This window comes from Diorhabda sublineata, chromosome 3 (genome assembly GCF_026230105.1).
Source record: "Diorhabda sublineata isolate icDioSubl1.1 chromosome 3, icDioSubl1.1, whole genome shotgun sequence".
NCBI classification, from domain to species: Eukaryota; Metazoa; Arthropoda; class Insecta; order Coleoptera; family Chrysomelidae; genus Diorhabda; species Diorhabda sublineata.
In genome coordinates, this window is record NC_079476.1 from 36,952,127 (window position 1) to 37,024,215 (window position 72,089).

The 72,089-nt window shown below is 32.8% G+C and overlaps 2 protein-coding genes across 2 annotated transcripts; one reads left to right on the forward strand and one right to left on the reverse strand.

The window, feature by feature from the left end:
* The first annotated feature begins 9,921 nt into the window (after positions 1-9,921).
* LOC130441772 (uncharacterized) lies at positions 9,922-36,159 on the forward strand. Its single transcript, XM_056775559.1, has 5 exons — positions 9,922-10,061; positions 14,861-15,880; positions 23,994-24,179; positions 31,466-31,487; positions 35,103-36,159. The coding sequence occupies exons 2-5, from the start codon at positions 14,866-14,868 to the stop codon at positions 36,157-36,159; spliced, it is 2,280 nt and encodes a 759-aa protein (XP_056631537.1). The 5' UTR covers positions 9,922-10,061; positions 14,861-14,865.
* Positions 36,160-37,728: 1,569 nt separating this feature from the next.
* On the reverse strand, positions 37,729-43,427 carry LOC130442156 (epoxide hydrolase 4-like). The gene is made up of 2 exons (XM_056776239.1): positions 43,196-43,427; positions 37,729-41,738 (listed from the first exon to the last, which is right to left on the reverse strand). Exons 1-2 carry the CDS (start codon positions 43,400-43,402, stop codon positions 40,752-40,754), a joined length of 1,194 nt encoding a protein of 397 aa, XP_056632217.1. The 5' UTR covers positions 43,403-43,427; the 3' UTR covers positions 37,729-40,751.
* Positions 43,428-72,089: the final 28,662 nt, after the last annotated feature.

A 72,089-nucleotide genomic window follows, 5' to 3' on the forward strand; every position in this document is an offset into this window, starting at 1 on the left:
TTACTTGTCAGCTTTTGAACGTGGCACTTTTATAATTAATATTAAAACTACTTGTTCTATGTCTTCAATACTAAATTTTTGGAGCTCACCTCTACGACATGCCCCTGCGATGCCAAATATTCGATCGACCTACAGAAAGTAATTTTAAAATGTTTTACAAAAGCTAAACAATAATTACTGACTTAGTTTTTTCATCAAATATTGGGAATTCGGAGCTTCTTTTAGAAATTGATTGCGTCCCCTATTAAAAACTTTTTTATCGAAATCCTGCAGGATTTTGCTTCATACATATGCCATTAGTTTTTTGCAATTTTTAAAATTAATATCTTTTTGGAAGGTGAATTCTCACCATTAAGAACTCAAACCAAACCTCTGTACTAAAATGACAGATGAGTGCAATAAATATTTATTGCACTAGTGCAATAAAGATCCACTTTTCAGTAAATATAGTTCAATAAAATTGTGTTTATTGCATGAACGTAGAAAAATATCATTACACAATAATCTAAATATTATCAAACATTTTATTGATTTTTTGAAACCATAAACTGTACAGAACAATAGAGAGAGGTTTGGAAAGGCCAAAAGCCTTGTGTATTGAAGATTACATAGCTACACCATAAGATTTGTTTCAACAGGTACCCAAATGCAACCTATTTTGAATTCTAGTGTTATTATAGAAAGTTTATAAGGGCTGCGTAAACACCGAAAAATCAATTCCTGACAATTAATGAAAAAAAAATTAATATTTTAATTGTTTTAAATCATTTAGAGACATTTATGTAAATGTGTGTGCAAGTTAACACTTAACAATCTTAGAAAAATTGCAAATAATCAAGTGGTTACAAAAAAACAATATTTAGTTCCATCTCCAAAACGATAATTTCAAATATTATGAAATTGCATAATATCGTGAAATGACAATGGCCAGATTAGCACCATCACGAAGTTCATCTTCTGATTTCGATTTTGATTTGGATTTATCTACTTATAATTTTTATAATTACGTTAAAATTATTATTTACGTTGCTTAAAAGTCAAACCCTTATACTTACATAACCAGTATGATTTAAAGTTCTTAACAACCCTTGTGAAAAAATAAAACATAATAGAAAAACGTTTTTACCTTCACGAATTCAGAAGTTATAAGCAGGTGCATTAGGTGGATCATGAATGCTTTATAATTTTAATACTCTCTAATTCCTAATAATAGACTAAGAATATGATTGTTTTATCATGAATAACTCTTTAGATTTAACAGTATTGAATATTTGTCGAATACAGTTTGCCATGAAACAAAGGAAACCCATTGTATTAAAATAAAATTTGATCTAAAACAAAGAACATGAAATGTTCTCCTTGTTCTTTATTTATTAACGTAAGCTCGACTTTCAAGAAAACCTTATAAGGATAAATCACCTGGTGGTGGTCTAAGCTGGAGATAGATTTGCTTAGGAATATTTATTTAACCGCCCATAATATCTTCTTCTTCTTCCTGCTGTGTATAGGCATCATTGCCTGTTTTTCTTCACGTCATTGCCTCTGCTCAGTCACCTGGGAGGTTGTCACTTCATCTCTTCCTAGGTCTTCCAAGGTTTCTTTGTCCTGCTGGTGATTTGTCCCTTGATATTTTCACAATTCGTTCTTCCGTCATGCGGTCAATGTGCTCATTCCATTTTATCTTTCTATCCAGTACCCAGTCATTGATAATATCTATTCCGCATGTTCGTCTTATGTTTTCACTCCTTTCTCTATCCAGTAGTGTTCTTCCCGCTATTCTTCGAACTATTTTCATTTCTGTAGTCTCCAATATCCGTTTCGTTTTAGAGGTCTCAGGTCGGGTCTCTGCTGCATAGGATAATATAGGTCTAATTGCGGTCTTGTAAATGCGGGTTTTTGCTACCGTTCGAATGTATTTATTTCGCCAAATTGTGTCATTTAGGTATGCTGCTGCTCTTGAGGCTCTTGTAGCTTGGTTTCTTACTTCCGTCTCCACGTCCCCGTGTACAGATATTTCGATTCCCAGATATTTAAATTTCATTTCATAATATCTTGTTGTATGTAACTGTGGCTTTCCATATTCTGTAGAGTTAACACTAACATATTCTAAATAGTAAGGGCTAATTATACTATTTGAAGATATTGCCGCCCTTGCCGTTACTTTTGTGGAATGTAACAGTAACCTTTGTAAACATGCGCGTTACTTTCCTGTGAAACGATCCATTGCAACTTCCAAGAGGGGAAAAACCGCATTGGAGAAGCCTGGACCACACTAAATCGGTGTATATTATAATCAAGTTGACTTTGAAAGGTGCTTTCCAACATATTTCTAAATGTAGAATCTATAGGAAAAACCCGTGATTAAAATGGATAAGAATACGAAATAGCTTACATTAATTACGAATATGAATATCAATTTTTTTAAATATTTGGCATTACGAAGAGATAAGACTCCTAAAGTTTATTTATATATAATAATTTGCAGTTTCATACAGCAGGTTAATACTATAAATTATGAATAATTATCCACAATGATTATTACAAAAATATAGAATGTAAACGTGAAGCGCACAGGCACATTTAGTCAACATTTCGTGCATCTAGCGCACACTACCTGCGTCGAATCATAAAGATCATTCGACGAGCGCACAATACAATTTGATCTGCCGAAATGAAGGTTAGGTTAGCTTAGGTTAGGTTAGGTCAGCTACATATGGGATACACTGATGAGGCGTTGCTTGTAGTACATCGTATTTGACAGCAGTTGTTTTCAGTGAACCTTTACATTTGCTTTTTCTTTCCTGAACATACCTCCAGTAAATAAGCTCTTCAGTTTTACGTCCAATTCGGTAACGGTGTTCATCTAATATTATACTCTATTTCAGAAAGGTGTGGAGTAATAAAATGGGGAATTAGGGTCCAGTTCGGCTCAATTTCAGTGTCGGCCTTAGGTGTAGGTCTTGAAATAGTATTGTTTGTAATATAAAAATTTCAAGTAATTGCGTAATGTTTTCTGGCCTGAAGTGTCAATATCGAAGATAATACAGTTACGTTTTGCGTTTAACAGGTACCGTTTAACCTTCTATTAGTGCCTCTGCCTAATTCCAACCCTATTTCAGATTCTGCTTTCCTTTTTACGAGTATCCTACCGGCACGCCTTTGGCACACTATTTTCAGTGTTTGTGAATCGATAACAATAGGCTAAACCCATGTATTGACCCCAACCCGGGTGGTACTACCTGCACTTGGTAAAAAGAAAAAGAATTTTACAATGAAATCAATGCCAAACTATGAAAGCGGCTTAAATATTCGTTGTGTCACTCTGTGGTCCCTTTGCATACCTAATGAGGTTTTATTACGCTACACCTTTCTGAAATAAACTATAGTAAAGGTTTTCTTTTAAAAATTGAAATCACTTCTATTGTAAGATGTTTATTTAAAAAGAGAAATCACAAAACAATAATATCGAAGACGGTAATAAATAAATAATAATAATAAATAAATAAATAATTCAGGCTGAATACAGGTGCAAAGGTGCGCTTGATGCTCTCTCCTATATAATCTGTGCACTTGAACCACCGTGAGCTGGACTCACGTGGACTTGATCCACATTTTCAAATATAGAAATTTGGCGAAATATTAGCCGTTTTGAAAATAACGTCCTCAACAATCTTTTCATACTGTGCTTGCATTTCATTTTTATAAATATTTATTTTTCGCTAGCTTTAAAATAAAGCTTCTAAGCTCTTTCACAGGCGGAGTATAGCTAATATCAACAGCTTCATCGTCCGTCTCCGGGTCAGACATATTTAAGAACATTAGGCAACAGACTAATATATACAATCTCACTGCAGTACGATAATACGGTGCCGTCCCTGTACTACACCTTATCTAACGGCTTCTTCAGCGATGCAGCGCTCGCTCCTACCACGCCGCTTTTTTATTTGTAATATATTATGATTTGGACCAATGACGATGCCACGTAGCGTTTCGCCCGCGGTGCTCACGTGCTGATCGCGCTCTTATCATAATTTTGGTTTACTATTTTTCTTTAATAAATAGAGGTCAAATTAATCGCGTAGGAGAAATAATAAAAAGTTCTCGATATCGATATTAAAAGAATTAGACCAAGAAGATATGATTCAAGAATGATCTGCATCTTATTTCGCTCGAAATTTGTTTGCCTGGTATTTCAAAAATGCTTGACCATATTAGCAAGTTTTTATATCCAACCGAATAATTATCAAGTAAGTCAATAGTGAACAATGCCGTTTACTATAAATAAATTAAATTGTTTCCTGTAACTGATTATTTTTTATTTTGGATTCCGTTCCGACCTCTTGGATTTAATAGTATTTTTTCGTCTGGCGTCTCTTCAAACGTGTATTTATAGTACGAAAATTAAAAATAAATCTGTATACATGTATGTACGAAACGGGTTCAACTCAAAACGCAGTAGTAGTCCAAAGGTTTCGTGCATAATACCATGTCATGTCATGGTTCGCAATTCTGTTAAAAACAACTGAATTAAAATAATTGTTTGAATATATGTGTCGTCGTCGTCGGTGTATATCTACCGAGTGTTTAACTTTTAAGTGGGAAATATATATTAGAAAATATACAAATTATCGGTGAGTATTCATTAATTCTTGTATGCAAAATATAAACGTCTTCAGATACGAAGTTATTATAGTGGTTTTTTATAAACTATAATATGTTGTTTAAAGATAAGTCAACAATATAATTGCCTTGGTAGAAAATGGGAAGTACGTTAAGCCTCCACGAGGCACTGTTTGATTTCAATTTGTATTTATCTCCTCTTCTTTTCGGATAAACCGAACATCGAACGTAATTAGTATTGGTGTCGAATCAATAAATCTATCACAGTTATATTCCATTGGAGATTCCATTGGAGATGGAAATATTCAATTATGAATTGTTGTTGCATCCAACATATTTCCCACACCTAACGCCCTGCAACTAGTGGCTGGTTTCAAACCCCAAATAAAAGGAGAAACAGGACTATTGGAAAATGTTTGTATTATTTTTGAAGTGATGATTTTTGATGAATAAAACCTAGTACACCAGGTGTGTCCCGTAAAAAACGAATCAGTCAATTAATTCTGTATGTAGATTAGATCAGATAATCTAGAGCGTGAAGGCGTATAGATACCTATCGGTCTTTTGATTAATAAATTGTATTTAATTAAGTACCATATCATTTGTCCTTGTGTCCACAAATGGCAAGAGCTGTCCGGATTCAATGTTCTTCATGTGGTTCAGTGTCACAGAACATACCAGTAATTTTCCTCAGCTCCTCTTTTCTTCATGTAAAGACGTGTACAATGAAAAAGAAATCTCTTCGATTGCTGCAGACCTGGAGTCTTACACTCTATCTTCCTGATTTCTTGTTTTCACTCTTGTTGTTTATGACTCGATGGCTCTTTAGGAAACATATAAAAGGTTACGGTTTCTTTACAAGTTGGTCAAATTATTCATTGCCTTGCACTCTGGTGTGGTCGGATCTACATTAGAGCAACTTTGTTGTTTGCTTCCAGTTAATTCACAGATTTTGTGCATTCCTATCCTAGTTTTTACTACTCTTTTATCTTATAGAATAAATATCTGCAGTAGTTTCGTTGTACTGCGTACGAATAATATAAGTTTCCACCTGGATACTGATACCATTGGAATAGGAACTTGGTTCTTGTCCATTTTCAAGCTATCAGTAAAATACCAATTAGGCTAGTGGAAATGCAATTTCTGAGTTTACCATCGCTTCTCTATTTCTTGCAGTCTGTATTAAGGATTGTATATCGTGTAGTCCTGTTAACTGCCTGATGTTTCTTCCTTCCGATCTCTGTCTTTCCTTCAATGTTACCTTCGATCAGTAGGTGCAAAAATTGATATTTGGTTTTTCTCTTCTCTATTTATTCAAATAATTCACGTTGTTTGATGTTTAGTTTATTTAAAATGGAACGAAAAAACGATTTTTTTATTATTAACGCTTGGATTCACTTTCCAAAGATGGGATTTTTACAAACAGTTGCCTTCATTGTTTTCTAATTGTGAACTGAACAAAGATGACCAGAATTTTGCATCTTTACATCAATACCTACAATTTCGAACACTAGATCCATTTTCTAATCGTAATCGTGAGGCAAACTTTGAGTATTCACTACTTAATCACCGCTAAGCAAAAAGAAAAAAAAATGTTCCTCTGAGACTATAACTTTCTTCTTCTTCCAGTGCCTGCTTCATTCTAATGAAGGTTGGCAATCATCCTTTGGAATTCCTCACGATCTTCAAAACATATTAGATTTACGGCATCACGTACATGGAACCAATCTCGAAGGTTTTTCAACCCTTTTTCTACCCAGGCCAGGCCTTCCCTTCTATAATCAGCTGCAACAAGGCATATTTTTGATTTCTAAAAATGTGGCCAAAGTAGGAAGCTTTCCTTCTCTTTCCAATGGTTAATAGTTCTCGTTCTCTGTTCATTCGTCTTAGCACTTCGTCGTTGGTCACCCGATCCGTCCATGGTATTTTCAGGATCCGTCTAAAGAGCCACACTTCAAAAGCTTCCACCTTACGCATGCTGGAGACCTTCAAAGTCCAGCTCTCAACACCATACAAAACGGCAAACCAAACCGAACTTCTACAATACTCCGAATAAATTTCAACTCTTAAATAAATACCCGACACGTAGTATATATTTATAAAACGTTAGATATAATATACATAGAAAAAGCTGCTCCAAGTGAAATAGTAGAGTCGCCATAATCGAAGTGGAACATTCATTTTTGATTAGATACTTTTCATCTTTCATTTTGTATTCATTACCTCAAACTTTATTGTTTCATTAAGTCAAGAATGATTCTGATTTGTTGAAACAGACCTACAGTAAAAATTGATGTATATGTTGACGCGGGAAATTATTGTTTTTCAACTAAATGAAAATAATACATATATACAGTAAATTTCACTGAACGGAACGTGCTTGACGACTCATTTTTCACTATTGTGTTGTGGCTAGGCGTACTTATTTATGGATCATAAATAATTTAATTGTTGTTGGAAAATATCTGGAGTTGCACGTCTTCCTGCCTAAACATTGTGTACCATTCATCATTTTATCAACAGACAAAATTAATGTTTGATAAACAAATCCAATAAACAATCGAAGATTAAAGAATAATTATTGAATAATTACGTGATCAAAGTTTTGCCAATTGAAACTTTATATTTAATTTCCATAAGGTAGTCTAATGGAACCTTTCCTGTTCATTTTGTACACGAATGACAAGCTTAAATTAAAAAAAAAATAATTGCACACAATAGTGCCATATTTCCAATAAGAAATAGCCATGAAACGCAGTAGAAAAAAATATTCAAAAATGTGGAGGATTGGTATAAATGCCCATTAGGCGACTGCGAAGCTCTCACACATTCCGCCATTGTTGACATTCAAGCGTCAGTCGGCGTTGTGCTACAACCACGTAAACATGTTCGCCATTATTGATGCTCCCGCCAAGTGTGAATCACGAAGTGTGATTCGTTTTCTAAAGGCTGAAGACCATAGTGCTGAAGAAATTCATCGGAGGAGAATGAGTCGTGTGTATGGGAAAAACTTCATGAGTGATGGTGTTGTGCGTGAATGGTGTCGAAAGTTTAAAGATGATCGTAATGATGTGCATGATGAAAGGGGCTAAGGACGCAAATCTGAAACGGCGAGTTGACAACAACAAGTTGACAAAATGGTTAAAGAAAACCGCCGATTAACCATTACTGCTTTATCTACGGAATTATTGGAAGTTTCAAGGTATGTTTTGTACTCTATTGCTACTGAACGGTTAGGCTACATTGGCGGCAACTTTGTTTGAAGAGGGTATTGAAAAGCTTGTCCACAGATCTTTTAGTAATAAAATTATTATTCTATATGAACTTGTCTTTTATTTATAGCCTATCGGAGGTTGAGAAAAAACGACGTATATAGACGTAGACGGAGACCTTTGCTGTAGTTTGTATAGGGAAACATTCAAGAAAAAGATTCAAATCAATCCGTCGCCACTCACAGCAACTAGGATTGTGTCTTGTTAATATTGAATTTCCATTCAAAATTTTCAAGTCAATCGAAAAACTTCCGAACATCGCCTAGCGTAATGTTTGTCGAATTACCGCGGGTCCACTGTTTTTTAATTTAAATTCAATAATAGCGCGTGCCAATTTTATACCTGAAAATATGGGTTATGGACAGGTTAAGTGTTCACCTTCAATGACGTCGATGCAATTGTTAAAATTGACTTTTTTGAAGGCGAAGTGAATAACTACTTGAGAAATCACCCACCCTAACCTAACCTATTTTTATTTAACAGCATATATGGGTTATATGTTAGCTTTGTGAACATGCAATCCCCCACGGACCATTTAGTAATGTTTAGTTTGATATTCAAACTATCTGGGAAAATAAAATTTATATAATATTCACCATATTAAATAATTAAGATTTATTTTCGATATGTGTAAGTTCAAAGTTAACTACCAAGATTTTTAATTAATGGCAACGAATGCACACACGCCGGAGTAAAAATACTCACCCAGGTTTGAGGATGCATTGGACGTATTCAGAACACGTTCTGAATTAGTTATTTGAGCTCCTCGAACACAGTTTTAAATCCCGAACGAGCTTTATTCGGACAATTTCAAACAAAACGCATGAATCTGATGACAAAACATGTTCACAACCTCTACCGCTAACACAGCTATCAATTAAATGTTGTAACTGTATATATTCGTTGTAAGAACTGATTTGTTGTTTGAATCAAATATTTATTGTCAAGATTTGGGCGTGATTCTTAGTGATGGACGTTGGACATTCCTCTCCTTCGTCGAATATCAACCTGGATGACTGTACGCAATCTTTTCTAAACTGCAGCTGTATGTAATCTCCGCGACAGATTTTTTAGGCAACAAGTCGCTTACCCCGTCCCCGGGCATGGGTTCATAAGGAGCTACGAAAGCTGTCAGTTGCCCACGGTCACACAGGAATTCTCTCAGTCACAGATCGTAGCTTAGGGAATACTGCTACTACAATGTTTATCGTTGCTTCTGGTGTTTTTCATTACGTTTATAAATGTTTTAAAAATATGTTATAATACGTACTATACGGTACTATCTTATATTAACTGCTATTAGAGTCTAAATTAATGTTTACTTACCTTAAACTAACTACAAGTTTCTCTTCTGGTGAGATACATTTTCTCGTTTATCTATCCCAGTTATATAATATCTTATTAGGTCTAACAGCAGATTTTTCATCAAAAAGGGTGTAGTGTGATCCTTTTGATGTTCTTAAAGAGAGAATTGGATGTATATGAAAGCAAATATTCATCTCTCAGCATGTCATATTCACCCAACGTTCTCGTTTATAATTAACAGCGAACTAAGCTATGCATTGTCCTCCCTTTTTGTCTTCTTTCAAATTTGATGATTTTATGGCTGCTTTGATGGTCGTTTTGCTCGACAGCCACACTAGCTACTGGTTGCTCAACTGGTCTGATAAGAGCCTTACACTTGCTGCTTTCCAGTTGCCTGGCCGAGTCCAGGTCACTACTCCAGATCAATCACCAACCGTTTAACTAGCAAACTATTCAATGCATATTTGTGAAATATTATACCATTGACATTAGCATATCAATAAAGATAATATTTTTTAAAAATTCTCGCCGAAAGACTTAAAAAAAATAATTTGAAATGAATTATACAACCTTAACATCATCATTATACTGTGAATTGATAGCCATAGACCAGATACTCAAAGGTATCTTAATTATTCGTAGAATTAATCTCTTTACATAGAATTTTGCCAAGTATAAATCAATTACTATGAGGCGCCATCAATCTATATAGTAATCATTATCACAAATTTACACTTATCGATATAATAAATAATTTTCTACAAGTTATCACAAATTCAGTCAGTAATTAATCACTGGAGGTTATTGTTAGTTTACTTCAGATCAAATTTTTCATGTTTTCGACATAATTCAGGAAAAATTTAGGTAAGAAACAATAATAATAAAAATAGTACCGATGGAAGAGATAATAAATTTTGTGTGTTTTTATTATGTGGGTATTAACCCAGAACGGAGCTTCCGAAGGTCCTAGTTTAGTTTTTTGCGTTAATTTATAATTTATTTATTGTTTAAACTTTAATTCAGTTATCAGTTATTTACTAACTAACTAACAGAAACTGCGGCTCTTTTAGTAGGAATCTCTGCAGTTCTGTTGTTTTATCCGTAGAGATGAGACTCAGCTAATTACTTTCTATTTCATCTCACTTAAACCATAACCATCTGAAATCTGTCTGCATTATCAATCGGTATATATCGATTTTTACATTCACTTGTCTATTCCCTTGTTGTTTCAAGAACGAATTGTCTATTCAAAGATATAAAATAATCAAAACAGAATTGGATAATATATTGCTACCAACCGTTCTGTGAGAACCAGGAAGTTTCTACTTCAGAGTAATTTCACGTTTATAATAAACAAACATAAATATAAATTAGATCAACATTGAGCCATTTGAAACTGATACTGTATCGTTTCTAATGCATTTGCTAGGCTTGAAAACTATTGGAACTTCACAGGGCTCAAGAGCTAGTTGGAGGTCTAGAAATACATGCACCAACCTAAAAGAAATTTCCGCGTGTTAAGGTATTCGGTACCTGGAAGAGTCCAGAATGTTTTAGTAAGATGAAGAAGTTGGCATATAGAGTGTTGAGGATCTCGGGTCCACATATTCGTTCTATCACATGAATAAAATAAAAAGTCGGAAATAACAAAGCCATTGTTGAATCTAACAAGTTATAAACCAGATCTAATAAAACTTTCAAAAGACATTATAAATTCATATTTAAAGCCGTTCATTTAACATCAAAAATCAAATTTATTATGAGAAAAATAAAATCGTGAATTGTTACTTTCGGCTCTTCGTTTTGGAAAGGTTACAGACCCTCAGTCTATAGCAAAAAGCACATCACAATCCTGTCAATTACTAAAAAGTATTAATACCCTTCAAGGTTCAAATAGCTAGGACTCTATTATTTTGATTAGTTTCCGAACGAAAGTGAACGTGATTAGGATTACTTTCCCAAAATTGGAATCATGATCTGGTTGACCGGATCGAAGTTTCCGAAAAGCTCTAATATGATTTGAAATCTGCAGAAGCAGCAGCTCTATATTGCTATACCTAAATTCTATTCCATTAATTTTTTTTATTGGAATAGATGTATAACAATTCAATAGCCGTTTTTTAGGTATTTGGTGATTAACTTCTTCATTTTATCCTTTTTCCTACGCGTCCTTATGTGTGATCCAGTCACATTTAAATTCAAAATGGATAAGGCACTTAAGGGAATATTCAAATGAATTTAGTTATTTTTTTTTATATCCTATATAATGGTTGTTTGAAAAGTATAGAGTCTAATAAACAAAACATTTTTATACTTTTTGCAGCGATGGCTCCCACTTTAAGCCATTATGAAGAGTGATTATTCGTTCAATTGCAAGAACTGATTTCGTGATCTCAATCTGCCTACTCCAGGCAACGAATCACCCCTTTTTTGGTTGATACTAAGGCCTCAAATTGCCTGCTCCTTGGAAGTTCATCAAGAAAATGGGAACCATCAAGAACACCGTAGACATAAACACTATCACTGTTGATCTTGGGCTTCCTCTTCTCCTTTTTCATTGTGATGTTCATTTTAAGATCTGTTTAGATATTCTGTTCTCAGTCATTCTTTGTATATGACCATACCAGAATTATTTAGAGTCATATACCATGTTTTCTTGTCCTAAGTGTTTATTCAACTGCGAATGAATTCGTCTCAACTGGCTTCAACTGTACTGAAATACAGTATTTATCTTTTATGTATTATTATTTATTCGAATTCAATTCCATTTATTGACATTTTTAAATACGCTACGTTAGATTACTGTATCCACTTTTGATAAAATGATCCCAATTACGTCATAACATGCACTATTTTGGAATCCACTGTAATATTTTTTGTTTTATCAATTATAAACACCAGCTGTTTGCACTTTCGAAAATATGAACACAAAGAAAGTCAGAGTCTCTTGTTTTGAATAAGTTTGAACAAAGAAAATTCCATTGATACTAAAGTATATCTTCATACTTTTATCTGGGTAGTTTAAGTATATTATCAAGTTTCCGAGAAAAGTGACTTATCTTTCAATAAGATAAAGTGTAAATCAGCAGTGCGATAAGCAGTCAATTCTTGTATAAAAATAATCAAATCAAATGTAAAAACTAAATAGTCATTGAGCTTAACGGAAGAATTAATAAGCTGAATTGAAGACTTTTCGGAAACTACAATCCGGGTTCAGGTAGATCACCCATCAGCTGATTAATCCTAATCCAGAACAATATTGAGATCACAATTTCCGATCTTCGAGTTCAATTTTCGGTAGAAATGTCAAATTTAAAACATGATCTACAAGAACTTTTTAATTTTGTTACTTTTTTTATAATAGTTTCTAGATATTTATTAATTGCTAATGAGCAATTATCAATTTAGTACCAACAACCCATTTTTAAGTTGAAACGCCCAAAAGTTTATACTTTATGCGGTTTTAATAAACCGCAAACCTCACCAACCTACAAATTACGCTACTTATGTGAATTAATACTCGATAACCATATAAGGAGAATAAATAATAATAAATGTTCGAAAAACCATAGACAAATGAAAAAACCCATCAATTGATGGTATTTACCCAGTGGTTTACCAGAAAGGATTCTATCATTTGACTACGACGCGATTAACTAAATCAGTTTCAGAACAACAATTAATGTTAACCCAGTTTGTTTCCGAACACTTAGAGCACTTCGCCCTGTGGATTGTGTTTCGTAATGATAACGAGTTCAAAGACTGTTCTCGTCTTAAAAAGACCAGGAGTATGTTACTTTTGTAGCTAAGAAGTTTAGGATGTTCGATAAGTCTGAAGATTCACTTTTGGAACAATTATAAAATCACCCAATAGTTATGTGACTTACTGACGGACAGATGGCGCTGCCATTGTCAAATAAATATGACGTTTAGGAAGTACCAACTTTGGAAAGACTATGTGTAATATTTGATGACATTTCGATTAGTTACAAAAAGTGACAGTCATTTATATGAAGTTACTTTTTTTATTTTTATAGGATTTATATATTTTAACTTGAAAGAAATACTCAGTGATTTTCATATATATATATATATATATATATATATATATATATATATATATATATATATATATATATATATATTGATTCACTATGAATCTTTTATTTTTATAATCACTTTGCGAGAATAGTCGTCACAGGACAGAGTTTAGCCGCGGACTAACTATTTAAAAATATATTTCATTTTAAGGTCCAACTCTAGACTATACTAAGAAAAACACATGTTTTCTTGAACAAAGACCATAGTGCTTGGTTGTACTTTTGGTATAAGGATAAACAGTCGTTTTCACAACTCAAGTACCTGAGGTCATAAAATCAAACCTATACCGGCCTCTCATTCAAACTGCACCAATGTGTCTCAAATGTGTTATCTAAAAACTTAAAATAAACATTTCTAAAAACCAAAAATATATAAAATAAATGTTTAAAAACCATTCATTTTTGCTCAGAGTCCAACACGTACAAACACCGATGATGGTGAATGTTCTGTTCGTCCAATAGGGTTACTCCAGAAAAAGTCCACAAATTAGTTTTATCTAATCGTAAATTGAAATTGCGTGAGTCAACTGAGGCCATAAATAAATCAGAAGTCAGTGTATTTACAATTATGCATGAGCATTTAACCATGAGGAAGCTGATTTCAAAGTAGGTGCCGCGTTTACTCACAGTCGATCAAAAACAACAATATGCTGATGTTTCAGAGAAGTGTTTGACAATAATTGAAAGAACTAAATGAAACAACTATTCTTCAGTGTTAGTTATATATACATACTTCGAAATCATGTGCTTTATTTAACAAAACAGATTTTGAAACACCTCCAAGTGCTAGAAGCACAGTGGGAAGAACTGTTGCAGAATGGAATAGAACGTTAAGAATGTGAGATGCTCCAAAATCTGGAAGATCAGAAATAAACGATGATGCAAAGCTGGATATTTTGCTGTTATTAGGAGACAACCCTCACGCAACTACAACAGAAATTATCTTACAACAAAATGTTATTCGTTTTTAGTAAAGTTTTAAAGAAAGAAAAACTGCACCCACACAAACGAGGTGATGTTTTGTACAAGTGTTACAGTAAAGTTTCGGTAAAAGTCCAACTGGATTCAGATAAAGCACATCTAGCACCTTCGCACAAAGGATCCGGATCCAAATCCTAGTATTTGGTTTTAGCAAGATGATGCACCACCACATTATAACCTCAATGTTTGAAGTTTTCTTGATAAACAGTTTGAAGGAAGGTGGATTGAAAGATGTGGATCAATGATGTGACCACCCAGGTCACTTAATCTTACCTCCATTAATGTTTTTCTATGGAGGCAGACAGACAGATCATTTCGAACGATTTGAACGAATGCAAAAAACTAAGGCTAGATTTGTATTCAGTTTTTGAAAACTAAGGATTTGCTATTAAAGTATAAATTTGCTGCAATAATGATCATTTTTAAATCGCCCATTTTGTCTTTAATGTTTGAATGTTTAAGCAACACTGTTTCCTCACACTTCCAATGCCATAATTCTAAAAATTATAACTGTTATAATTTTTATCAATTATTCCATCACCATTCAATAAATTGTGTTAATAATCGTACTTTTTTATGCAGATTATATGTCAGAAATGGCATTAATAAACTTTCAACAACCACACAGAAGTTTTGTTCAAGAAGACAACGGCTCAAAATCAAAAGACCAGTATGTAGAAGAAGCTACTACAACTGAAGATTATAGAAAGGTCGCAAACAGACTGAAAACTTACTCCAATTGGCCCAATGAAGAACTATCAAAAGAATGTTTAGCTAAAGCCGGTTTTATATATACAGGATACGATGACATTGTCGTATGTCCTTTTTGTAAGATAGAAAGTTACCGTTGGACAACTGGAGATGATCCAATGACCGACCATCGTAACTGGAATCCTCATTGTTTATTTTTCAGGAATAATATCGAACGTGATCAAGCTACAAATATAACCAAATCCGTAGATACTTGCGGTTTATACGGAGTTGAAGTTTTACCCAAAACTGGTGAAGAAGATGACAAAACTATCAACTTACAAAGGTTAGGCATACAAACGGGAAAACCTCCAAAATATCCAGATTACATCACTTACGAAAGTAGGTTAGCAACATTCGAAGACTGGCCGAAATCATTAAAACAGCGACCGGCAGATTTGGCAGAAGCAGGTTTTTACTACTCCGGTCTAGGAGATCAGACGGTATGTTACCATTGCGGTGGTGGTTTGAAAGATTGGGAAGAAGACGACGATCCTTGGGAACAGCACGCTCTTTGGTTCAGCACATGTGTTTTGGTTAATCTGAAGAAAGGAAAAGATTACATCGAACACGTGAAGAGAAAATATGAAGATATGTTATCCATTCCTGAACCTAACGATATTGAAACACGGGAAGATTCGAGTGATACGGAATCTTTAAGTGATAAATTAGAAGAAAATACGTTGGACGCAGAACGAGAAAACGAAAAAACTATTTGCAAAATTTGCTATAAAAATGAATTAGGAGTGGTTTTTTTGCCTTGTGGACATATCGTGGCTTGTGCAGATTGTGCTGCTATTTTAAAAAAATGCGCTGTTTGCAGAAAAACAGTAGAAGCAACAGTCAGGGCATATTTATCATAATTTTTTAATAGCTAGCCATATAATATTGTGTACATTAACCTGAAAATGAACCAAAGGATATCATAGCTTTTGATTATTAACAGAAAGCAGGACAGGATATTCTGAAGCTATCGAGTTTCACTCGGTATTTACCGTCAAGACGAAGAGCGGAAAGCCGCAATCAGTACGTCATATTAACAGAAAAAAAGATATGAGGCTCACAAAGAAGAAGGAACTGATATCAACGGAAAGTTTCGAAGAATAGTGACTAGCAAAAGTGAGATATTGGAAATCAAAAGGAAAATACTAAAAAGATAATAGTATGTTCGATTATTGGACTGAAAATTCAAATAACAAGAAACAAAACATATACAGGGTATTTCTAAATTCAGGGGATAATTACCCATATAGAACTATAATGGATTTTTACTGTGATAAAATTTTTTCCCAGCCAACCCCTAGAAATAATTATAGACTATGTATTGTTAATTATCAATCCTCACTTTGTTTTTATTTTACACTTGGTAATAAAAGGAATTTTAGAATAATATCACTGCCTCTGCAAACTTTACGTAAATATTACAAAAAAAATAAATCTCCCAACAACTTTTAGGGATATTACCGCCGAAGAGAATGGTCTAAGGAAATCCTCATAATTTTAAGTGGGGAGTACCTTCCTCAATTTTTTCACGTCAATTTAGAACCACACTGAATATTTTTGTTCAATTATTTTAGATAATAAAGTAGGTACTTACTAAAACTAAAATAAATGTACCTGAGCTAGTTTGCAGGCTTTTATTGGTCTTCTATAATCGTAAGCTGTACAGAACTGTGGTAACCTGATAAAGTTACGAATGCTCAATCATTTTATTACTCTCTCATGTATAAAAATAGATTATAAGTGGTTTCCGTTCTTGTTGCTAACAAACGATTTCTAGATTTGTTATAAGAATGTTTTTCAACAAGTCATTTCAATCCATAAGATTGATATGTGATAATAATTAATCTGTTTCTCAAATATTCTTAGCCACACGACACAAGTCCAGGTGATAATTCATTTCATTCAAGCATTTTGAAGCTTGATCCACTGCATCAACTCATCATTAGGATTGTCTATAAACAATGTCCTTAATTTGACCCTAAAGAAAGAGCTAAAAAGGAGTGTTAAGTCCCGAGAACAAAAAATTGAGATGAAAGTACAAGTGAAATGCTTTTCCTTGGCGAGTTCTATAATAACTTTGTACTTCAAGAGTATTTGGTTATTTTCACATATCAACAATACAATAAAAGTTTTGTATAAATATTGTTTTAAAAAATAAAAGCTTCTTTTGTAGTAATCGTAAATTATATCATATATTTTGAGAAAAATTGATAGGGGCCTTACTTATCATTGAAACATCTTTCGGAACAACAACTTATGGGAATCGAGATCTGTTAATTCTCCTAAATTTTACTTTGAACTAAAATTTAATTGATATAACACATTGTTTTTTAAATCTTTAGCTATTTTTAACAAGATGTCCTAATATATGGTTTAGTTTATGTCCAACTGTTTAAATGTACCTTGTATATTTGTCTGTAACATTAATATTTTTTAATTAACATTAAATGTACATAAAGCTTTCTCTTCCAACTTATTTTCTTATCCCATTCCATTCTTACTTATGTTTCGACCCATGTTGCGTTACCATAGCAACGAACAATAACTTATTAGAAGTGTAAGTGTAAAGTTTGACGTCAAAAAGTGAACCAGAGTTACGCAATAAATTAAAACAAAAAAGATATCAGTGAAAATCGAAAAATTCAAGTATCGACCCATCATCAAGTATTTAAAAGGGTTAAGAGGTAAGCGGATTTACGAAGATATGCTTAATACCCTTGGTGATCAATGTCCTTTGTATGCAACCGTGAAAAATTGGACTGCAAGCTTCAAAAGAGGTAAATTCTCCATTGAAGATGATAACCGATCGGGAAAGCCAGTTTCTGTGTCTTTACCCGAAAATATCGATTCAATTTATGACATGATTTCATCACACCGTCGAATTGGGCTAAAACGAATATCTGAAGCACTGAATATTTCATACGAACGCGTTCATCATATAGTTCACGTCAATTTGGACATGAAAAAAATTGCTGCAAAATGGATCCCAAATGTTTGAATGTTGACTAAAACAGTGCAAGTGTAGAAGTATCGCGTTCGATCTGTGCTCGATTTGAAAACGATGTCGACTTCTTAAACCGAATTGTTACTATGGATGAGACTTGTCGTACATTTCTACGCTCCATATACAAAGCAACAATCGATGGAATGGTGACACTCTGGTTCTCCAAGACCTGAGAAGTTTCGTGTCCAAAAATCTGCTGGAAAATATCTTGCTTCAGTTTTTTGGGATTTCCATGGAGTAATCATGATTGATTTTTTGGATAAAGGTAGAACAATAACTGGAGATTACTATTCGACATTATTGACCACTCTACGACCAAAAATTAAAGAGAAAAGCCGCGGAAAACTATCGAAAAGTGTTTTGTTTTTGTAGGACAACGCTCCTGCACACAAATCTCATGTTGCCATGCAAAAAATTCGTGATTTAGGGTTTAAATTACTAGATCGCCCCCCTTATACACCAGATTTGACTTCGTCCGACTATCATCTCTTTCCTCCACTGAAAAAAACTTTAACGAGGAGGTAATGAAAGCTGTGGAGGTCTGGTTTGTAGAACAAGAAGAAACATTTTTTTGAAAGGTCTAGAGACGTTGCAGATTCGCTGTAATAAATGTATCCAATTAAGAGGAGAATATGTTGAATAATAAAATATTTTGACATTGAAATTTTGTTTGGTTCTATAGTATGCTAATAATTTTTCAATATACCCTCGTACAATATAGGAAAGAGAAAAAAATTGTTATTTTTAGTTGTCTTATCGCGAAATTCAAATTATTATCAAATACATTTAACATTTGTAGCATAAAATTATTTTATTTTAACTTTTTCATAATTGATTCCGTTCTGTGTCTATAGTTTTTATGTATGTGAACCATTTATAAAAATTCTATTTTTGTAATTGACTCGAAGAATTTTCAAATTGATATTCCATAGTTTGTTGAATCAGTTTTATTTTTTTTTGATGACTTCTCAATCTATTTTCTAAATAATGATATGTTGTCCTATGTAACCAGCACCAAAATTATTACTAGGAACCCCATAATAAAATATTCTTGTATTTATAAATAGATACATATACATATATATAAATCAGTAAATAAACAAACAAAAGTAAACAAAAATAAAAATGATGAAGTAATATTCCCATGAAATGAATGCGCCGGTATAGCACCCATATCCACCCACTATAGAACTTACGCATGCACCGAGGCGAACCATAATTCTTTCCGACCTATAAAACCGATGCATTCTGCTGCACTCCACACAACCTATCTGTTTCTAAGAAGTAGTCCGCGTGTGTGTCGCCGTTTGAACCGCATTTCACTCGTACTTCCATTCCGAATTTAAGTTTCCCACGGTACTGCGTTCAAAGAAAAAAACATTCTCGTGTGAATTATTTGAGAAAATCTTTGTCAGGAAGTGGTTTACCCGTGTGAAAAGGGATTTTTGAAACTGTTTGATTGTAATCATATGTGTTCAGGAAAATGTTTGTGGGAGCGAAAGTGAGTAGAATCCTTGTACTAATTATTATTATTTCGAATTTCACGATATTCTTAATTGTTTATTGGGATTGGATTGAAAATAATTAATTTAACAAAAAATCAATATACACTGGGAAACAAAATAAAGGATGGATTATTTGTGAAAACGGGGGAATCTCGTGGGTCGATTTTAAAGTTTCATGTAAGCCCTTTCGTTTCAATATTTACATCTAGAAGATACAAATATGACCAGACATATATTTTACCTTTATTTATACCCATTAAAATAATTATTTGATGACAGAAATAAAATAAAAATTGATTAATTCACTTCAACGTGTTTAAAAGTCATTTTTCTTTTATTGATGTATGGATTTTTGCACCTTTAATTGAGGAAATTGAGGAACGTTTTGGAAAACCTGGAAAAGTCCTGTGGTATAGTCCTCTATCCTGGAATTTTAATTTTTATCTTGGATTTATTAAATTTTCCCTGGAACTTCGATTTCTCCAATTAAATTTCTCCAATTTTTCTTAATAATTTCTATTTTAAGCTTCATCTATCAATATTTTATCATACATTTCTCAATAAAAAAATGAATTTCTGGGAATAGATTAAGTCCGAAGAAATTAAAAAATATTATTAACTAAGTTTGTAGTTATTTGAAGTGAAAGTCTTTACCAAACACTTTGAGCATATTTTGGTTGCAATTATATACAAATTTCAATTATTAACAATATATTTATCAACAATTAATTTTGAAAAACTATTCTATGAGACCTGTTGTTCATTTTTGTTTGTTTGCATTCTTCTTTAATGTTTTTATAAAATAATCGCGTAAATGTGTAAAAGTCTTTTGTATGGTTAATATTTTTTATCTTTTTTTCTCTAACATCTTTCATAAAATACTGTCAATATCATTATATTTATAATTATAAATTCTAATTGTGAAGGGGTCAAAATTAGAACGGGCATGGAAAATTTTTTCACTCTTGAACTAATTAGACCAAAATTTCTGAGACTTTAGTGTTCTTTTAAAACATCATGTCACACTTTTAAAAATTATATATTCAATAAATTATGTAAATGTTAATACTACTGCTCGAAATTAATGTTATAGAGTCGATAGCACGTTCTTGAGGGTTAAATTAGGCCTAGATAACAAGTTTAGTTATCAAGGAATAATAAATATAATTGATGTCATTTAATCCATCGACTGTTATTCTTAATTAAATGCTGAAAATATTTGATATAATTGTGTACCAATTTAATAATTGATTTAAAAGTAATTTTCTTTGGTTTGAAATCATGATTCTGTCCTGGAGTTGCTCTGGAACTTTTTTAAAAAGACTTGTACGAACCCTGAAAAAATTTTAAGCACTCTACTGCAAAACCCTCCGCATCATTTCAAACTGTGGGCAATCAAGTGAAAATTTCTGATGAAATAGTGAGGAAAACACCTCAAGTTGAAAGAATTTCAATCATATAAAAGAAAATCCATCGATTTAACGATTATCTTGTCGAACAAAGACAGCTTTTATGAGTTAAAACCAGAATATTTTGTTTTAATGATTTTTTAAGCTACTGAAACTATGAAAAATCGTAATTCATTTATCAGTAAGCAAAAGAAAGTCAACATTTCTGGAAAATAGTATTATTGAACCTTTTTTTAACTAAGTACTGTTTAAGAAATAATACAAATTAGTTTGCAAATCAAATACTGGCTCGATGAATTGAGCCTCTGTTACTCCACTACGTGGAAAATTTTGTGATAGGATTTAGCTGTAAAACCTTATAAGATACGGCTAGTGCAAGAATTGAGGCCACCCGATCTCCCACAACGTCTAATATTTGGTGAATGGGCGCTGAAAAAGTTGGAGGAAGATCCACTTTTTTATCGAAAAATTGTGTTCAGCGACGAAGGTCATTTCTGGTTGATTGGATACGTCAACAAGCAAAATTGCCGCATCTGGAGAGAAGACCAGCCAGAAGCGTTGCAAGAGCTACCAATGCATCCCGAAAAAGTCACTGTTTGGTGTGAATTATGGGACGGTGGCATCATCGGGCCGTACTTCTTCAAAAGCGACGATGACCGGAACGTTACTGTGAATGACGAGCGTACCATGTGATGATTGACGATTTTTTTGCCCAAAATAGAAGAACTGGACATGCCTGGCATTTGGTTTCAACAAGTCGGTGCCATATGCCACACGGTACACGCAACAATGGCCAAATTGAGAGCCGCCATCGCTGAACGCCTTTCGACTATTTCTTGTGGGTTCATGTTAAGGCTAATGTCTACAGGGATAAACCAGTAACGATTGACGCACTGGAAGCCAATATTGAAGCATTTATTCCGGAAATTCCGGCCGATATGTTGGAGAGAGTGTGTCAAAATTGGACCTCAACCGCAGCCGCGGTCAACATTTGCATGAAATCAATCATCTTCAAAAATTAAATTATACTGATCGTTCTATCGATTCCAATAAAGATTTCCTCAAATTTTTTGTGGTATTTCTTATTACATCATTTTGAAACAGTGAAAATCAGAATCTAAATAACTAATGTAATTAACAAAAGACATTAATGTTATTTATAATCTCAAATGTAGATATAAACATGACCTAATTGAATAGTCATAATATTATTGATGACATTTTAACGAGGCTCTCAATTTTGTTTATAATACTGGTATGTGTATCAGTTAATTCCTGTTTAGAACAGTGTTAGTGTAACCACATTCCATTTTGTGAAAGGTACAATTTTTCTCGATGTAAAAAAAGGAAATACTTCCTCTATTTTACAGAAGCGTGTTCATTTTCAACGTAAAAGTGTATTTATAACTATGCACGTTCGATTTTTAGAAATTAAACATGTGACTCATTTGTATAAGTTTTCATAATTATTCTTTCAACTTTCTGTAACTAAATAAGTCTATTTTTGAAACCTTGTTCATCAATGATACTTCAAATCATTGATACTCTTAGAAATACACTATTTTTCTACGACAACAGCTGTGCCTTATTTGCGTTTCCTGTTCTTGATTTCACAATTTGACACGAGGCCCTTTAACCAGCCTTTCATAATACATACTACAATACTAGAGACTAGAAGTACGCATCGAAACACTACTAGAAAAGTTCCAAAAAAAAAACGCAGGACACAACTGGTCTTATTTGGACACTATTTTAATAAAAATTATTTCAAACCATACAGAGAGGATTGAAGTTAAACAACAAAGAATGAATATAGTGATGAAAAATCTGAAAACTAGAAATAATTTTTAATATTAGCATGAAATAATTGAGAAAATTCGTTTCTAAGGCCACGTTTCCGTAAGGAGATCGTTAAGCCTGATGATTTGATAAGGAATATTGGACAAAATTATTTAGTATATTGATGAGCAATGGAAGTGATTAAGAACAGTGTCATAAATGCAGCACAAGAAGTTATACAAGAAAAAACGAGCTATGATTATAATGAAATAGAAATGATTATATCAACCCATAGAGGAAAGTTCCAAGGGCCGAAGCTTGGCCCAGTCTTGGCCTAACTATGTAAAACTCTAGGCCAAATTTGTAAGCCAGGCTTGGCCCAATCTTGGTAAAACTCTGGAGTGATAACGATGGGCCAAGCTTGGTCGTCAAGACTGGGCCAAGCTTAAATGCCAGGACAGAAATGCCAAGTCTTATTAATTACATAACTTTTTCTGCTTTATCGTTATTAATTTTTTATTCAATATGATTTTTTTGATTTTAACAATAAGCAAACATAAATTTTCATATTTAATCTTAATCTTACTGTACCACTATCGTTAACCTCACTTTCAGAGCTGATGTCCACACTTAAATTATTTAAGCTTTGCCCGTTCACAATTGAGTTAGTTTTTTTTTTTCTCTATTCAAAGCACGCCATTTTCGAACTCGAAGATATGCATCAGACATGGTTACTTTTAGTAGTAATAAATAATAAAAAATTTGATAAGCAACACACACACTGAAGGCTGGATTAACCAGGATTGGCCCAACCTTGGCCCAAGCCTGGATTGTCAATGAATGACCAAGGCTGGGATATGCAGGCTTGGCCCAAGCTTGGGTAATCATTGGTATGGCCAAGGCTGGGTCAACCAACCCGAGTCTGGATAATCATTGGTATAGCCGAAATTGACTTCCGAAGACGGGCCCAGGCTTGGCCTCTTTGTCAACTCTGGGGTTTCCTGTTTGGGAACATATAAACAAACGAAATAGAAACGGAATGGAGTCATTGTTCCAAAAAAATATTATTGGAAGAAGATATTGAGCACTAAGAAGATGATATAAACGATGATGAATATGAAAATCAAGAAATTGGAATACAACAGTAAAAATGTCAATATCATGGAAACAGTTTGGAAATCAGAAACCTTGCCGAGAGAGTGGTGTACTAGATTGATTATTTATTAATTTTAGAGAAAAAAAATTTAAAATATTAACAACAATAGTAAATGAAAAACTGAAAAAGTTAGTGGAACCAGAAATAGGGGAGTATCGAAAAGGTTTTAGACAAGGAGAATCAACAGCAGATGCCGTTAATACCAAAAAACAAGTGATCGAAATATGCTGTCTGAAAAGGACAATTATAATGTACATGAAAAAAACTAAAAGTACACCAAAAGTGAATACAATTGGTGAGGAGGTATATGTTAAATTCTATAAGAGAGGTAATGACAAAAAAAGGACCACCTGAGGAATTTGAAACAACTACTGGGGTAAGGCAAGGTATTAGTAATTAATATGGCGGTATCCAGCTCAATGTGTCTTTGGATTACCATTTTTTTATGTAGAAAACAAGCACAAGAGGGTAAACCCTATTACACTCGATTAGTTCGAGTGGTGCCTGACATGTGGAGCTGCCTTCCTCACTTCACTTCTATGTTCTGAGCTCCTTAAGTTTCTGGTCAACTCTGGATCGCATATCGCAGTCAAATTGCTCTCTTCTGTATAACCTAACCAAACACTGCAAAGATGGACGAATCTGGGTAGAGGATTAGAAGCTGTTGCGGAGCATATAGCTTTTCAGCCTTAAAGAGGGCTTCCAAGTTTTTCCCTGCCTTAGCTAATTCGGTCATGTGACTATGACAAGACACCAACCTCAACACTCACCAAACGAATTTGCGGTGATGGTGATAATTTATGTACTATCGTCGGCGAAGCTATATGGGGGTTTGTAGTTTTGTCGAGTAGATTGTTGCTGTACAGGAGAAAATAGGTTAGGCAAGATGCTTCCCTGGGGAACACCAGCGTTTACTTTAAACCTATCTGAGGTGTATCCATCAATAATGACCTAGATGGATCGGTCTTTGAGAAAGATACTAAGCCAGTCGATAAGTGAGGACGACAAACAGCACTAATACATTTCAATTTTTCAAGACTGTTAATTGCTTCCATCGATCGTTTTTAATAGTTATAATACCACATTATTATAGAAAATGACAATTAATTTCTAATAGTCTTTGGTGACTGATTTCAATCATAAATACATGTTTTATTTTATTAATTTTCTTTATAATTGAATATTACTTTTCTTGAAATCACTATCCATTGTGAATAATATGTTTTTAGGAGATGTAATAGATAATAATTCCATTATGAAATAATTCTTGAACAACAAAATATTTACGACTCACAATAATTAAATAAATAATTATATTCTCATGGAAGATTTGTTATTAAGAAATCCATCTTAATGAAACTTATTTCAAAAACAAATTTGCAATATTTGTCTCGTTGAAGTCGATAAAAAAATTTAAACGTGTATCTATGACTTCATATTCGTGGAACATGATGATCTGACCTCGATTTATTATAATCTCTGTTATATTTATTATCTTAAAATGGAATGAAACTGCTTCGGAAAGATGTGAAAACATTTGTAAAGATCTGTTACAGTCCAGTCGATCCCTTCACCACATTTAACAACAAATTTTCCAAAATTTAGTGCCTCAAAGTACGGAAATAAATCTTAATATTTATAGAACATTTTTAGATATGTATATTTCAATTTTCTAAAAGATTGCATGAAAAAATAGAGTTTTGAAAGAGGGGGCACTTTAGAGATAATTTCAATCAACTTTCAACAAAAAAACTTCTCTGTGGTGGGCAAAATACTACGGGCTCCTAGCTAGAAGGGGCTCCCGGTCAAAGGAGCTCCAAGAAAGAATAACACTAGCTTGGGAAAACAAACCAGAATTCACGTTAATTAATTTACTGAGACTAAATCTGCATTTGTATTTTTTCATAGTTTTTTTTTATTTTATACAAATTGGAGCTTAATAATTCACTTTTGGATTTATAGAAATATATAAACTTGCTTGGACAATCCGTGTCCCGGGGACAGACAAGGCGGGACACGGGATAAGCGAATAGAAATCGGGACTGTCCCGGGAAATCCGGGACGGTTGGCAATCGTGCTACACATGTCTCGGAATGTAATTTTCAAAACTATAAAATGATAAAAACTTATTCAAGAAACTCTTTGGAACGAGAAATGTTTGGTTGATCTATCTATCGAAAATATGTTGGCTGGAAATTTAAGCTTTGCTGATGTCATAACACTTTTACCGAACAAAGGTCCGAAAGAAAGAATTTTAATCATTTAAATTGTATACTTAAAGTATAATTGTAAATTTTGATGTATCTACTTCAAATAGTGATTTATCATTAAACTCTTACAAGTGTATAAACAAAATAAAAGTACTAACCTAACCTGTATATTTAGAACTAATAGAAGTAAAACTCGTAATTTCAAAAAATCAAATACATTCAATATATTAAGAGGAACTTTTCTTTTTGTAGAATTTTTATTGTAGTTAAAAATGATTTGGGTAGAAATCTATTGATGATATGGAAGGTTGACATGGCCAACTAAAAAGATCGTTTCTCGGAACTCTGTGCGAAGACCTTTTTCAAAATTTCGTCAATTCCGTTCCCAAGCTTTAATGTTCTATAAAACATTTTGAGTTTCTCAGAAGTCGTAATCAACTTGAAGACCTTTATCAAAACGTTGTAGTTCGATGAAATATTAAGAGTTTTTGATAAGAAATTCGACAAAAACGATAATGACATAAAAATTAGTCAGTGAGTAAAGAATTATGGGCACAAATAATTTGTTTCACGGATAGCAACAGAAAAATAAAATTTTGATATATTCCGAAAAATGTGAGTAATTTGAAGCCACTGTACAATAGCAATGACGACGCTTTTTTTGCGAGAACGCTCTGTGGATTGGATCCTTTTTTTTAGTCTCTCGAAAAGTTTTTTAAAACATTTTGTTACTCCCAGGACCAAGTAAATTCTTCAAAAAATTATAAAATTGCACCCTAGAGTGGCGTTCAAGCAACTAACCTATAAACCTTTAAGCAGAAAAAGGGGCTGAAAAAAATATTGGGCCTAGGAGTGCCAAAATGCTAAATCCGGCCCTGGGGATAATGAACCGAACACCTATTTCATTGGATGTATTTTTAATTATTCAGAAATTGCTAATTCGTAAATTGCATCCTTATTTACAAAATCTAGAAAGTTCCAGTTTATTAAGTATCTAGTGGAAGTTGTCAAAGAAATATCGAAATTATCGTTAAAGACCTAAAACTATAATCTAACTTGAATAGAATGACCAAGAATAAAATAAATATTTAAATGAATATAACCAAAAATAAAAAATACATTCTCTATCACACCTGTATATAAAGTCCAAACCCTGTTGAGTTTAACAAGATTTTTATTTGTATCGTTTAGAGCTATTCATATTTCCAAACTTCATTCGGTTAATATAAAAGAACAACTTGAAAATAAATTGTTTTAACTTGAGAAACAATTATAACAGTTTTTTACTCTATTCAAACTGTTCCTAGGATAGAAATGTTTTGTGGTTCGCTGGTTATTAAGGCCGTTTTGCAGCGGCAGTTCAACGCGCTTAGGAATTTCATAGCTTACGCACAAAAACTATAAAAAGTCATCAAAAAACGCGCCCAAGAGTCAAGCCGCTTGATGAATGTCTTGGGTCTGGGTTGGGCCTCCGCCAAGGACCTTAAAATGTGAAATAAAAGTCCGCCGTCTGCCAGCTATCCCTTTCTAACGTACAGTAATACTTGTGTGGTATTTCGTTTTCGGAATCTATATTCCTTTAGGCCAGTCACTACAGTTTCTGCCTGAGAGACCCAAATTCCTAGAATAGCAGCTATTACGCAACGGGATTCAATGAAATATATTGTACATTTGTGAATGTCAATCTTAACTGAAACCTATTATTTTCATACATACATCTGTGTCAAAAATTTGATCATTTACAGAGCCCTGAGAAGATTATTGAAAATATTATTCAAGTGTAGTAATTATTTAATATGTTAACTAAATTCTATTTTGTGAGTTCAATTTAATCATGATTTGTAGTCTTAAGTAATAACAAATTTGTGGCAAAAAATTAACAAATCCAATCGAGCATCTACCAATATCGCCTTGTTTGTTCTGATTATCATGTCAAAACGCCAATTATCAAATTATCACTTGACGCACTTGATAAAAGATATAAAAAAATTAGTTCCGAAATCGACTTTCAGTTTATTCGTAGTATGTATACACATTGAAATATTGCGACAAATATATTTTAATCAGTGACTTTATGAACTGGTCTAAAATTTGCTACGTGGACTCGATTTGGGGACGAGACTGCGCCAGAAGAATGTGGAATAGCAGTAGCGGCAACTGCGCTTCGAGTTGGCAGCGGTGTGTGTAAACTGTGTAGAGAAACGAAGAGAAATCAGTCGGGTCTGTGAATGTGAGTTTGGTGTTTTCGGTTATGTAAAAATCATTAATATTATCAAAAAAAATGGCAAAATTACGATGAAATCAACAATTCTGATTAACACTAAGGTTAGTACTATTTGTTGATGTTATTGTGTTGTTTGTGTCGTGGCGTTTAACGTTTACGTTGTGCACAAAGGAGCCATATGTCGCGAATGTAGCCTTGTATATTTATTCAGAACAATACTGATTTTTAATGTGACTTTTATTCATCTTTTCTCTTATTCATTAATAGTTTATTGATTTTTGTGCTATTTAATCGATTATAAAGTTGTACCGGTGTTTTTCTGAGAAACGTCTGGGTGCCAGCGTAGGTCTATAGTTCTATCTCTCTCCTGTGGGTACTTTTTTTCTTGTTTCCGGTTCTCGGTCATTGATGTGATCTCTGAGGAATGTGGTAGGGCTGGCTACATAGATACCTTCGGAGACTGAGAGGCAGGGTAATTAGGAATGCTGGAAATCGTGAATGGTCTCTGAATTCCAACAACGTTGCCGTCTATATTGCTCAATCTCGAGTGCAGTTGTACTCATTTTATACGAGCACTGCGGTATTGGAAAGTTGCTACTGATAAACTTTTATACTACATTTGATACTATTGCGATAAACTGTCTATCATTAACATTTATTATATTTAATATTGACATGGATTGCGAAAAACAATACGTTGTTATCAGTAAAACAATTTTTATATTATAATATCCAAGTATGTTATTATTATAACTAAAAGTACTATCTACAAGTATGTAGCTACAATACCATTCAAATATCCAGTGAATAACAATAACAAATTTTACGACTTTTTTTATATTTATAAATTATTAAATATATTACCTATAAGGTAGGCAACCTACCTTCAAAAAACTACGTTCAATATTGCTCTCTAAATTTTGGGTTATTATAGAATATTGAATGCTGTTTTTTCTTGAAGATTTGTTCTGGTTTTTCTTTCGTCTCTTTTTTTGCGTTTGGAGTTGGTCACATAAATGCATGAGCAATTTTATTGTTTGAATTTTCTCGCCCTGTAAATTCGGTTCACTATAGATGAATTTATTGATATAATGATAAATAACATAACAATAGTATATGATAAGCTTTTATCTAAATGAGAACAAATCAACATGAAACAATTAACTTGACACACACACACACACATACAAGGTTTATCTCAAAAGTGTTCATCCTAGTTTTCGGAATTGCCTTCAGTTCATTATGGCTTTGTGTAAAATCAGCTAAATAATAATAGAGAAGATACTAAAAAAATGTAGATAGGGGTAAAACCAGTAACTGGAACAATCTACAGGGGATGAAACACAAATATACTCCTGGGGCACTATAACCAGGGTGTTAATGTATCAACCTAGGTAAGAACAATCCTAATAATAGTAACAAGAGTCTTGTCGGGACATTGCCGTCTCTACGGACACCTAAAGACGATAGGTTTAGTAGATTCTGTTATGTAGATGACCACACCTCTGTCCACATTCTTTCGAAGTCTATAGAACTCCAGAGGTTCACACCTGAAAGCGTATAAAATAGAAGACGAAGATCTCTGGCAGTTAGAGTCATCTCCCATTCTGAATTTTCTAAGAAGAATGGAGATAATAGATCAGATCAAACATTGAGAATCCCCAGTACCACAGCAAAAAAAGGGGACGCGAAAGATCATTTGGATCCTAGTGTACATGACATCCTGAACTCCATACATACAACTCTTGATTTTATCATTGAATCGATGTTTTTTTAGCGGTATTTTGAATCAAGGAATGCACTTTTCATGCAAAATTCTAATTGTTTCCATTGTGATGATGTATCCTCACGGAAGTCGATTCTTCTAGCGTTTATTACTGAATAGTAATCGTAAACTTATAGTTCATCAATTGAAATAATCTTCCTGAGTACATTTACATCATTAGCAACTATTTCTTAAGTTGATCTGGGCTATTTCAAAGCGAAAATCATTTCACTGTTCTGTTAACAAAGTTGCGATGAGATTCTTAAAATATATTTAAAAATACTAGTATTGTAAACTTCTGATAGTGATCTTATGACTATTTTGGCTTCTTCAATATACCGTATAATCATATTTGGCTGACCAAAAACATTTTTATACTTTTAATGGATTCATGGCGCTCCCCCGAAGCAGATTTTTGAGTTTCGGGAAGAGGAAAAGTCACAGGGATTCAGGTCTAGTAAATTTGGTATCTGAGCTATAAAAGAAAATCCGTCAGTCCTGTTGGAATGTATCGACGCATTATCGTGATGAATTTTCTACCCACAGAAATGATGGTTACCATTAAGCCTAAGTTTAAAGCCTTGCTATGTCTTAATGGCGATTTTCGAACACCATTGAAACCGTTAAAGGCTGGGACATCCTTCCGATTCGACTACGTTCATACAGAAGGACGAATGTCTGAGAGGGAAGTGAAACTAGAGCTAGAACAGCGTAGTTCACATCTTTCCGACACGCTTCTCACCGGAAGAGGTTATTGAAGGAGTGAGGAAGTATCCGGTACTGTATGACTAGACAAACGAGCAGTACCGAAACAAAGACATGATCTAGGCGAAAGTTGCGAAGGAATTGAATGTCAAAGATACAGTACAGATCAAAATATTATCCTTATTATTACATACAAAGAAAAGGCATAAACACAATTAATGAATTGTCTCTGTCCCTTCCGATCCGTTTTTTGAAACAAAATCGGAGTGGTGCGTGTCCCGGTCTTTACAGAGGTGAAATGGGTGACTTACGTGAAGCCAGTTTTCACATGAGCATCAAAAGAGGTGGTATAAATTTATGGAAAAAAAATTTTGCGCGACAAATGAACGTTTGATTAAGAAACCTTAAAGAAAGATTGTGTGTGTATCATTATGTTTTATAGGAAAAACGCCAAGGAATTTGTTTTATCAAGTAGGGCTGAACTCTTTATTCCTATCGCGTATTTTGAAAGTAGCTTAACGAGTTTGATAATTGAGTTATTGAGTTCTATAATCTTTCAGCCGGTTGGCGCCCACGTATTAATTTTTAATAGCTAATAACAAATTTTTACTCATTAGTGTTTTGAAAAGGGTTTCGTGTAGTAACGATTTCTTACTTATAAATTATTTTCGTAATAGAAAAAATGCGATTAGTGAACAGGTAATAGTTTCAATCGTATTAAACATAATATATATTACGCAACATTTGACAATTAGTCTAGTGGGTTTTTTACGTACGTAAAAATGCGACGCAAAAAATGACACAGTCGATTTTTAAATAAACAATCATTAAATGCAAAATATGCCATTGCATAATTATCTAATTTTAGCTTGTTATTTCATGTGAAGGTCACTTAAAATCTTCTGGAATTTTATTGGCCTAGATTTGTATATGTGGTAAACATTATCATAAACGAATGTTATATCATTAACACCGCATTAGGTAAATAGTTTTCAGTATAACACAGGCATTTTGTGTCTGCTAGTGTACTGTTCTCGTTAATTTTGAGATGCAGATTTAAAATAGCGCTTCATTTTCAACATAGTGTTTATTTCACATCAACTTTGTTTATAAACAATCAGGAATCTACGAAAACCATTTCTTCGTCTTATTACTAAAGTTTTTGATTGAAAACAATTGGACTGATGGTTTGTCATCCGTCAAAAGGATTCGTAAACCATTTACTGGTTAATTGTCAGTATCGTTTGTATTTGATTTAACTTTTTTCACCTCTGTATACAATACAAATAATCTACAGGGTGTTTATTCGATTCAGTTTGATTAACTAAAAATAATCAGGCAATTTAAAACAAAATTTAAAAAATTGTTCCAGTGGCGTACAAAATAGGGGGATAAAAGTGTCGACTATAATATAACCCTGACAGCGCGTCATTGGTTACATTTTTCCAAAGTTTGTTTATGTCAAAATATAACTTTATTAAGGAGCATATAGGTGGTCAAATTTGAAAAAAAAATTTGGAGGCGGTCTTGATTTATGGCCAATTTTTGATTTTGACTTAAAATTTTGAACTAGGCCCCGTAAGAGTTCGTATTCCTATATCAAATTGCATCATTTATAAATATCTCTCTGTGGTAGAGCGTTGTCGGTCAAATATAGAAACACCCTGTATATGGCGTGATGTATATTAAGATTAAAAAATTTATGAAATGAATACCGTAAACGTAAGACATTTATTTTCTGTCATAAAAAGATTTATCCTGATTTCCCAAATGAATAATATAATAGGGTCTCTTCACAAACTCAGTTTTTTTCACTGTTTTTTAAGTATATGCTTCATGTACTTAAAAAATATCAGTATACGTGTGAAAGAAATCATTTTAGTTCATTGTTTTGATACTTAACTATAAAATTACTTTGCAATAGGTCATTAATATGCTGAACCAAGTACTAATTTAAATTAGAATGAGCTGATAAGACGGGATCATAAGTAATTTCACGAATATTATCATAGTCATGTGACATACCGTGAGATTGAGGCATTAGTTCCACTCGAATACATTCAATAATAATGCATGGATGTTGAAAATGTTTGTCAAATCTGATTGGTACACCAGCGTTTATTTGCCAGAAGAAAAAATCAGGAACACCAATCGTAGGAGACGAATCATTCTCCACCACGAAAATGCGATTTCTCACACATAAATTCAAAGAAAAACTTTTTTGAACAGCCAAAACATCGAATTGATGGGTCATAAACCGTATGGTTTATGACCCAATGGAGAATTTGTTTAAAAACAATAAAGCCATACCCAAGTAAAAATATTTGTTTTTATTTGTCTATATCAAAATTTAAGTAACAACCCTCGTATATTTCGAATTTTCAACTTTCATTCTTGTTAGGTTTTGTTATAGGAGTGGACTGTAGTCACTGGGTTCTCCAGTATCGCAAAAAGGTCACAATAGATTTTTTGGGTAGCAGTGTATAAGATACCCCAAATCTATATATACATATATAGGTTACACTTGATCTAACCTTTTTCTAGTGCTTCCAATCTCTTTTTTTCCTTATGCTTTTCCTCTATAGATCTTCTTTGTTGCTCTTTCTTATTCATTCGCTCCAGATGTCCGATTTCTTCTTATTTTTATAACCTTTACTTTGTCTCTGTAGAACTCATTAACTCTAAATATCTACATCAAAGACACTTAATTCTTTATTGTTGATTATTATCGGAATTAAAATAAATCGCCCTGTATCTTCAAAACTGGAACTAATAAAAAAAAGTTGATAATTTTTTTAACCAGAACTAAAATTATTTAAAATCAGTATTTGGTTTTTACGGAAAATTTTTTTTTTAATTTGGTTGGCCTTGGCTTCCAAATCCTAAAGTTTTTATTTTCATAATTTTTTCATCATATAACTTGTAATAGGATAATATTACACACCGAGAATTTCATTACTGTCGAGAGATTAGATATAGTTAACCAAAACGCGTCGAGGTTAGCTATGATCTCGAGATAGACATAAAATATTACATTTAACAAAAAATTTCCAGACATTTTTCTCAGAATAATCAATCAGATACCTATAGCGTTACTGTTGCTATGTGGTAAACAACTGTCACCAATATAAATAAATAGTTTGTTGTATTTTAGTTCAAAATATTCATCTAGAACAGATGAGAAAACATTTAACGATCACAATATTTTAAAGGGCGGGAAGTTGAGGTGTGTAATATGACACTTTCTAACCTTCAATGACGTTAGTAATGACATATATGTGATTACTCCTATATGGACAGTTGATATGGGAAATTACGTCTCTACGTAACGGTGCCGACAATATTCATTTTCTCTCTCGTTCGAAACACTATCTACTGCGCATGCTTGAAAATTCTTCAAAATATCAGTAGTGGGAAAATAATAACTAATTGAAGCGGTCCAAGGAGAGAGAACGATTCACTATTTGTTTCACTTAGTCGAAACACCTCCCACTTAAAGAAACTCGTCCATATAAGAGTATTACATATATGAGTAATGACAGCATTGCATATATGGTTGTAAATAAACACATCTATCATTCTTTTAACGATTCTAATGTAACTTCAAATATTCAATTTATTTCTCTGATCCCAAGAATGATTTAAATTGTTAGATTTTATCTCCGTTGATGACAGGAATGTAATAGTACAATCAAATAAGCAAATTATTTTTTTCTTTTTGTCTAAATATTTTTTTATATGAAAGTAAATATTCTAATGTTAACACATGTGAATATGTCCTAGATTAGAATATTCAAAGTTGAATCAATCCTCAATATTTTTCCATTTATATTTGACGTCAAGACATAATTGACACTATTGACATTTTAAATGTGTAATTAGCTAAATTGGCTTCTACTAGTTAGTAGTCAAGGCATTTATTATTGAATCAATTTTAAACCAATCACAAAAGTAAATGGAATTATTGTGGTGAAAGGTAAAGTTGAATTGTGATTACCAATGAGAATCCAATAAATATTTTACTAATATTTAATGCCTTGTTTGTATTGTTTTATAAAAGCAACTAATGTGAAAAATAACTGTGGGGCGTTTGACGAAGACCTTATTCTGTATGAGCGCTTTAATGTAGCCATTATCATCAGGTGCAATAAATAAATTTTTTTTGACATTGACAAAGCCTTTTAGAGGCTTTCGAATAATAAAAAAATCCCATTCCGTACATTCATGAAACAACAAATTTTCGTCATGTGTATGGTAGTTACCAGTATGTTTGTGAAATTGTACAAATACTAATTGTTATTTTGTTTGTTTCAGATCAAAAGGTCTTGATGCAATGGCGCTGTTAGACATCCAGCAACATTTTCAATACAGAAGTTTCGGAGATCAAACAGATAACGGCTCAAAATCATCAGATACGTTACTTCAAACAAGTGCACCAAGAACTGAGTATTTATCATTAGAAAGCAGACTAGAAACTTTCACCAATTGGCCAAACGTTGAAGTGTCAAAAGAATTACTTGCAAAAGCTGGTTTTATCTATACTGGTCAAGATGACATCGTTATCTGTCCTTTATGTAAGATAGAAGGATACCGTTGGGTATCTGGAGATGATCCAATGGCTGATCATCGTCACTGGAATCCTCAATGTCCATTTATGAGAGGTAATATAGAACACGATCACGCCGAGAGTAATACAAGAACCGTCGATACTTGCGGTTTATTTGGCGTTGAAGTTTTACCCAATTCTCTCCCAGAAGACGACAAAACAATTAATTTTCAAAGGTTGGGCATCCAAGCGGGAAAAGGCCCACAAAATCAAGACAAAATTACTTACGATAGTAGGTTAGCAACATTCCAAGAGTGGCCCAGATCCATAAAACAGCGACCCGCCAATTTGGCAGAAGCCGGATTTTACTACACAGGCGCCGGAGATCAAACTTTGTGTTTCTATTGCGGCGGAGGCTTGAAAGACTGGGAAGAAAACGACGATCCTTGGGAGCAACACGCTCTTTGGTTCAGCAAGTGCGTTTACGTCAATCTAAAGAAAGGCAAAGATTACATTGATGAAGTGAAGAGAAAGTACGAACCAAAATTATCCATCCCGGGACCCAGTGGCCTTCAAACCAAAGAGGAACCCACTAATACCGAATCCCCGGAAAGTAAATGTGACGAAAATAAAGTGAAGAAATCAGAACGAGAAAACGAGGCAATCGAAAAAACACTTTGCAAAATTTGTTACAAAAATGAATTAGGTGTCGTATTTTTGCCTTGTGGACATATTGTTGCTTGTGTAGATTGTGCTGCTGCTTTGAAAAACTGTGCGGTCTGCAGGAAACCTCTAGAAGCGACAGTGAGAGCGTTCCTATCATAATTTCTTTTTCATTGTGTTGTTTATACATTTCATTTTCACATAATAAAACATCTTCGTAGTTCTAGTCAGCTTTGAATTCAACAAAAAAATTGTTTGTTTTTATAAAAATAAGAATCGGAAATAATTTAAAAAATAAAGACGATTCCTTTAATCCTAGAGAGAAAAACTATATTTTTATACCTAGTACAAATCATTTTAAGTTACTATGATACGCTTTTATAGGTTTAAAAATATCCAAGCGCTTAAATATCTTGAATCTCATACAACAGTTGTTCTAATGACTGCAGATCATATCTTGAATCAACTAATACCTGTTCAAATATTAATTTTTATCCGTCAGTTGCTTTTAATGAACACCCTGTTCTATAAACATCAATTTTGTATTATAAATCTGACACAGAAAATTACATGTATGTTTGAGTGTATGGCACGTAATCAATATAATATAATAATTTATAATATAAATAATACTTTTATTTCCCTTTCCTTTATACACTTACATACAATATTGTCCCTTCAATTTAGATATTCGAAGTTCATAAATTCCCACCAAGCTGAAAATCAGTAAAATTGTTTGAAATTTAATTAAAAATAAAATTTGAACGTTTCCCCAACTTTCCCGTGTTTGAAGAAAATTTTATTCAAGGTCAAAGGTCAAAACAGTGAGTTTTTCGAAATTTTCAGCAAAACTGTGGGTTTTATCATAAAAATATCTTAGACAAAAATTGTAGATCATAAAATTATCTACAAAAAACGTATCAATACTTTTTTTCCTACAAGCCACTGTTTCTGAGATATAATGATTTAAAAAAATTTTAATCCTCATAATACGTTTTTATTGCAGGCAATTTATATTTTATGAGGAATATACCCATTCTAATATACGTGAATATAGAGAGGATTATGCAAAACTTTTATTTTGAAAAATATGTCCCTTCAAAAAAAGGCGTTCTTTGGACCTTACTCAAATATTTCACCTTCTTATCTGTTAATGATGCTTTTAATTCCAAGAGTTACAAATTTGGACACGAGAGCTGGAATTGCCTACTGTTACGAGTGTTATATTATTTTTCCTACTTCGGCTTGTATTCATACTATTTATTTATAGAAAAATTTTTAAAAATATACATTAGGGAAATTACACCGTAACGTAGGTGGTCGGTTGGTAGCACTGATTTGACAGTTACTTTGGGAATATCAGCTGATTTCCATTTACATTCAAGTGAATTGAGAGTATAAGATACTCGCATAATAACGTCACTGCTCAGTAAATAAAAGAAACAGTGGACTATAATCACTGTTTTCGTCATCAATTGGAGTCAACGAAATGGGTATATCTGAATTTAAATAAAATAAAAGTAAACGACATTATCAACCTAAATTGATCAATATAAACACAAAAGTAGAAGAAAACAGGACACTTTGAGTTAGAGTCCTTTGCTGTAGCCGAGGGAGAAATATCCGCTATTAAAATGACATAACTTGCCGGAAAACCTAATAAAAATAATGGATAGAATTTAAAAAAAATGTGTTTTCTTATTTTTCCTTTATTTTGTTACAAACAACAAGAAATTATTCATTGTGGTAGATTTTGTGTAAATAACTTATGAATTAACAAATTCTTACCTTAAATTAAAAAGACCAAATCTGTGTTTCCAGTTTTTTTTGCTATTCAGTGTTTTTATCTGTTCTATGAACTTTTTTCGCTCCTATTCATCAGCACTTCCACAAGAATTTGAAAATTTCAACTTGATCAGTACAAAATACAAAGAATTAGACATAACATCTACACATCATGTTTATAGATATTATGTAGGTTTATACCCCAATAGGCAAAGGAAAACATATAAAGCTTCCATGTTTCCTTGATTTTGAACCAAATAATTTGCTAATATCCAGCATGATTGTCAACCTATCCTCGTATATGGGACCGTAAATACTATTTAAATGAGATAAATAATCGACTCCTCTTAATATTAATCCTGAATATTTTATACTTGATAGCCTGTAACCTTTAAAAAACAGTGGGTGGCCTTCAAGGTGATAATATTTAAATCATGGATGTCATATGATGTACCTAATATTTTTTATTCAAACAATGCAGTATATTTCTGAAATATTTCACACATTTCAAGTAAACGTATTATTCAATAAGTAGAAAACATCTGTTCCAGAAATACTTAAGAAAATATTATATTTGGTAAAAATTACACTCAAAACACCGAGAAAGTAGCTGTCGTGGGAATCTTATCGAATGTTTCTTAAGATTAAAAACAGAGATCAATACTTGATTATAGATTTGTTTGTGAAACTTAAAAAAAAAGGTTTCATAATTTATCAAAATATTTAACTAACTGAGATTGTTTGTACTATCTGGAGCACAATAGCTTAAGTAGATAGTAATAAGTATAGAAATCTTATATTTTTAAGTTTCAGAGACTCTCTACCAGATGGCATCAGTTATTTTTAAAAAGTAATATTTCATTCATTATTATATAAAAGTTAGCAATATTGTATATATCATATTGCCTTAGAAAAAAGCGAACCTCAAACTTTAAGAAGAGTAATATTAAAAACATTTTTAGGGTTTTTAAGATTCATTTATTGCATTTTCAATGATAACTTTCAAACTATCTATCTTCTAGACATTTCACACAGATGGCCCAAGGTTGAATCATTTTTGTAATTGAAGTTCAGAGCCTTAAATCTTGAAAATATTTCATTTTGAGAAATATAAACAAAAACATAAATTTGAAAAATGATTAATTCTGAGTTGATCTTTAAATAATTAAAATTACGCTCCATGATTAAAATTGCCAGTATTTTATGAAGGATGTCGTAGTCGATTAGTAGTTCCAAGTTCAAACCACAGTCGACGTCAATTTCGTAAGAACAAATAACATCTAAATGCAATAGGTAATCTGTGAGGTATCTGGTATAAACGTAAATGATTTTCTTTAAATCAGAATGTTGCATCAATGATAAAAAAAATGGCGGGTTTGAAAAGAAACTTTTTTTTTAATTGTATTTTTACAATTAGTTTATGATTTTTATTTTCATATGCAAACTGGTAAATAAAAAGTTTTCTGTAAGAAAAACCTCGTAATATATCAAAATAAATACGAAAATTAACATAAAAAGAGGTATTTATTACAATAGATAGAATAAATTGAAAACTATTAGTTTGAAAATTACCTTTTAAATATCTCAATAAAATTTCAGTCTTGTAATTTGTTATGAGCCAGATTTACATAAGATAATATAATTATATCAGATACAAATTTAGAAATTCAAATGTTTCTTGCGTATAAATCAAGTTTAATTATACCCCAATATTTGCAGCAAATAAGTATGGTATTTGAAACCTTTAAGAAGTCCAGGAAAAATGTTTTTAACGAATTCTTGAAAAAAATTGAAACGCATCTCATTTCAGCTAAAATGGAAACTTATTCATGCTAAATGTGTGTTTTAGTATACACCACTTCATCCTCAAGCAATAGCCAGTTACTGTACCAAGATTTACATTGAGACACTGAGAAATATGAGTAACATGTTTCCTGTTATACAAAATTTCTTGAATGTTCCACTTAATTACTTATCTGGTACCCAATTGTGAATAATTATCATTATTTTAATTGAAATTCAATTCAAACATCAAAAAATACTTTCTATCAGAAAATGTGTGGGCTAAACTTAGAAAGAATCTATTGGAAATGTAACATATCAATTCATCAGTTGACAAGGGAAAGCCGAAGGAAACTTGATAAATTAGTCTGGTTCTCCAGAAATCACAAGAAGTCAATAGATGCGGTAGAGGAAGCAACCACCTGATGAGATTAGGTCTAGCAGATATTGATTCTCTGCGAGAATAATTGAAATTCAGTTCACCTAAGTTTTGGAAAATTTAGTTATTTCAAGCATTTGCAAGAAATTACAAATAACGTATAGGGAAAAAGATGTGTGGAATAAATCTGGAAAGAAACTATCAAAAATTTAACATATCAGTTCATTCAAATAAGCAAGCATCTATGAAAGTACTGAACTCTCAAGTATGCTACTCAAAATTGACAAGGAAAAGCCGAAGGAAATTTGATAAATTGGACTAGTTATCCAGATATCACAGAAAGTAAATAGACTCGGTAGGAAAGGAACATGAATGTCTTTTATGAATCTGGAGCCTTCCTGTGGAAAAAGTACTTTGGTTGCCTTACTGAGCTTAATCACTCTTAAAAATTCTTTCGAAATCATGTTATTCCTAAATCCTGAAAGTATTTGGATCTAACTACATTTTCTCACCTGCTTCCTAATAAGAAGCAACCACCTGATCAGATTAGGCCTGGCAGATATTGAATCTGTGGGAGATAGGTGAAATTCCAGTGTACCCAATTTTAGAAATCTTTGCCAAAGCAAGGATTTGGAAAAAAGGAGCCTTTGACAAGAAATATGTAAAAGCATAGATCTAATCTCTTTGAATCCAGTAGAGATATCACCAACTTGTATCCATATATACACATGATTTGAAAAATTTTATTATTTTTTTTTTCTAATTAATTTTTTGATAAAAATCTGTTATTGATTCTACATCAAGATATTTATTCTACAATGTTGGATTGCATGTAATTTAAAGATAATCTAGTAGGTAAAGTACTAACGACATCTGTAGTCTTTTTTTGTATATTATCAAATACAGTATTGCCTATTTTAACTGTATTATTCACAGCACCTAAAATACGTTTCATAAGTCTCTTTCCAGATCCTTCAGCTTTTCGACTAATTTCAAGTTTTTGAAACATGTATCTTAACAAAATTCCATTGAAGTTTTTGGGGTTTTCCTGATGTGGAAAATGTCCAGCGTTTTCTATTATTTTTATATGAAATTTTTCGCAGTATTCAGAAGATTTCACTATACTTTCTAGTGATATCATTTCATCTCTGTCTCCAATTACAAAAATAACTGTAGAAGTTATGTTTTTTGATTCATTTTTAATTTTACGAAACCGTAAGTCTCTATAGTAATTTATGGGTCCTGTCCAATCTTCTTTCCTTGAAAATGAATATTTATAAGTCTCTAGATAAACATCATTTGCACTTAGATGACTATGATATTGATTAATAATTTTAACGTTTTCTTTGAGTGCATCTATTTCTGGTAAGTAGGGCACTTGGACAAAATTCAACCATTGGTAAGTATTACTGGTATTCTTCAAACTTCCCCAATAAATATTAGGATGTGGACACGATATAACAAAAAATTTCTTCACTAAATTAGGATATTGGTAGATAAAGTACCAACCTACTAAAGCTCCAAGATCATGACCTATTATAATACAATCTGTAACACCTAAACTACGAATAAAATCTTTGATTTCTTCTAAAATTTTAAAGATTTTATAATGTTTTCTCCACAATGGTTTGTCTGAATCGCCAAATCCTTTGAGATCTAAAGATACAACTCTGAAATGTTCCTTGAGAATGGGAATTTGATATCTCCAACTGAGCCAAAAGTCTGGGAAACCGTGAAGAAGAAGTACTAAAGGTTGTGTGTTGGTACCAGCTTCTACATAGTGGAATTTGACACCCTAAAATAACAATCATAACAACGTTAAAGACAATGGAATCTAGATAATGTATTATTAACAAGATTGTAATGAGGATACTAATGTTTATATTGTTAATAGCAAAAAAACATCTAATCAATGATATAATATGAATTACATAATAATCCTCAGTAGAAACGGTCTTGTTGAGAAATCAAATTATTGCTTTTATAAGAAATGCAGTTGTAACAATTTGAATGAATTTTCCATGAGATTTTCCAAATATAAAATAACACCAAATTTCAATAAAATATTTGTTAATTATTCTTTATATTATTATGATATTGGTGGTTTGTAGAAAAAGGAGTCATCCATAAATTTCATGATTTTTTTGCCCCCCGTCCTAGTCACATTCATGAGACTCATGTCCTTCCTAGTGTAACATCACATATTTTGCAAATCATATTTAGAGATTATTGAATGAAAACAGCGGTTCTAAAATCAGTTTTATTTCCATTTAAATTATTTTTTAATAAATCAAAGAAATGAATAAAACAAAACATATTCAAAGATATACTTAATAATCCGTAGATTTTGAATCCACTCCTTTAAATTATTCATAACTGGCATAGTATGCACTTTTTTCTCGTTTAGGTTATTAATGTCAGGAGCATTAATTGCATCAACAACTTTTCCATCCAATAATATAGCACCATCGTCATCATTCACACATAGGAGTTTTCTGGCACGTCTAGCAGCACAGGACGAAACTTCGCGATAGGTAAAAATTCTTGTTTAATCTTATTTAATTGCTTGTGTTCATCAGTGGCTTTGTATAACGCAAAATATAGTAAATACGGTAAAAGGTTACCTAAATTACTTTTTTTCTTCATTTTAAATTTAGCAGAACTAAGAACGATGTTGTTTCATCCGCAAAAGTCAAATGTCAAATGAAACAGAAATTACTGCTAGGCGTAATGATATCGTATATTTAGACAGATATAGTTGTATTTATTTTTAAGGTTTGAGGAGTAATAGTTCAAAGTTCTTGTTTCAACATTTAGATAATGATTTTGAAATATGACGTCACGAAATTTAGGATAACTCCCACCCTCTTGTCACACTTCGTCCACCCCCTCTCTCTCCATTAACGGATGACCCCAAATAAGTTACACAAGCTTTCAAAATTTAACGAGAAAAGAAATCAGGTAGCAATATAAATTTGTGTAAACTTTTTTACTCTTTGTTTAATAAAAATGAATGCATGCAATAACGCCTTGGCTGGTTTCAAAAAATATTACTTTCGTCATTTAATATTCAAAACATTATTATTGCCCCTTTAGAATTGGCGAATTGTTTACATATTAATTAATAATCTACCAATGTATGCAATAAATGTAATCATTCTTTAATGATAAACATCTCACAATCTGACACTAAAATTTTATTTCGGGGTGGATCTTTTCAAATTGTCCCAATGTAAATAATACAAAACTAACCTTTAATTTAACATAATTGTGTTGCCCTAATGAGGAGTCTAAAAGACAAGAAGGTGGCGTATCACGTATCTGTAAGTTATGAAGTCTCTTGGGATCCCAAATTCTCATAGAGAATCTCTTTACAATCACCCACACACCAAAAAGTAACGAAAACACGTGTATTTTTAATGTATCTATCACTGAGATTGATTGAATGCATATAGCCATCTTAAGAGCAGACAGTATTTGATCAAACATTGAAATTGATTCAGTTTGCTATCCATTTTTGATATTCTTTTCAGGTCTGTATTCACTCTTTTGAGAAGAATTCATTTACTGGTTGGGAGTTCAAATGAAATTCATCAACCATTTTCTTTCTAGTCATGTTTGAAGATGGATAAATTTGACAATGATATTTATATATTTAATAAACAAAAGCACAATAATCAGAAGTCAAATAACTTTTCAGACCATTAAATATTTTATATATTAAAATGTTGATTACAAATTAAAAAAGAAGCAGTTACACCTTGAATTACTGCTTGTTGTCCCATTTTTCTATTGCTTATTATCACCATAAGACTATAATAAGCACTGTAATTTTTTTTGTATTCCCTTTGTACTTCTTTAAATTTATTGTATAATATGTATATTAATCAATGGTTCACATGTAGTAAGTGTATTTTTTAATCAAATTAAAATATGTATAAGAAGCACCGGCTGAGTACAATACTGTAGTTTGTTTAAACAAAAAGTATTAAAGGTCATCACTATTTATCAGGAAGTTTTTTTCAGTTGTATATAGATTGATTAGGTGAAACATTTATTATTTATAGTATTAGTCAGATTACTTGGAATTTTTTCCAATATAAAAGAAAACCCAGATTCTAGTTAATCTAGTATATCATGCAATTATTATAAATAGTTGTATAACTTTTATTCAAGCAAGCTATTGTTACTTTTCTACGATTTTGAAAGAAAATTAATCCAAACATTTAGGTATATAAGATTTCAATGTATATAATTAAAATATTGATACTTAATGTGCTTTCAATCGTATATCTTTATAAATAATAAAAATGTCATAATCAGAAGAAATATTCGAGCCAATCAAAGTAGAAATAAGCTGAGCTGAACACGAAATTTTATATAACAACTGAAATGTCATGTAGGCAGAGTAAAATTTTTAAAAAATAATAACTTACATTTCAATTAAGGACACTAGGTCTTCATTTTTTTGGAATAGTATAGTTTTGGGTAAAATTACAAATATCAATTTATATTTGATTATTTTTACAACTACATATCTTATTGCATAGGTTTTTATTAAATAAAAGTCTCTTCTATCTATTCAAAGTTAATGCATTCACACAAATATTTGATTTCTTCTTCTCTACCTTATCTCAATCAAAATTATACTAGTCTTGCCATCTAGCGTTCGAAATTATTTCTTTTGTTTGAAGATACAGATTCCTTTATAAATTAGTCACTTTAAGTCAATAAATGATGAGTTTCACGACAGCCATATTAGCTCTGACATCTAGCGTATCCAATATATACTGGGTACTTGAAATTACAGAGTTCTTTATATCATAATACTTTATATTATATTTTATTTATGCTACCCTTGAGTAGATGGCCAATAAATAAAAACTAAATAATTTGTAGTAGTTTTATTCATATACAAAGATTTGCTGTTACAAAAATAAAATTCAAATGTACAGCAAAATGTTTTAGTTCAAAGAAATATTATGTTTCTATACAGAGGAATGCCAAATGATAGAGGACGATTGCATAGGAAGAATTATCGGTATTTTTCAAAATATTAATGGCTAATTTGTAATTATTGACGATTAAACATATGAAAAGATAGAAGAATATAAGATTACAATAAATATTCGTGTAATATAAGAAGCATTCGATCCTCGTATAGCAATCTCTCGTTTTTTTTTAAAGCTTTCGAACTATAGACTAACTAAAAATTGAATTTCATTTGCATTTTAGGACCATCAACAACTAAAACTCGTTTGTGTCAATTTCCCTCCCGCGTAGTCATCAGCAAATTGAAATTGTCCGGAATTTTATCATTCGTTCTAACAATGAGGGTGTAATATCATTTATCGACCATTCACAAACTTTATTGGATACCAGTGCTAAAATGAATTGCTTTATGTATGACTGCATAATGGTTACAATGTTAACATCAGTGGCGTAACAAGTAGAACGCGAGGGGGCTTCTGGCGTAATTTATTTTTTGATTTAGTCGTTTTAACGAATTTGATTTTATAAATTGTACATTAAATCAAAAACTATCATCCAATTGTTTTTTGTGAAAGTGTGATCTGTATTTTAGAAACTACTTCAAGATACAGAAATGTTTGTTATGCCCAAATCATCATTGAAAGACTGCTTGACATGAAGAAAGATGCAATGTATCTTGATCAAAATCATGTGCAGATTGGTGATGAATAAATGCAGGACCAAGACCAAGGTCAGGTTAGTTTTTGTCTTGGCCTGGCATTATGTGGTCTTGGGCTTACAGTGTAATAAGTGGTTTTGATTTTGCAGGATCCAGTTTTGCTCTTAATCCTGCTAGTCTTGAATTTCTTTGCTAGATTTTCATATTTTTGGAAGTAGTGGTCGTAAATTATCAATAGCTGAGCGTACAGATGATCTTGATCTCAAATAGAGTCATAAGTTGAAAAAAACTATCGAGTAATAAGAGTTTGTAACGAATTTTAACTTCGTTGTTCACTTTTTGGACGATAACTAAAATGATCAAATTACGGCAATAATAACTATTTAATTTATTTGATTTACTAACTTTTCAGTACCATTGGTACCTACAATAGAAGAGATTTTCTAATTTTTTGACTTTCTAGTGCTTCATTTGAACAGGATGTTCTCGATTAACAATATAAACTTTTCCTGTTTCTCGCACTCGTCTTTTAATAATAAAAAATATTTCTCTGTAAGGAACCACGCGATTATCGAACCCAATATTCTTCCATAAAATTTAATTTAATTACTAGAAAAATTGAATTGCAATTGTCAAATTTAGGTATAAATTCAGAGCCAATTGATAACAAAGTTTTATGAAAAATTACGGAATGGATGGACATTTTCAAATCAACTGTGGTTACCCCTAACTAATTCCCCAGAATGGTTGGATCGCTGTCTAGATTTTCGGGCCCTGCAGGACACCCTGTGTAATAATTTTTCGTGTTTTAACTATGTTTCATGCAGAATAATACCAGCTAACAATCGCTAGGTGCACCGTACGACAAAAATAATAAAAAATATAAATTATTTTCGTTATAAGAGACCCGTCGTAAATAAATGCAAAATACTTGTTTAACACTGATATGAATCTAATAAGTTTACCTGTTATTATACATAAAGATGTATAAACAACCATTAAATTGATAATAATCACGAAATGTATCTTTTAGAGGCTTTAAGAAGACGAATCTGACAGCCACATGGTGATTATAGATGGATAGGAAAACCACACCTTATTAGAGTGCATTAAAATTCACCTGGTTAATCCTAATGGATCAATGGTGATAAATTCGAAAGATGTGAGGGTGGTGATTGGAGGATATTGTAAATATGGCATAATTTTGAAGTTATTAATCGAAATCAAAAGCTCCAAAGGACTAGGTACTTCTATTTCTGTCTTTTGTATATTGAGTGAAAATGTCGAAGTGCTTAATTACCATAAAAAACGCAAGACTGCATTTTCCAGTATAGATTGAGGGTTATCGAGAATAGATCATGATCAGAAACTAATCCAAAACAATTGAAATATCTCAAAATAGTGGGAAGATGTAAGGAAAATGTCGAAACAAAAAATGTATCGTCTCGAATCACTTTTGGCAAATTTCCAACTTATATATTCACAATGAACGTGGGGCATACTGAAAAATTTAATATGTACAAATTCTAACATATGATCTCAGTGATGTGATTTCTTTAAAACTCAAATATTACTCATTTTTTAGCTTGTTATTTAAATTAAAATTCTCCAAATATCGTATTTATAACTTTAAAAGTATACATTTACCTGAAATTTCACCTTTTCAGTTCGAAATACATCTTTGAGATAAAGTTAAAAAATTTAAACTCATTGCGCAATAAATTTTGATGATTTATTGCAAATATATTGCTTTCTATTGCAAAAACGTCAATAATCAAAGTTATTTTATGTAAAATTTCATTTTTAATTTTTGTTTTTTTTTAATATTCAGATATTTTCAAAAAAGTTTCAAATTTATGCTAAAATCTAGTTTTATTGAATAATTTAAGCTCTACTTCTCATTTTATTGAACTAATTTCAAACCATCAGTTATACGTGAACACGTTGACTGCCGCGATTATCATAAATGGATACAGTTGACTCAATTCCAGTGCCATTATCTTCACTTTAAATCATTTTTTGGTAATAGTCAATGATCATTTTGATTTTTGCAGAGATTTTTCATACAATTTTTACAACTTTTAATTCTATGTTTAACGTTAATTCAACATATTATTATTCAAATTTTACTACTTAAAAGTAGTAGAAAACAATCGAAAACTAAAACTTTTTACATACATTTTTTTGAAAACGTTGCTTTTTAGAAAAACATTCATAACCTAAACGTATAAATATACACCTATTTGTATTTTTTATACCGTAATTTCAGATATGTTGTATTTTTAGTTTTCATCCTTTTTGATGGGCTTCTATTCTTCTGGAGAATCCATTGAATTTGGCTGGACTACACTGCAAAACATTGTATTCTTCACTATTCCAATAACTTAGAGAATAAGTTCCTTTTTGATCTAACATATGAACCAATACTTTAGGCTTTTGAGCCTAGAACATTCTCTTATGGTGTACATTTTTCTATTCATTTATATGTTGTATATAAACAGGATATGTCAGCCACTTCATTTGTTTTATATGTCTGTTTAAGCTACAATTCCTATTTTCGTCTCTCGAGCAATTGATATAGGTCCGATTTGGTTCAAAATTAGCATACATGGCTTTTTTGGCGGCGGATTGATGTTATTAGAGTTTGGTTGAAAACAAATGAATATTTCGAGGGGTCGCAGTGCAAAAAAAGTGGTTTTTGACCTTTGCTCACCTCTGCAGGTCAAACGAAAAGCGACTGAAAAATGAAATTTCAGATGTAGGTTCAATTAGTTGCGAGATGATTTCCTGTCTAAGGTCGAAACTTTCCATTTCCACCCCTCTCCATTTTATGGTCATTTTTGTTATATTTTCTTATTTTTTGGCCAGAAAAAATTTAACTAGAGGGTTCGAACTTCGCATGCAAGTAGGGGTGATGTTGAAGAATTGTCTTTCTCAAGTTCAAAGTTTTCTTCTTCAGTTCTTCTAGCACAAAACGCCCGAAATCATTTTGATCGTTGTAATTGTTGAACTGGACCGCCTCCTATTTAATGAATAATACGAGTATGATCGTTGCTAGGGTGATTTTTTCTACTTCCCATTTTCGAAATTTCTTGTCATTATGACAATTTTTTCTTTGTTGTCAATTGGAATTGAACAAGAGGGTTCGAGACCACCGGGTCTATTGAAGTTATGAATTTTCATTCGAGAGAGTTAACTTGTGAAATGAAAAGTTATTGAGGAATAGCAAATTTTCCATATAAAGAAATAAGATTGAGAATTGATATCATTTCCAAGAAATTCATTTTATGGAAAGATTTGTTTGTGTATTAATTAAATTCTTCATTCGACGAAAGATTCGACTTTCGTGATGGAGCTCTGCTGCTCACGGCTTTTTTATTTTTGTTTCAAACAATCGGTATTAACTATCTTCTTCATTATTCATTTCTCAGAAAATTTTATTTTTGATAAGAATTATAATATCGAGAACGAAGCATAGTATCTTAGTTGTAAAAATTTTAAATTTTGTAAGGGAGAACAAAAATGGTAAAAAATTCGATATAATAAAAAAAGTTTATTTAGAATAAGAAACATTATTTAGATTTGAAAACACATGTTACCTACGTAACTCAATTTTTCTCATAAACAGTACTATAATCTATGAAAATTTTATATTTAGAACATGTTTGTTGCTAGAGTAAAATCAAAATCTACAAAAAAGTATTTTTTCTGTGATGAGCAAAAACTTTGACATTTTATTTTGAGTTTAAGTTGAGAGGTAAAAAATGTAACATTTTATTAAATTACCTTTTCCCCGGAAAAAAATGGATACTTTTTTCTCGGATACAGCAAAGGTATAGATAATATTCGCCTAACAAAGAAAAGACAAAAATTTTGTTAGAAACATATTTATTTTTCGACGTAATCTCCTTCTAGTCTTTCTATTTGGAAAATAGAGCCATTTTTCAAGTATGGAAACAGAAAATAATCCGAAGACACTAAATCTGGCGAATAGGTTTCATGAGGTAGCAATTCAAACTTTAATTCATTAATTTTGGCCATTGCAATAACGGATTTGTAAGCTGGTGCATTGCCTTGATGAAACAACACTTTCATTGATAGTCTTTCTTTTTACAAGATACAGGTAATGTCATTTGACTACCTGGGCATACAAAACAGCGCAGACCAGAACAGAATAAATGAAGACATTATCTACCAGTATGAGCAAAAGTTAAAATATGCAAAACAAGCGTTAGACCCATATTGACATACGCTATAGAAACAAGAGCGGACAACAAAAGAACTAAAAACATCATTCGAACAACAGAAATGAACATACTCAGAAACATAAGCGGGTACACACTAAGAGACAGACAGAAAGAGAAATACAGACATAAAATACGAATGTGAGGTGGAAGAAATAGTCAGATGGGGACGTAAACGTAGAGGAACTTGGAACGAACACGTAGACAGGATGACCAGAGAAAGATTAGCAAATAACGCACGAGACGATAAACCAGAAACACGACGACCTTTAGAAAGACAAGATGGATGGATCCATGGACATCAACATATCAAAGATGATAAGTTGGAAACTACAGGCCTAAGGCCTACAATACGTTGAAGAAGAAGAAGACAAGGAAAATTAGCACACGTGCATTCCAAAAGACCGACGACAAGACCTTGTCTGCAGATGGAATGGTGTGTGAAGTGATTATACAAAAATTCGTCTTTATTTCTGTGAAACACTAGATAGAAACATCTTCACGAGGCTATGGTTGTTTCATTGTGGGCAAACACAGCACCCATCTTGACCACAGCTCTTTCATGTCCAAATTTTCAGTTAACATGCGATGTAACGCACTATTTAAAATGCCTACTATGTCCGCTAGCTCGAGCACTTCCAGTCGACTATTATTTAGTACCGCTTTGTTGATTTTCTCCACCTCATTTGGTCGATCACCGCGATGCTGTTCTTCGCAGGTTTCGGCCTCTACTACCCAATATTTCACCATTGATAACGTAGGAGTCTTATCCAGAGTAGAATCTAGTTCAGCTTCAATATTAGTTGGACTAAAACCTTTCAAATAAAAGTATCACATAACGATGACCAATTTTTTCCATGTTTACAAATTCACTAAAAACGTTCACTGATGGCTGTCTTTATATTAAAAATACAATTATCAAATGTGCATTGTATGAATGACACGTTTCTTAAATTATTTTTATTTTCTTTCTTATTATTAATTTCTTATGAAGGATTTCCATTGAATATTGTTTGCCAATGGGAAACGTGTAATGTTTCTAATGTTGTGTGTTCTTTTTAATTGTTGTTTTTATTTTTTGTATCCTTAAACTTAAGCCCAAGGTTTTCCTCATAATGTATGCAAATCCTTACAGAGCTGTATTTCTTATTTAATGAAATAGAAAGTTTTTACTTATGGTTTCTACTCCAAGTTTGATTATATCTGCACTGAGATCTTTATATTTCAGGATTGTTTTAACATCTATCCTAATAAATAGTCGTTTTTTTGTTCTTTACTATATCGGATCTATTAGTATTTATAGTCCTGTGTATTTGGTTGTCGTCAATATTTTTATATAACAATAAATATAACGAATCCCATCATCCCTTATTCTTGTTATATCGTTAATCCGATATCATTATAACAAATCTTTCTAATCTAAAACACCATCGGAGGGAAGATTATTTATTGTATTGCTTCTGAACGTCATGGCGGTGGTGCGGCCAATCAGAAGCTACGAAGTTTTACCTATTGTTGCGACTACGAAATCCTCCCTACGGTATTGTGTACTACGCTTTTGTTAAGGTCGATTCAGATTATTTAGATCAGTAGCGTACGAAAACTGTTTTCAATTAATAAACAGAAGATTTTTAAAAAAGTTGTACACAAAAAGTGTAAATTTTCGTTCATACCCAATATTGGGGTGATCCAGCTGCTTACTGCAGGAATAGCGTAAAGACTTCTTCTTGTCTGCAGTGCAATGCTCTGTTTTCTAGTTTCTACTTCCATTCGCTTCCATATGCATCTCTAATTTAGTCGTTTTGTTGTTGTCATTAACCATATTTCTAACACATATAATTTGATATTCTCTATTACGCTATGGAAGATTCTCTTTTTGGTTTTTTAAGTCAGAATATTGTTCAATATCAGTATAGTATGTAAAATGCTATTTTGTCTTGGTGTATTGTGGATCGTAAATGATTAAAAGTTAGGTTTTCATCTCCAAAATTGAATCTGCAGCCTATTGATATTCGGACTCAATTTTATTCATATTTATTGTTAAGGCTCGTTCAGACGGTGACATTCATATCGTGGCATCAAATGCTGTGACAGCGTTTGACATTCGACGTTGACACTACGTATTCACACGTACCAACACTTGTGTTGCGACAGACTAGTATCCGAAATGGCGGAACTCGTAACTAATTCGAAGTTGAGGCAAAAAGTAAAAGGCGAGTGTGGGTAATAAAGTGGATTAGACGTAGGGGCATCAGGAACCCCAAGTCTTTTTGCAATTTGCAGTTCAAATTCTTCGTTTTTGGAAAGGGAGGCGTGAGCAAAGTTATACCAGTGGGATTTGGGCTTATAAATTTCACCAACACCAGAACCAGTTGTCATTGATGTCTTCTTCTTCTTCTTGTAGTAGGACGAGGTCCTGTCAGGTCTGTCATCTGCCCTCTTGTGACGCCGATGTCCAGCTATCGTACCAGCGTTTTGGGGGCCTCCAGATTGGGCGTCTTGTGTCTGGTTTGTGTGTTTTGGCCCATTTGGCAATCCATTCTGGAGCCATTCGTTCTACATGGTCTCTCCATTGTCGGCGTCTTGCTCTTACCCATCTAACGACATCTTGTACTCCCAGTTCTCTTAAGGTATCTGTGTTGGGTATTCTATCTTGGAGTGTGGTACACTTTATTGTTCGTAATATCTTCATCTCTGCTGTTCTCATTTTTCTCTTTGTTTGTGTTGTGTCTGCCCTTGTTTCTGCGGCATAGGTTAGTATGGGTCTGATACAGGTCTTGTAGATTCGCGTCTTACTTTCTATGCTCATATATTTATTTCTCCATATAATGTTCCGTAAATATCCCGATATTCTAGTTGCTTTCTTGATCTGCTTATCTACCTCGTCCGTTATGTTTCTGCTGCTCGTTGTTTCTACGCCCAAGTAGTTGAAATTCATTACTTGCTCAATAATGCGCTCATTTACTACCAACTTGCATCTTATTGGGACTTTGGATATTACCACGCTTTGTGTTTTCTCGCATGAGATTTGCATGTTAAGTCTCTGTGCCGTCCCGCATTAACTTCGTTTACGCTCTCAATTATTTGGTCCATTATTACGTTGAAAAGGCATGGGCTGAGGCTATCTCCCTGTCTTATGCCGGATGAGACTTTGAGTTCTCTTGTTAGCCCACAGTCTGTTTTTATTCTTGTTTTGGTGTTGATGTTAAGTTGCCTTACTAGATTTGTATAATGCTTCTTGACGCCTTTTTGGTTTAGTCGGTGGATTACATCGTTGATGTCATTTTCTAATTTAAAAATGTTGAAAAGCGCTTCTTCCGCCTGATCCCGTTTATTTCTATCCTTAAATGCTGCTATCCCGTAGACAAGGTATTGCTGGTAACATTCCAGAAATGTAAGTCTATCAAACGAAGACATAATCGAATGACAAACAGCAGATTCGCGCTAAAAAATACGTATTGTAGTATCGTACTCTCAGTACTGTCACCGTCGCCGATGTTGAAACGATGAAACAAGCGAGACATTTGATGTCACTGCCACGACATCGTCGGTGTCGCGATGTCGTATATCAAAAATTTTGGATATGCGGCACTAGCGTCACGACACCATGACATCGAGACATTCAACTACTCAGACAATGTATTGTTCCGGCATTCACGTCACGGCTAGGGGTGGGCAAAATAATCGATTAATCGAAAAATATCGATTAATAGGAAAATATCGATTAATGGATGTGGACAACATCCTGTGAGAATTTGGTTTTATAAAATACAATGTTTCTTGCCTATTTTCATTCTCAAAAATGCATAAAGGTTTTGGTACAGTTTAATTGAATTTAAAAGAGAGTTTTTAAGTGGCTTTATGACAAAGTGAAAGACTGAAATAGTTATTTGTATGCTTGGGCCGCGAAGTACCTTTTTAACCTACCGAAAGAACAGTTATCGCCGAGACCGCTTGCGGTCGAGGCAAGATAATCTTGAGGCCGTGAAAAAGTTTCGCGGCTATGACATACACACTATTTTTCGTACAATCGTTAAAATAATCAAATTATATAATAATTAACCTAACCTAACCATTAAAAAATTTATTTTCTAAATAATTATTTCGACATAATTCAATATCAGAATCTTACTTCCAAATATCTTCTGTGGGTTCATTATTTGGTTTGTTTTTATTGGAAATCAAACCATAATGTATGTTCCTAGTGGTACACTCGCTCTTTATCTTGTTTTTTGTAGAAATCAAATCACAATCGTTCTTTTGAAGCTTTATTTCCCATTTTCGAATAATAGAAAATTGATTATTTTCGAGTAATCGATTATTTCCGATTTATCGATTATTTTGGATTTATCGATTATTTTTGATTATTTTATATAATCGATTATATTTTTTGATAATTGCCCAGCCCTAGTCACGGCATTAGAGGACACGTCATTGTCTAAATGATAAATGCATTGCACCTTGTAAACCATCATATCAAGCGGCTTTTAAACATTCAGCTTTTAAATTATATAAAAAATTCATTTTTTCAAAAGTCATTCCCAAGAAACTTCACGCACTCAGTAGACGCGCCACTGCCGTTTAATTTCTTTATTACTATTGTGAAGAAGCACTTCACTGATTGGAGAGGGCATTATGAGAAGAGATTCTGGAATACTAAATGAAAAAAAAATTTTTTTGTAATGAGCATTCATGTACCGTGATGCTGGACTTTTCGACTTTTCAGTTCGAAACGAACTTCATTTAAATTCAGTTGGAGTGTTTTTATCAAATTGTGCAGTAATTGTTTATGCATATTCAAGCTAGAAGTTTCCCATGCAGGAAATTTTTTGAATTTTACGATAAAATAACGTGGATAAATATTAATTAAAGCAACGGGAACAGGAATTGAATTTTCGCTGTTTGAAACGGGCAAGTGGAAAAACATCTCATTTTTTTAATTAGTGATGATATGAATAGAAAAAACCAACGACATGTCATCTCAATTTCTTGATTTCTTCACAAATAGATTTTTTAACACCTTTTTCATTTGTAATCAGTAAAATTTACAATGAGCAATGGTTAATAACAGCAATATCTTGTAGGAATATTGGCCAGGGACAAATTCCTTTCACTTAAAACAAATATATTATGACATATGACATTAGTGTCATAATGACAAGTCATTATGACACTAATATATATCAGACAGACACAGATGATGCCTTCTAAATCTTCGCTGCGTGTGAGGAGAGACATACCATGGAGCATTTACAAGAATTCCAATAACTTTTCACGGAAATCGTCCTAGAATTGCTATGTTTGAGTTAGATGCAGTTGAATACCTCAACTCCAGATGTGTTTAGTTGAGATCTTCGACGTATTAACTTGTATAGTGTTAGTTATTGCTTACTCTTGGTTATATGGGCGCTAGTGTCGAGGGTGGTGGACATGTAACACAATAAACAAAGTTCGATATTTACTACATTATATCAACAAAACTATACACAGAAAAATATATAAACCGGCGCGGCTTCGTGGTCTCGAGACAGAATGAATCTCTCCACGATTCCAAACGCCTCGCCTGGGTTCGTGTAAGTATGGAACAAAGAGCAGGTAGAAGGTTCTGGTTTTTTCTCAAAGTCAGGTATATCGGGGAGGATTGATTTAGACATTAAGAAGGTTACTTGAAATTTACTGGGTCAGATATCGGTCCGTGAGGTGTGGACGGATTATTATTTTATTGAGGGAGTTTTTTCGAAGGAGTGTCTACCTGTATTGAGTATTTTTAAACGCAAGGTCACAGTTCGTATTTGTGTTCCTCAGGCTAGTCCTTAGCCAAGATGTTTCCAAGGTATTTTGCATTTTATTTTTACTGCAGAAGATACTCATAACATCACAGTTAGACAGGTCTCTATCCATTGCGTGTGGTTAATATAAACAGAATTATTTCTATTTACTAGCATTAGAGTTTGCTGCAATAAGAGAGGATTTTGGGATTAGAAAAAGGTTGTGCGGGAGGTTTTTTCTAATTCTGTATAGTAGTAGACCAGACCTTGTCGAAAGCTTGAGCGAAATCTAAAAAGGCAGCCAAACAGTATCCTTCATCTCCAAAATATTGGTACACTGTTTATATGATTTGATGTATTTGTTTTATATCCAAATTTTGCTGTTTAAAATGAGCAAATGCAATACAAGTAAAATTATTCCTAATAGAAAGATATAAAATTAGAAAAAAAATAACATTTTTCAATTCAGTGATGCTAAAAAAAATTAGGTACTATTTGCAACAAAAACCATTGCCATGTAATCTCATTTTTAAAATGTCTTAATCATTCCAATGATAAATGGAAAATGAATGGTAATCAGTAATAGTCGCAGATTTTACAAATTTTTAGGTGGAAAACTTCTTCTTCTTTTTTCTTTTCCTTATCCGTTGTGAACGTCGTCTATTAACAAGGCTATTCTTATCTTCTTTACTGAGTTCCTAAACAGATCAATAGATGACACTTGAAACCACTGGCTTATGATGTGCAACCATGAATGCCGTCTTCTCCCTGGTCCACTTTACCTTGGACATAACTGCAAAAGACGGTATTTATCGTGTCTTAGTATGGGGTCAAAATACTTTTTACTGTAAAGACGACGTCTTTCTCTTTTCCTAGTCTCTGCATAACTTCCTTGTTGGTGATGTGCTGCGTCCAAGATACTTTCAAAATATGCCGTCAAATCCACATTTCGAAAAATTCCAGTCCATGACTTGACCGTTTATCGTTAGAGGTCAGGAATGATAACTTTTACTAATATCATATAATTTGTTTTTGATATATACTTTATTTGCTATGTATAATTTTTGTAGTTCTTCTTTGTTATTTGCTATAATTACTGTCTCGTCAGCATATCTAATGCTGTTGATTGCTTTTCCGCTGTATTATCTTCTGCCATATTAACTATACTCGAGAGTTATTATGTGGTGGTTTCCCCTTGCCTTCCTCATCGCAGTATCGTAGCCGATTGAGCCGCATCGGTGATAGTTTTGGTCCATCCTGGGTATTTTATTTTCCCAGTACCATCTATACCTGTGTGGCGTTCCTCTATCCGCTACCTGGAGGAGCTCTCCAGCCCACACAAGGCAAAACTTCAGACATACCAAACAGAATGAATACAATAAGACCAAGATTAACGTGTTGGTTTTAGTCTTGCTATTAAGGCTTTTCTTGTGCTTTATTTTGAAATTTCGAGAAGTAAGGTCTTTTTATTCATTTCTTGGCAACTCTAGTCAAATGGAGCAGAACAATTTATGCGAACGTAGATGGCATTTATAATATGACAACAAAATACATGCGACTTGTGAAAATCTTGCTTTGAATAAATAAACTGCTTTAATTTACACATTCTAAAAACAACTAGAACCAAGATTTTTAAACTTATATTTAATTAAAATAACAATTAAGTAACACCACTGTCTTGCAAATCTTGCACGTCTCTTTAGCAATACCAATTCTGGTACCAAGATCAAGCTCAATTTCGGGCGATATCTAAGATCAAACTAATGTGTCCAAAACTTTATTCCTCAATCGAACTATCACTTATTTTTATACTACATCTTGAAATATAGTTTTCGTTGACATACAGGTTTTAATCAAAGAGTTTTGTTGCGCCACTGAAAGTAACCCTCTTGATTTTGAACCCCCGAGAGTTTTACACGTGATGATGACAGCGAACAAAAGAAAAGCGGATATATTTGTTAGACATACGACAGCAGCCATTTTGGCACATGTGACGACGTATAATGGAAAATTAATAAACATATCGCTTGCTGCGAACACAAGTGACCGAATATTCTACTTGGAGAAATTTGAGTTGGAGCTTTACGCGTTATAATCAATCCCTATCGCGTTTCTTCTTTTGTCATAAATTTCCAATCGATATCATTTTTGTTGTATAATATAAAACGAGAAATGCTTTTGTCAAACTGGCTCTGGAATAACAAAAATATGAATATAACTGACATCCCGACTTGAATTTATTAAAGGTAGTTCATTATGTGGTTGTAAGATGTATTTATGTCTTGGTTTCATCTTGTAAGAGCTGGTCTTTACCCAACATTATTGCTGTACATATTATGTTTGAATAAGTTGATTTTCGTTTCAGTAGCCTTCTCTCGGATCCTTGTTTCAAAATTGTATTAGAAATAATGTGAGATTTTATACTACGCAATCTTCCAAAGATACGATACAGTTCTGTGGGGCATTACCGCTACAGTTTTGTCTTCAAACGGTTGTACTCCTGACTTTTGTTCAGGAGGTACGATATTATAACATTCCGAAAACTTATATAACAAAATATATTCAAAAGAATTCAGATTTTGTTGACAATTGCAATTTGCGATACACGAAATTACCTTGTTCAGCACTGATCTAGTTTAAATGCAACAGTTTGGAGTTTCCAGGCTAATAAAATAGCAGAATCAAACATTTTTTTCTATTCCTTCCCTCGAGTAATGTTTTATTTACGTATTCATATCCTATAGCTATTTATATTGCGGAATTCACGGGCCGTGACTAATTCCTTTTCTCACTTATTGTTCGTCAACTGATTTTACTATTCTTCTCCAAATATTACGATTTTATAATTCTCTTCTGCTTCTCTAATATATTTTAGCACAGCTTCCAATAATTTTTTCTTTCGTCTACTTTCTTTTTTCCTTAATTCCACTTCTTCAATGGTTCTGTCTATTTTATTTCTATATGCTCAATCCCTCTCCATCCACTCTGGAACTTTCTCTGTCAAAGCTTATAATTAATTATTTTTTTTTAGAATTTTTTTCTCACAAATTTTCATTTTGTTACTTCCGACCTTTCTAAAACACATATTTCAGATCTACATGTCATTGTTGGTTGGAATTTGTTCTGTAGATTCCAATTTTGGATTCTGTAGACCAGAGGTGTCAAACTCAATTTTGCAGAGGACCAGATAAATTTTGAATTCGTAGGTGGGCCAGATTGAAAATAAAAAAAATGAACTGAATTATTATAACAATAAAAAATCATTTCAAAGTTATAAAAGATGGTAGGTAATTATGTTGAGCTCGAGGATCCAGATACCTGATGTCTCTTGTTTTTAACAAGCTCATTGATGTCAGGTATCATATTCGTTGTACTTATTTTAAGAATTGATTGGAGATGTTCATTCGTAAGTCTTGTACGATGTTTGTTCTTATTTATTTTCATGACGAAAAACATCTGTTTACATAAATGCAGATGCATAGTATGCTTTTTTAATTCCGGGTAATTATCCAAACTTTTGAGCGTTAATTTAATTAAATCTTTCAAAATACTGCCGGATTGAAGATATTTCAACTCCATTTGCAAATCAACTGGAGCCTGTGAAGCTTTAAAATTGAATCGATTTTTGAAAATTGATTGAATTCCATTTCATTCATTTTGTGAAAGTATTCAAAAAGATTGTTGACTTCCGTAATCAAATTTTGCAGAAGTTGAGAATATTCATCCAATTTTTGTTGGTTCATGAATTTAAATGGGAAAAACTATTCAAAGCTTGATTTTTTACCTGATTTTCACACAGCCCTATCTTTGTTTCAAACGCTTGAATATATGAATACATTAAAGTGACAATCAGATTTTTACCCTGTAACTTCATATTTTTCTAATCTTCTTCCTGATTCCTGATAATTTATACAGTGAAATCCCACAAAATTCTTTGATGTTTTCTGTTTTAATTTAGTTATAACGCCCGAATATTTGCCAGCCTGATTGTGCTTCTAAATACATTCCAGTCGAGTTCATATTTTGCTATCGAATGCTCAATTGCAGAATAAATATTATTTGCCGTTGTAGTACCTATCAATGGAACGCATTTTAATAGTTCTTCAGTTATTTCAAAGTTACTGTTAATGCCTCGAATAAAGTTCAGCAGTATCGCCTGTATCAGTGTTCTGGTCAACAGCCAGTGAAAAGTTTGCAAATTCCTTAATATTCTCCTTGAGTTGATGAACCAAAGTTTGAGATAAATCATTTATTCTTGAAGCAAAAGTGTTTCTTGAGAGCGAAATATTTTGATTTATTGACTTTTGAGATGGAAATGAAACATCCGCAACTTTAATACAATCATTATCAGTGAAAGGTTTTGATAAACATCGATTGTTGACCTTGAAGTTTAAATTTCAAAGATGACAAAGATGACGAATTTCGACGAATAAATTCCTTACAAACAGCAACTGTTCGATTACAAATCAAACACAGAGGTTTACCTTCCGTAGAGGAATCGAATAAAGTTTAAAAGCTCTAAAAAACATGATTCTACTTGTGTGTGACAAATTGCGATCGCGGGCCATATTGATACGACCCAGAAGCTGAAAGCGGCCCTCGGGCCGTATCTTTGACATGACCGCTGTAGACATTTCTTCTGATCCTAGGAAGGTTAATGTTCCATTGGCCTTCTTGTTTAATAATGTTGCTAATTTTTATTCAGAAGTTACCACTTTTAAGTTATGGAACGCTCTGTTCGTATTCTGCTTAATTCTAGTTAGATGTCATTTTAGAACCTACAGTTTTCTGCCAAGATTTCATCGTTAACTACAGGATCTTTCTGAACTATTAGTGCTCAGTTTTTTTTAAAACAAATTATTCATGAAAACAGTACAAGCGATTAGAATTTTTCAAAGTAATACCCTTTCGCATCTACACTTTGCTGCCAACCAATTTTCCAGTTTCCTTATGCTTACAGAAACGCCTAGAAAATTGTTCAGCTTCTGCGTAACGGCCTGTTACACCGCCTCTACGAGCAGTGATGCTTTCCCTTGAGCGATAATAACACTCACGGCACCAACTTCATGTACACTCTCCTTATGGGTTTTCTGTCACGATCTGAAGAACTTGGGTTTAAGGAATTCTTAATTTATCATCGTACTATCACTGTTCAATATATACACTAGCTACACATTTTCGTTGCTCTTGCTGGTCGAAGAGCATCCAGAGTGGGCGTCGTCTTCCACTCTTTCCCTGGGACCTTCTCGGAACAGTTTGTACAGCTCAAAAACACAGATCTAGTTATGACAACATCACCGTAGACCACCTTAAGCCTGTCATGAGTTTCTTTGCCTGTTTTACCAAGCTTCACACAAAATTTTATCACAAATAGTTGCCTTAGTAAACGCTCCATAGTACCCTGTGACTTTCCCAACTTTCTGTGACTTTCCTAACTGTTAGTTGTCTAACAGTTAGTTTTTAGATTATTTATTGTGTTATATCTCTCCTGTTTGAAGTCTATAAGCTTTGCACTTACTTTTTTTTCTTCTTCTAAAATAAAAATATTCTATATTATTTCACATATTCTATTCTGTATGTAATCCTCGCTGTATACAATAATTTTTGCTTATCTCATCCTCTCCATCGCTGTTGTGGTTTTCTGAACTATTCATTTCTATAATTTCTTTTTCTGTTGTTTGCAATCGGTTCCTAATTCCCATAAATTCTTTTTTACTTTTACTTTTATCTGTTATTTCTTTTGATTTTTTGTCTACTTCATGGAAATTGCTTAATTCTTAGAGTGTTCCACAATAGGATATAAAATATTTTGTCTGTTTTTATCTGGGTAAGTTTTCTTTTTGACTTCGGAGTATTTTCTCCTAATTCCTGGAGATTATTTCTTTCTGTATTTGTAAACCTCATAATGAAATTTTGACTTTTTATGAAACAATCCACTATTGAGGGAAAGGAAAAACATACTTTTCTCTCCGTTCAATAATCATTAACAGACATTAAAATAAATCACTCTATATAAATCACCCCTCGATTACATAAAATGTAAATGAGAAGAAGTTTCAGAGTCGAGAGCATGGCTGCCAACTGCCATAAAACAATTTCCTTTAGGATTTCATTCATAGTTGAGTCACGTTCTTCGATGACATACACAAAATTGAGCCAGGAGAATAGAGAACGAAATGTGGAGTCCCCTGGCGGATCCCCTCGAGCTAACTCAGCGATACGCGCCCTTATGCTTAAGGGAAAAACGGGTGCCATTGTTATATACCGACGATACGGACTAGATGTGGGAATTATTGTATGATATAGCAGAGGCGGAGAAGAGTATTCTTCATTAATAATGTTTTATTTGAAAAAAATGGGGCTAAATATAAAATTATCATTTATAGAAGTAGTTTATACAGTCCTTGAAGTAAGAAAAGTAATACTTTTTCCAGTTTTTAGTACCGTTATTTAAACAAAATTTAGAATTTCTCTTAGAGCTGTTTTTCGTTTTAAATTTCTCATAATATTCCAACTTCTAGAACTTCAAATTCAAAATCATATTCCCTTGACAAATGGGCAAAGACACAACTAAGAGTTTTTGAAGCAAAATGCAGAGAACGGAGAAGCATTTGCCACTTGGTCACAATCACAATTCCAAACAAATAAATTGCTGCGATAAACAAAAAGCTCTAGATTCACACGTGGTGGTAGTTATCAACTGGGACTAATCATCGTATTGATACTGGCCAGTGGTTTGTCATCGCGCAAGTTTCTCGATATACAAGATACAAAGGTTGAGAGGAATCCCCAGTCCACGTATTGTTTAATTGTACTCCTATCCGAGGTGTTAGAGATGAATTTCTAAGAAGGAACGTGAGAAATCTTTGAAGACAGATATGAATAATAAAAAGCAACACTACCAATCACAAAACTGACTAAAACTAATTTAAGCTTGAGTTCGAAGTTATGTTTCTCATATATATCAATGTGTCATTTGAGAAAGTTAAGCCCGAAGATTATAAACTCGATAGATCTGCCTCTCTGTATAAAAATTTGAAGACAAAGTTCGATCCGACTGGCTCCGTACCAAGAAAAAAGATTTCTATAATCAAAGATTTGATCTAAGGTTCATATCCATGCTAATTTCGCGGGAAATTTAAAAATAATTCGAGTAATTTTAAATGCTCGAAGCTAGTTGTCTCATCACATTATGAATGAAACAAAAGAATTATGCAAAATGCTTTCATTTTGCTAACATTTCAAATTTCAATTATTGTTGTTTACAAGAAAAGATAAATACCTAAAATTAAAATGCTATTTTAATGAAGTATTTTGTAAGATATTTTGGTTTTATTTACAATTTATATGACAACCAGGTCCGACCATCTAAATTTCACAATTAAATAGTTTATATAAGATATAGATAGATGAAATATTGAAACACAGGATAATTATTATAATTTTTGTGAACAATTATGAATGCGCCCGAAAAAAAAAGAGGTTGAAAGCCCACGTTGCCTGGACTATCGTAACCAATAGATCTAAGACTTATTCCAAGTTCAAATGATTTTTTAGATTACTGAATATGATTCACTGAGTAGAAACTTTCTTTTCATTGTTCCTTTTCTTCATTTTCTTTATGATTACGGTAAGATGGACGGTAGTTTTCTCGGTGGGTGTCTTCTGTAGGTGACTACAATATAACGAAAATCACGTGCCACTAGATGGCGCTGAATTTGGCTTCTATAGCGATAAACAACAAAATAAATTGTACCATCACCACTACACCAACACGCGCATTTCGATAACCAAGTTATCGTCTTCAGAGACTGAAGGTAAACTGTATGAATATCGCCAACGGTTCCAGAAATTCCAACTCAATTAATAATATAATTTGCAAGGATATTTGATGTTGTTTAGTTTTTTTATGTGTTTTTAGTAATTTTGTTAGTATTTTCTTTATGATTATAATTTCCGTTATTTCCTGAAGATGTTTGTGTGTTTAGAACCAAAAGTTGGGTGTAAGAATCGGTTTAGAAATCACGAAAATTGAAGTAACCTTTTTAATACCATTTTTAATACCATTAAATACCATAAAACCATTAATAGTTTGTGTCTATAGACGTGAGGTCTAACTAACCAGCCTCATGAGATAACCCTTAATCTAAGTGATGTAGTTAGAAATAGGAAATGCATTTGTTCATGAAAGTACGGAAGGAAGAGACTGAAACTACAAAAACGTGTATAAGAGTTTTATTGACCACTAGAAAAGGATTTTAACACGTTTTTATTGTTTTTGGAGTGCACTTTACGGATGTTTGTTTATAAAACAACAAAATTAGTTCGAATTCTGGATTTGTTGTTCACCTTTATTGAAGTTTGAAAGAAAATAAACAGATGTCGCCAACTTCATAAGACATGTTTCCAGAGTAGCTTAATTGGTAAACCTGAGCCTCGATGTCAACGAGTTAGTTTAGAAATGTCATAGAAAGCTTTTATGATAGTGAATAATCAGATAATTTGATCAAATTATTGCATTTCCTTTTTGAAAGGAGTGCATAGTTGAAATTGAATCTTATCGCTCATAAGTGAAAGTCGACGCTGTATAATTTTGTGTATTAGCTATCAAATATTTACTCATCAATTTCGTATAGAAAATATGGAAATATCTAATAGAAGAATGATTGTTATATAAAGAGTGTGAAAGAGAAAAATGATACGTTACATATTTTGTTTTTCCGAGTATAAATTTGTACCTATTATAAATGTTTTTGAGCTTCCAACAAAAGATCGAAACATTTCTTCAATACATAATCCGTATCATATCTCTCATCTCCATCGTCGACCGCAACATATAATAAAAGCGTTAAACGACCAAAGAATTTCATTTTGAAATCGTAACTCGATATACTGGGCGTACAGGTATTCGGGATACAACACGCAATCCTATTATGTAATTTAAATGTAATTCCCAGCTGCCCTTTCAGGCGATTGTTAGAAAATGAGATGTAATTTGATTCTGTGACAAATATAACGTTGTTACTGTTTCACAAAAACTTCCTCGCACCTATTTTAGTAACTACATTGAAAGGGATCTTTGTTGGAATTATATACACTACGAACAATGGCTGGAATATCGAGAAATAAATAGGGATTAACATCTTTCGAAATTTTCGATAATGCTTGCAAACGCATTAGAATATCAAAGAATTTGGAAATAAAATTATTGAAAAGTACCAACTAGTCGATGAGATATTGAAATAACTACAGTATTGACTGCAGAATTTGCTAAATGAAGAAGGAAATACGCCAAGAAGAAAAAAACGAAGTAATTTAAATGAATAATATACTAAAATCACGAAGAAGTTTCTTTCAAAAGTAATAATGAAAATTGAGCAATAAACATATACAGTATCTGAAAATAGAATCACTCCTTAATAATACCCATTAATCAAGACATATTTTAATGAATCATTAACCCCTGCTTTCTTGATTTAACTATATTATATCGTTTTTCTGCAAAATATCTGTTGTTATAACTTTATCATGTGAAACACTACCTAATATTTTCAATTTAATTGTGTACACATGAAATAATTTAAAAAGTAAATTTTCTTAGACCAGATTCGAACCCGGAACCTGCAATTTTAATGCACGGAGCATTAACACAGCTGTCAGCATTACTTCATGTGTAGTGTTTTAATGTTTTATGTAAAATTATGTTGAAGAACCAAATGAAAATGGTATAGGAAATGAAAGGAACTTTTCTTCAAACCACATGAAATTATAGAAGCTGCTCTTTTTCAGAACTCTACAAACTTTAGTGTGTAAAAGAACAAAATCTTCGGCCAAGTTTCTTGTGTTTATTGTATGATCACAACTAATATGTTGCTACTTTTGTCTTTTCAGTTCTATTTTCATGTTGGTGGCCTTAACACGTCGACCGCCGTAATGTCAATCATTTTTAACATTTCTGGGGCCGGAGCTTTTTTTTGTTTTAAAACTTCATAAACCTAATTACCAGGTTATGGAATTCCATAATAGGATTTTATTTGGTCTGTAAGTATATTTTTAAGTGCGAAGCAAGTGTGCAAAGACAAAATTTCCATGCAGGAATAGACCTGCAAGACTTAAATGCATGTTATAAAATTTACTATTTGCTTAGTTTATTTTGGTCATTCGCGAAGATAACTTCGATTGTGTAATAAAGTAAATAGATGGTGATATTAGTGAGATGGGTGATTATGAGAATGAACAGTTTACAAACAATGATGGACGATATTTTATCAAATGAAGAACCGTTTGAATATTCGTCGGAAAGTTACAAGGCAAGCACAACTTATTCTGAGTCTTTTTATTCTCCTGTACAGACAAAAAGTGTCAAGAAACATAAGTGCTAATCCTGCTGACATACCTAGTACATCGTCCGATCAACTTCTACCGAAAATGTACCAGAAAGTGAAAGACGGGACTATCAGCTTAGTTCACATATTGGTGGCGTTACACGTGTTGAAGAAACAATCGAATCTGTTATACGACGCTTTCAGTAGAGTAGCGATTCCTCGTCTGACGAAATTCTAGTACAGCCTACTGATCTTCAATGGAACGAATCTGAAAGATTTTCCTGTTTATGCACAAGTTTTGAATATAAATATCGATATTCAAAATCTACAAAACAAAAACTCTATTGATTTTTTTTCATTGTTTGTAGACGATTGTAGATTTTCTTAATCTGGATAGGTTTAGTTCAGATGCCTAAGCTTGTTAGCTATTGGTCGAATGAAGTGAAATCAGTAATAACTTGTAACCGATTTGAACTTCCTTTGAGCAATTCGCATTTTTCTAACAATGAAAATACGGATACTTCGGATAGACTTTACAAAATCAAACCACTTTTGGATTAAATAAGCCAAAAATTTCAAGATGCGGTGTCTCCCTCATGTAATGTGTGCGTGGATGAAACTTTAGTGCCCTTTCGAGGACGACTCTATTTTTTACAGTTTATAAAAGAGACACAAATTTGGCGGAACAGAAAAAAATAATGCTTCTGGCAGTGTGCCCACGTCTATTGTGATGGAGCTTACTCATAAGTTATTAGATTAGGCAGAACTCTAAGAAGAAACCGAAAAAGAAATCCGAAACAAATTGTAGACAAAAATCTGAAAAAGGGAGAAAGTATTGCCAAGAAAAGTTCTGATGTTGACAACTAAGCATGGCTCTGAAAAACAAAAGCCCGAAGCCATCAAAGACTACAATGAGAATAAGAGTTTCATCGATCTACCCGACCAAATAAAAGCATATGCTTCTTGTCTTAGACGCAGTATCAAATGTACCGTAAAATGGCCATCGAAATTCTCTTGGGCTCAACAATCGTGAATGCATTTATTTTGTACAAACGAGTTACTGGCAAAAATATTAGTATAACAGAGTTTAGGGAAGAAATTGCCAAAGATTTGCTTCAAATTACACCAAAGGAAAAGCCCTTACCAACAGAAAGACATTTCATTGATAAAGTAGGTACAAGTAATCGTCGTAGATGTGTGGTTTGTTAAAAAAACTTACTTATCTGAACTGCATTGTAGAAAATATGCAACTTCAAAGGCTCCTCCGTCTCGTTATAAGTTTTATTGCATACCTTGTTTCACTTGTGCCCATACTTGTACATTATTAATGGATTTACACTCTCACAAAGTAGAATATTACTGGTAAAAAAATTGATAAACACCAATAAAAACGTATATATTCAATACCAGGTATAATATTACGTATTTAACCTTTGAGGCCAGGCCAATAATTTTTTTCTTCTTTATCATTCGTAAGATTTCAATTATATTGCGATGCAAACCTGAGCAGCTCGGCCTTAAATGAAATACTACGAGCGAAGCAAATGGAGTGGCACGGCTCATATTGATAAGGGCCATGCGAGTCACACGCGCATCACATGGCGGTCAACGTGTTAATGAAGCTGATGGAATGAATTCTTCTTGAACGCTTTTCGTTTTCAAAACATTTGGAACTAAACTTGTTCTGCTATTGAGTTATTAAAGAAATAACGAAATTAATGAACTAACAACAATATTGAACAAATCGATGACACACAAACCATAGTCGTTGTTATGTTTGTTATTTTGTCTATTTGGAGTTGGAGAAGTGTTTATATCGTATAAATGTGTCCCCTTCAGAACATGATTCAGTATCCCCTTGATATATCATAAATACTACAAAAAGACAATGTTTAATTGAACTGTTTCGCATGACATTTATTTTGTTTTATTCCGATTCCATTAGGATAATTCACTTTCCTGATAAAATTTACAAGAAACGATGTCGTACCTCCTTCTACAAAGCAATGTTCTAGTAATTTTAAAGAAAAATGTCAACGTCCATGTCTTTATAAGGATTAGTGAACCTCAAGAAGAGTTGTTAGCGTTGAAAAGTCAACGGTGGTAGAGATTCATCAAACAAATGATCGGCACGTTTCAAGAGTCTCTTCATGTAGTCAAGAGAGAACGTTAAGGGCTCGCGAAACAACTTGAACAGAAAACGGGGATGAAACAACGGTCGCGATGCTAGAGTTTGGCTTTTGGGTGGTGTTTTATGTTCCCTGATTTACGATGAGATGAGAGATATGAGAGAGACACTAATATATATACAAGCGGATTTTCCGACCGAATATTGAAAATGTTTAGATGGAAAACGTGCGCTTGTTAACAGCGGAAATACTGGAAACAATATGTTGTGCCATGAAATTTATTATTACGCAAAATTGAAATGAAAAATATTTTGATAAAGGAAACAGCTTTTCCATGCATTTAAAAATAATTTTTCTCCCGAAGAAACAGTTTAGATACTTAACGAATAGAAAGCATCAATGTGACAAAATACAAGACCAGGAGGGCTAGATATAAAAACCAAACCAAATTCGGAAAGGCTACGATGGTACAGAAATATGAAAAGAAGCCATCGCACGTATGTATGTCCCCTTTTATTGCTGCGGCAATGTTAATGTAATCAGTGTTCACAGCTAATCAATTTATTCCTTATGGAAAGTTCTAGTAGAGGACTGGCTTTACTTAACCAAAGATCTATGAGCGCTAGTCTTAGGGTTGAGGATGATGATGAGGTAGAACAATAAACAAAGTTCGATAATTAAAACTAAACTAAGTCGCGAGTGCCGAATCTCTAGAAGCAATATAGCTTCGCTGTCCCGTTAGAGATTGAGTTTCTCTTTGATTCAAAACTTCTTGCCTGGGTTCGTGTAAATGTGTTGGTTTTTCCTAAAACGTATACCAGGTACATCGGAGAAAATTAAGTTAATAGTGGATTATTAGAACAATAAAGAGATTATAAAAGAAAGGTGACTTGGAGTTTCCAAAAGAAGGTTGTTTGAAATTGAAAGGATTATTGTTTTATTGCGAAAGTACAAGGCGTGGTCGCCATAGATTTTCATCTCTTCCGAACAGTTTTTTTCGCCACTTTTCTATATGGAGAGTCGTTCAGCATATTTTCATGGACATATGCAGTCCACACTTAGTACCTTAGTACCTAGATTGATTCTCGTGGTATTTCGACCAGTTTAGACCATTGCCTCAAACGTGATGATGGATCTTTTTATCTTCGTGTACAACCATAGCAGGATCTTCGAGTTACAACCCCAATTTTTTTTCTGTGAAGTTACTGCACATCGGAGCTTTTGTGGCTTTACTAGTTACTACCTCTTTTTCTCAACTCAGAGGCATGTTGTTCGTTCAGATCATCGAGCTTGAGATGAGTATTTTCTTCATAGCGAAGGTCCTTGTTCGTTTTGACATTAAGTTTAACCGATGGACACCGTATAGATGAGTTCTCTTTGAACTATGTCACAGAGTTTATTCTCAATAGTCCCAATCGTGAAAATAACTATGTCACCCCTGACATGGTATGCCGAGATCAGTGACTTTGCAGTAATGAATTGTAAATAAATATCAAGGAAACAAATTATGTAGTATTTAAAAGAAAAATTCCATTTTCCTCACAATTATTCCAAATAAAATTTTAAAACCTTTGTTTTATAGTAGATACAGATAATCTAAACATCACGGAAAATTTGTATAGAAAGCTACAGGTTCCAAAACTGGACACAATACTTCAGCATCAATTTATATCAAAACATCTTACTTACTCAAACGCAATCTCTTTTGCCCATATCCAGTTTAGTTTTCTTATTTCTAGTATGTTCTCTATTTCTGTATTCCATTTTCTTTTGAGTTTGTTTTTTATATTCTTGTTGTTTGTTTCCTATTTCCCCCAAATCCTCTCTACTGTTGTTCGATTTGTTAGCACTCAATACCTTCAATTCTCGTCTAATTGTATTATTTTATCTAGTCGTTTCACCCTCGCTGTTTTTCTCTATATTTTCATTTCACATGTTGTTAATCTCTTCTTCAATTTTTTAGCTAACACCTAGGGTTCGCAACCAAAGATCAGCAAAGGGTAATTTGTAAGCAATAAGTGGATGATACAAATTTTGATGTATTAAAGATATTTTTTTTTGATTAAATGGATAAATACTAAATTACACCTAGTCACAAAGGTCTATGGGCTTAAAAACATTTGGATGTGATTAAATCCCGTCTATATCCCTCACTATAGCGTTTCACTTCACTTTGGTAATGAGATTTGCGATTTTTTACCAATTACCATGTAAATCCCTTGGACTCTATGCCCCAGCTGCTTTATCTTGTTGATTTAATGTATTTTCCACGTTAGTTTTTTATTTTATTTTTATATTTACCATTTCCTCAGTAATGTTTCTATTTCAAATTATTTTGTTAAATTCTGGTAGCTGATTCTGGTGACTCGCTAGTATTACTGTGTTGTCGGTGAAGGTAGAGATGTGCAGTTCGCTTCATACCAGTACCGATACGCTTCCTTGGGGAACTCCAGACTTTGTTTGTTATATATATGTATATTCTGAATGATATTTCACTAGAGAGAATCTGTTATGTAAGTGGGAGTGTAATATTTCAGGAAAATGGTACGGTTTTCATACCTTTTTCAATTTATACATTAGATCTGGGTACCATACCTCATTCAAGGCTTGACTGATATCTATAAAGCTATTTTTAGTTCATCGCTTATCTGGTTGACGATTCGATTTCACTGTGCCATGTTTTTTGCGAAAGCCTAATTGATGATTAAGAATAATGCTTTTGATAACTGGTTCCATTTGTTTCAGATTAACGCCTATATGAGCTCCTCAACTTTCCATTATTGAGGAAAATATCCTGGTGCCTTTTTAAAGTTAATTTCCTCTAGAATAATTCTTTCCATGTTTTGGTAACTTGGAGGTTTCTTGGTAATTATTTATTTCCTTCATGTCGTCTTTGTTGGAGCAAATAAAGGCTCGAATAGTGTATTTTATACAAGTTAGTGAAGCATTTAATGAATTGTCTGACAATATCAGGTATAAAAAATATTTAAACTTGTTTACAAAAACACTAAAGATACATTTTATTAGATAGAGAAATGTATGTATTTGTTGTAATAAAAATATTGAGTATTTTGTATTCCTCGCCGTCTTTTAGTGCTGGATCTGATCCTTTAAACAGATTTCTGATTAAAATCTATTCATTATCTCTACACGTTTCATATTTCTCCACCAGCATAATAACACTAGAATTGAATCATAAATTTCGAATTTACCGAACATGAAAATTCTGATATTGATTACTCGCATTCAGAATTCAGAATCAAAAGGGTCGATCTAGTATTATCTAGTAATGTTTTTTCACTTCTGACTTCAGTTTTTCTAGACAGAAAATTAAAATGATTTGATCCTCTATATATAAATCCCCTGCAAGTTTTCACGATTATTCTCGTTTAGAATAAAAAAAAAACCACCCTATCACCCATTATACTGAAAAATAATAACATTATTCTAATGGATCTCTCCCGCTAGCAAGCAGAGGAAATAACAATGGCGATGGCTGAGTTCAATTCCAATTACTGAATGGCAGAGGAACAAATTGAAAGTATAACATGTGGAATTAACAAGGGGTAACGTAACAAGAAGGGCCCGTTATGCAACGACACCCTTCTTCTTGGGGCCAATCAGTCGAGGGTAGACACGCCCTTGACTTTAGAAGGGTCCTTTTGGGACTCCCGCGGCTGATGGTTTTCGTTAAAGCATTGACGGTACGCAGTAGGTCACTCATAGTGGGATTTTAATAAAATTATTTATTTCTCATAAACTGATTAACTCATAATTATATCTACTATATTGTTAAACTTGTTCGGGTGACTTGTTAATTGTAGAGTATTTTCAGAACAAAATTTATTCCATTAAATGAAGAATTAAAAAAAAATCAGTTTTGTCGGTTGCATGTTATGACGAATAAAATATTTATACAAAATATTAGGTACCTTACTTAATCGGATGTATCCAATTACAAGGTTTGTCATAATTTATCGTAACGTTTTGAATAGTTCGTGTTTGTTGGTGGAGTAAAATTGCACGTTTT

Bases quoted from the DNA above. Each gene is read 5' to 3' on its own strand.
- LOC130441772 (XM_056775559.1), top strand. From the start codon at position 14,866: ATGTCAGAAATGGCATTAATAAACTTTCAACAACCACACAGAAGTTTT. The intron at 24,180-31,465 runs GTGAGGAGGTAT...TTTTCGTAATAG, and splicing joins ACCAAAAGTGAATACAATTG to AAAAAATGCGATTAGTGAAC. The intron at 31,488-35,102 runs GTAATAGTTTCA...TGTTTGTTTCAG, and splicing joins AAAATGCGATTAGTGAACAG to ATCAAAAGGTCTTGATGCAA.
- LOC130442156 (XM_056776239.1), bottom strand. From the start codon at position 43,402: ATGGCTATATGCATTCAATCAATCTCAGTGATAGATACATTAAAAATA. The intron at 41,739-43,195 runs GTTAGTTTTGTA...TTGTTATTTTAG, and splicing joins ACAATTATGTTAAATTAAAG to GGTGTCAAATTCCACTATGT.